Here is a 72,089-nt window from a genome sequence, read left to right as displayed (position 1 = left end):
TAAATTTACTATATAAATTTCTGGCAGGTTGATCATTATAATATTACTAACCAAGAACACTCTAATGAGGATATTGGTTTTCAAGTAGTTTGTTTATTACCTGTAGATGTATTAAGGTGTTTGCACTTCATATCACAAATGAATGGGTATTACTACGTAAAGGTTGGATCTGTTTTTTTCCTTAACCATAATTCATTGTTGGGGACTTCATTATTCTGAAGTGGCTCGTAGAAACTACTATTTACATTTTTAATAGAACTATAACTTGTCATTTGTAAATGTATATATCACCTTCATTTGATGATTATTATGTTGTTGGAAACCTCTATCCATATTCCCTTTAACTAGGTTTATAGCTTTCTGATTGGCAATTGTAATGTGCCACCTGGTAAATTCTAGTTACAGTGAGAGTTCATAGAGTTCTAAGAGTTGTATTGAAATTTTTCCTGCATGTTATGATAAGCTTATTTGGTCAACCACATTGACTTTTTTAATTATAAAGAAGGAAGTAGTGTCTACTAAATCTTCGACCATGGTGGGTAAAACAAAACGACAACTAGCAGATAGCAGGGAGGAGTTGAAAAGGAAACATGTACAGGAAACTAAAGAGGTACCTGTGCCTAATTACTGAATGTTAAAAGTAAAAATTATTGTTGCAATATGCTCTCTGTTTTAGTTTACAGAGCTTTCTATGTCCTCTTATCAGGCCCCTAAATCAAATAAAAAAGGTCTCGCTGATAGTGTTGTTGGCTCGAGAATCAAAGTATGGTCGCCTGCTGATAAAATGTAAATTCTATAACCATCATATATATTTCTTATTTGAAGTGATGTTTTCAGAATTTTATTTATATTATAATTAGTGCTCAATGCTTCATTGTTTACTCATTCAACTTGGTTTTATAATATTTTTTATCAACTTAAATCTGGTGTATGAAGATCATGTTTTTATAACCATTTTCTATTTTACTACATGAGTTATGTAGTTTCTATTGAACTCCCATTGCTTTAGGTCTCTGGTTTTGTAATGAAATCCCATGAGTTATGCTGGAGCTATATACCTATGTTTTAGGCCTCTTCTCTGATTATTTTTGATCTTGCTATTTGTTCTGCAGGTTCTATAATAGATTTGATAAGTCATCTGATGCTTCTTTGAAAACACAACAGGTGAACATATTTTATAGAGATTTGCTCCGGTCCAACGAAAAGTACCTCGAGGTACCAAATCATTTCTCACCATTGGATCTAGCTGAGTAGGATGTGCGCTGTTAGATTCAACGATCAGAAATGATTTGGTACCACGAGGTATGGTACCTCGAGGTACTTTTTGTTACTTTTTGTTGGACTGTAAATTTACTCTATTTTATATGGGTTTTGTCTGCAACTTTGTATGCTCACTTGTTCATTTAGGCTCCCCAAAACACCAATAGTGTTAGTTTGCTGTTCTTGTTTCCCCCCTTTAGTTGACTTCATATTTGGATATCCTCATGGCACACAGATTTTGTATGATTATGGTAATGTTGAACTGATACCTCTTGACGATGAAAAATGGGAGTTCATAGCTGAGTAGCTAACATATGTCCATGAAGCCCTGTGTCATCATTTGTGTTCATTTTCTCCTTTCTAATTCATCTGCTATCCTGTAGGTGCAAGATTACAATCCTGATGCATCCCCTGATATGTATGTAAAACTTCCACTTTGAACCTTCTATATATTTGATGATTAGATGCAATTCACAGAAGTCAGAAAACCAATCTAACCTTCCAAACCAGATAGAATTCATCCCTTATGCCTTCATTTCTGGTTTTCAGGGGCTATCCTATAGCCCATGAATTGATTTGTTCATATTGCCTCCCTCTTTTTTTGACATTTCTACAAATAAAAATCAATCAATTTATCAAGCATTTGTTCTTTTGTTTCGGATCCTTCCCTCACTGTACTCTACAGTTGCTGGACGCTAAATTTTGTCCATCAATTCTCTCAAATCCTAATGCACATGCTTCCTTCAATTCTGAATCACTGCTCATTTCAACCAGGGCACAAGACAGAAGTGATAAAGCAAGTTTTGGTCAGCCATTCCAGGGTACTCACAAAGTTGCAAACAAGCATTCATCTGTCATCCAAGAGAAATACAATACTGTGCAAAACAAAACCCAAAGCATTTCCACTGAAACCAATATCACGCTTCCCGTGCGCATGAGCGGCTGGGAGAACTGCCACCTTGAGCCAGAAAAAGTTAGCGTGGTTTACGCAGGGAAGCCTCCTCCACCGCCACAGCACATAGCCTCTCTGCAGAAGAACCTCGCTCCTTCACCAACTCACAAGAAACAAGTCTACAAGCCACAGGCTCGTTCCACCCAATGTAAGTTAACTCCATCTTCAGCACATTGACAGTTATGATTTCTACATGTTCATAGCTTAACTGCACATATCCATGTACACAAAGGACATTAAAACTAGCGCGCTAACGGGCGCTGAGCACTTTCTTTGTGTTACAGGAACTGCCTACAAGGTTGCATCACTCTCAGATCAGTGTATATTTTTGTGTGATCTACTGGATGTGTCCATCAAGTGAAGATGATTCTGTACTTAACGTAGTCGTAGTCAGTATTTTGCAGTCTCAGAAAGAGATGTCATGCCTGGTATAATATAGATGCCTTTAGATACATATTTCAGTTCCTTTTGCCTAGAGTGCTAGAACTGATCTATGCAAAATCCTATTATGGACATCTTAACTAAGCTGAAGGAACTGTGTTCAAATGTTGTCACCATGTGGTATAATAATATTATGTTTATGTGGAAATATTGCTTTGGTGACATTGAATTTCAACTGTGCTCACATTTGAATTTGAGAAATTAAATAAGAAATGGTTGTGATTGGTTGAGATAATATAGTAGGCAGGGAAGTTTCTATATTCTAGAATAAAATTTGAATGATGAAAAGTTTCTATATTTTCGGATGTAGGTATTAGTTTTTTAGTGTTAACTTGTCATGGTAACTCTAGCGTGGAGGTACCGAGAGTGAGAAAAGCACCGTCGCCTCTGACGGAAATTTATACATAATCAATACAGCCTTTCTATACCTTCGTACGGATCAAAAACAAAATTCCAAAAAATTCCTACAACTATATCTATGTTCTACTTCTACCTATTTTTACTCCTTGATAGGAACTTTGAAACAATAGAATCGGGAACGAGCGGAGAAGACATCCAATGAAGAACGAGGTGAAAAGTATGACTGTATCTCTAACTGAAGCCAATGGTAGAAGAAACATTGAACGGAAAGAATAGGGTTGGCAACGGGGTGGGTCGGGTCAGGTTGGACCAGAACGAGCCTGGCCCCGACCTCGGCCAATATTGTTCCTCGGCCCCGAAGCAGAGATGGAGAGAAATCATCCCCCATCTTTGTCCCCATCGGGCACTCGGTTCTTGACTGAGGGCCGTTCTTGAGTGGAGACTGAGGCATAGCCCCACCTATCGTCATGAGTCACATTGCCCGCCACACTTCATCATGAGGTGAGCGCTGTCAGCCATCATTATGGGTTGAGGCTAAACCGCACTGCTGCATGGAGGATGCCGAGGCACGACCATGTGGAAGGGATAGGGATGGGGGTGGCCTCGGCTGGCCTAACAGACTAGGAGGACAGGAGGCACAGGGGAGAGAGGCAGAGGGCGGTGGCAGTGGCATGGGAAGTTGGGTGGAGAGGCAGTGGTGCATGGGTGGCGGAGGTTGGTGGAATAGGAATGGATTAGGGTTAGGTTAAATATTTAATAGGTCTATTGGGGAATAATTAACTACTTTTCCTATCCCAAAATAAATTTATTTTTTAAATTTTTGGATTCAATGTTTACTCTTCGTCTTGTTTGAATTTTTGATTGTTATTAGGTGATAAAACATGAATAGTATTTTACGTGAATAATTTTTTTGAGTTTTTATATAAATTTTTCAAATAAGACAGATGGTCAAAAGGAGTTTTTTTTAGGACAGAGATAGTATTTGTCACTCTTATAGACACATAAGATGATAAAAAAAATATTCCGTCTACTGAACATTTAGGCTTTATTGGGGCTGCTTTCAATACACTAGGACCTTTTTGGAGCCTGCGTTAGATTTACTCGCTACCTGTCTCCGAAAATGATAGGGCCCTAGCCCCAGTCCCCCGTAGGAAAAAGTTCCCTCACGTCCTTCCCCGTCGGGTCATGGTCCTTTTGTTCAAATGGAAAAATTGCCATCCTTATGAATACTTTTAGTAACCCAGCCAAGTTTATATCTGCTTCTATTTAAACCATATGTTTTATCTTGTGAAAGCTGGATGGAGAGATCAACACGAAAACGGTGTAAAAAGGAAGAAGCAAAAATGACGATACTAGGAAAGAGTTTCGAGGTGCACAATACATGTGATCTGATCGTGAGGAATTCGACGACCTGTAACTTTAGTTCCTCCTGCCTCCAATTCTTATTAATATTGCAAGATGTTTGTAGTCAGAATCGGGAGATTATATTACAAGTGATCTACTGCAGATTTAATCTGGCTCGAAGCATTTGTTTATAGTTGATTGGCAAATTCAGATATTGACTTATTGCGTGGACAATTATATCTTGCGTTCTAGGAGTTTTTGATAAATTGATTTATCTGATCTTGGCATCTACAATCTGCACTTATTGTGGATACTCAGAAAGAGATGCATCTATTTATAAAGCTCCTGCAGTGGTGTGGTTGAGCTTTGAAGGCATGAATTATTGCGCTTTTTGCTTCAGATTATTTCTCAGCTTTTGTGTGCGCTACCCGAAACGTTAAACGATGTATTTTCTTTTGTAAAAAAGTTTCTATACAGAATTTCATCATATCATCTTGGTAGAGTAGATTTTATATTTTATAGTAATTATTTTATCGTTTATACTACTCCCTCCGTTTCATAATGTAATATGTTTGACTTTTTTCTCGTAATGTTTGACTTTTGTCTTATTAAAAAAAATAAAAATATTATTTATTTTGTTCATGACTTATTTTGTTATCAAAAGAACTTTAAGTACGGCTTGTCATTTTTATATTTGTACTAAATTTTTGAATAAGACAAATGGTCAAAGATTTGGAAAAAAGTCAAACATCTTACGTTATCTTACATTATGAAATGGAGGTAGTATTAAATAACTATAAAAAATAATCATTCATATTTTATCTATCATCAAGCAAAATAATAAGAACGTGTGCTGATCAACCTACTACGAATACATAACAAGTATGACCTCAACAATCGTATAGTTTTAGGGAGAATTTAAGGGCATCCACAGTGTAGTCTAAAACTAGTCCATAAGCAATAAAATATTCTATTCAGCCACCTAACAACATTGTGAAACTAGTCCATAGCAAGAAAATAGTAAAAGCCACCCATAAGCATATGGGCTGCCCATAAAGGATAAAATATGTTATTTGTCTCTATTTCCTCTCTCCTCCTAATACTAGTCGCTATTTATATACATCGTGAAGATAACAATAGTTATAGTCTATATATGTGGGTCCCATATATATAGACTACTTTTGCTATATACATTGTGGATGCCCTAAGTATGTGCTACTATCAGATTTTTTGAAACCAAGCTACTATCAGATTTGGCTATTGTTCACATGACTCTCTTAGGTTACTAGAGAGAACTCCTTAATTAATTTCTGTTCTATTTTTATCTACGTGGCGTGCTAACGAGGATCAATTAGTAGTAATTTACACAAAACATGAACTAGAATAGCGAAAGAGCTTGTAGCCTAGTGGTTACAAGGGTCTTAGTAGCACCTGAGGTCACCCATAGGGGTAGGGCTTGCGGGTAGGGCTTGCGTGCGTTCTTAGGGGAGAGTGTGGGGAAAGTGTGCGTGCATTTTGTGAGCGTTTGCGTTTCAATGTGTTTTAAGAAAATAAAAGAACAGGAACTAGAATAGAACAATTTTCAGAAGCGTTGGCGCCGGCGCAGGATATATATCTCTCAGCCACCTATTGGGAATTGATTGGATGAGGAGAGAAATAGAGGAATTTGGTAGAGTTGCCAGAGCCAAATTAACCGGATCAAGCCGCCGCCACCATGCACCATCCAGTTGGTTCATCAGATCTGAGCGCACATGAGTTCAACATATTTGCACTCCACCCGTTTCAGAATGTAAACAGTTCCAGGATTTGAATCTTATATTAAATATAAATATTTCTGGCTTACTACTTGAGTTATCAATCACTTTATATTCATTTTTTTTTGCAATTCATCTCCATCTGCCCTCCAACCTCATGCATTTCCTATTCACTCTTTTTTTCCTGGCCTTAATCTATGCCAAATAACTTAAAAAATGTTTATATTGTGGGACAGAAGTAGCAGTTAGCAACTTAGCATGTCTAGGGCTTCCTTCAACTTGTTGAATAAGCTATAAAATTTATTTTGGCACATAAAACAACACATGTCATAAGCACATCATAAATTGAGTACTTACTATCTAAAACCTAAAAATTGGATTGTGGTAGTTTTTTTAAAAAAAATATATAGAAAGTTGTTTTTTTAAATACACCATTTTTTATTAGTAGGAAAGCATACTCATGGTAGACGAGGCACTGGCCTAGCCAAACCCTTGATTTGCATGCAGCCTAGACCTTCCCCTACCTTCAACCGGCGTTCTTGAGGCTGTCTTGCCTCTTGGACCTCCATTCCATCTCGATTCCCAAGGGTAATCCCAACCATTGCTCGATCCAACATCACTTCTTCATGAGAAGGTGTGTCCTCAGTCTCGTAAGCAGCACTATCCCTATTTTTAAATAATAGAAGTTTTATTAAACTCAACTAATTACCAAAAAGCAACACAATTGTTCTGAGATACTCTTGGTTATTTTTATATTTTGTTTTAATTCAAGGCTGTTATCACGATACTACCGTTACCACGCTATATAGGTAGGCACGATAACCGCTATAACCGTCACGATTTTCGTGGTTTTGGTAGCACTGCACTTAGCCATGACATGCCAGTTCAGGAGAAAACCTTCACCACAAGGTCACAACTCCCAGATGTTTTCCCCATGTTACATCTTCCACTGAGTAGTCCGTCTATTTAACAACTACTTGAGACACAACGTCATTATCTATCTTGCCCAAGCGTGTGTCCGCAGGATAAATTCAGGCACTTGTAGGAGTTTTAGATTCCAATGAAAAGGAATATATTAGCCTGAAAATCTCCTCTAAAACTGTAACCTTCTCTCGTTAGTTGGGTGACATTGAGAACTGGGGTGAATGGAACACAGTCCTGGGGAAGCTAAAGTTTAATGTAATTGTAACATTTGTATATGATATTTGAAATATTCACAAAAATACTTCTTTTTTCTATCTCTATAAAGAAGGATGTTAAATTAACATTCCAAAGTTTATACCAGTTATGTGTACACTGTCTAAGAAAAACTTCATCCAGAGAAAACAAAAACATACTGTTTACATCAGGCGACCCATATTTTTATTAAATTAGTTGAATTTGTCACCTTTCAATTAATCAGTTTCCTGCATCAAGATTCTACTCCGTGATCGCAGTGTGGCCGGCTGGCAGCAAATTCGCCTCAAAATAGGTAACCCTGTCTTTTGGCTTTTACTTATGATTATAAGCTAAAATTCAAAATTTTCAACCTTAAAGTTAGAGTTGATTTTGAGTTTTGTCAATAAAGTTTATTTTTAGATCACTAAGAATATGCATATAAAAGTTTTATTCACAAATTATTTTTCGTCTGTAAATACTTCGTTTGGCTTTTTTCATAAAAAAACAAACAATCACCCTTATTACTTGACTTCTTGCTTATGGTTGACATAAAGCTTCACAAGACATATTTACCCTTGGCTGCCTTGTGCGCAAGATTTAAATTTAAACAAATATTACCTGAATTTTAGTGGCCCAACAAAGGTTACTCGCCGGTGATGGAATGCGTCTCAAGGAAATAATCTTCTTTGCCTGTATCTTGCCCAAGATAAACAGTAACTCTATTTCGATATGAACTGTTAGTTTAGTCCATGGTGCCTCCAATTCTTATTAGCTCGACCCCTCTGAGATTTGGCTGAAAACAACTGTTTAGAATTGCTTGGTATATTTAAGATATTGACTTTTTTTCCATTGTAAACATGACCTCACCCTTACCATGACATTTTTTTTGTTCCTGGAGTATATTTTTTTTAATAAAGTATATTTTTTCAGATTTTGGCTCCTCCAACTGGTCGTAAATACATACCTAGAAAGATATGAATCCCATTTATAGAACTCATGTAATTATGTGGTAAATGGAATTGGAATGCTCAAATGTTTATTGAATCGTGGCATACAAAATAACTGTGACCTCAATAAACATATGAAATTGTTATATAAGAAAGAATCATATGAAGTGATATGAAGTGATGCCATACTACGTACGTTTGAAGAGAAGTTGTCTGACTAAAGTTTAGATTATGACCCTAATTATGAATTGATCATTACTTGATAGCCTACATGTGTCTACTACTGTATGCACAAAACAACTCCTAGTGATCGAGGATAGTTTGTGTAAACTACTATGGGATTGGCTCCCATCTTGATCATCTCCTGTCGAGGAGATTCGGAAACGCGGGTTGTTTGAGGGGTGAAGTTGGACTTGCTTTGACGGGGATTAAGAAACCGTTAAGTTTATGAACCCTTGGTGAAAAATTATTTGCCACATGGCTTGCATTTAGTTGGAGCAAGTTCACATACTAGATATTATTTATGCAAATATTACCCTAGGCTTACAAACCTACATGGGCTAGATTCTTTGTACGAGAGATTATTCGTGCTAATATCATTCCAAGCTTCTAAACCTCAATATGGTCTAGTTCTTTTGCATACTTAGCTGACACTAGTTGTTTTAGGTTTTGAGTTATGCAAAATCATTTTAATTTAAGCTTATCATATAAAAATTAGTGTAACAAAAAAATATTTTAAAACCTCCTATTCACCCCCTCTGATCGGCGCCTTGTTCATACGTCAATCTCTATCTTGTTTCATATATCGTATGTCTATTTATAGCTCAATCTGCTAATTACTATACTCCTTTTCGTTTCAATAGTACTGGAATACGTCTTAAGCTGGCCTACTGTCTAGGACCAACCGGTTGAATCATGTCTCTGGATATCTCTACCGGTTGCATACAACCTGCTCAACCGTGTCTAGGTGTGCACAGATAGTTCAAACACATGAACCAATAGCATATACCCTGCATTTCACAAGAGGTGTCTTCTGCACTGAAACAAAGACAATATGAAGTTTATAAAATGTAAGTGTCAAAATCAGTGTAAATATGTGATGTCGGCGCATGTAATGGTTAAGTCTTAATTTGAGAATCATAAACTGTTTTCAAAGCCTCACATTGCATGGCCTTTACAGTTAGTATGAATTAAGAAAATAGAGTACATAGTTGGATAATTCTTTCATCCATGGATGGTATTAGAATATACTGATAACAGTTTTAATGAAATTTTTAATGTAAACTTTTGATAATAAATAGCCATTAAATTCCTCACAATTAAGATAAAGCTGTCACCAAGTAATCACGACCATCTGAGATAGCTCGCTCACTCGCATGATATTTACTGCGAAAAAAATCGGTGTTGAATAAACCATGACCAAGTAACTACCCAACTTTTGCTGGCTTGTTTAATTTTGCTCTATAGCATTTCCGGATGCTTCCTAGGCCTACCAGGTTGTCGACATGGTTTCACCAACAAAAATCATATGACTCTGAACCCTTGTATCTTCCTCCGTCGTTTACGCTTTTTTTCCTTGTGGAGAATTGTGATGCATGACCGTTTCCTCTCACTTTAAATATATAGGAAGAGAGTTGTTCACCTCTATTTTTTCGCTTCTGCTTATGCTTATAAGCTAAAATTTTAACTTTCAATATTAAACTTAGACTTGATTTTGGAGTTTTTGTTATCATAGTTTATTTTCTAGCCAGCTTTTAGCTTGCTAAAAACACATATATAAAATGTTTATTCATAAATTATTTTTAGTTTGCAAATACATCTTTTGACTTTTTCTATGAAAAAAAAACAAACAATCACCCCGTGCTTTGTTTGATGCGGTGTGAACGTCAGTCAACCTCCATACCCGTCCACATGCAACGTTCAAATGAGCCTGTTAGCACCAGTAATATCCAATGTCTCACAACACAAGAAAGAATGGAAGACCAGCAATATCCAATGTCTCACAACACAAGAAAGAATGGAAGAATAGGCGAATGAACTTACATCTGAACTTAGTTTGATCAATATATGTCACATTCACTAGTACAGATCCTCTCATCTATGATGACCCAAGATAAATAGTAACTTTATTCTCATATGAACTGTTAGTTTAGTTCCTGGTGCCTCCAATTCTTATTAGCTTGACCCGTCTGAGATTTGGCTAAAAACAACTATCTAGAATTGCTTGGTATATTAAGCTATTGGCTTCTTTTCCATTGTAAACATGACCTCATCCTCTTGTTAGATGTACCATGACATTTTTTTTGTTCCCAGAGTTTCCCTTTTTAATAAAGTTTTTTTTTCGGATTTTGGCTCCTCCAACTTGGTCATCAATACGTACATAGAGATGTATCCCATTTATAGAACTCGTGTAATTACCTGGTGAATGAACTTTAAATGCTTGAATCATGGTCTACTACTGCATGCACAAAACGACCCCTAGCGATTGAGGCTCGTGTAAACTACTTTGGGATCAGCTCCCATCTTGACCATCTCTTATTGAGGATATTCGAAAACATGGGTTGTCTGAGTGGTGAAGTTGGACTTGCCTTAATGGGGATTAAGAAACCGTTAAGTCTATGATCCCTAGGTGAAAAATCATTTGCAACTTGGCTTATTGACTTTGTTGCATTTAGTTAGAGCAAGTTCACACACTAGAGATTATTTATGGTAATATTATCCTAGGCTTGCAAACCTCACCATGGGCTAGATTCTTTGTACCCGAGATTATTTGTGCTAATATCATCGTATGCTTGCAAAGCTCAATATGGTCTAGTTCTTTTGCGCACTTTGCTAAGACTAGTTGTTTTAGGCCTTGAGTTATGCAAAATCATTTTAATTTAAGCTTATCATATAAAAATTGGTGTAGCAAAAAATATTTTAAAACCTCCTATTCACCCCCTCTAATCGGCATCTTGTTCATACGTCAATCTCTATCTTGCTTCATAATGTGTGATGTCGGCGCATGTAATGGCTAAGTCCGAATATGTGAAACATAAAGTGTTTTCAAAGCCCCGCATTACACATGGTCTTTACAGATAGTATGAATTAAGAAAATAGAGGACATAGTTGGATAATCCTTTCATCCTTGGATGGTATTATAATATTCGCACACTAGTTAACTAGGGTTAACAAAAAATTTTAGTGTAAAATTTTGATACTAAATAGCCATAAAATTCCTCACGATTAAGATGAAGCTGTCACCAAAGTGATCAAATCATCAAGATAGATCGCCCACTCGCATGATGTTTACTGGGTGAAGAATCAGTGTTGAATAAACCATGACCAAAAAACTACCCAACTTTGCTGGCATGTTTAATTTTGCTCTATAGCATTTCCTAATGCTTCCTAGGCCTACAATGTTGTCGATATGGTTTCACCAACAAAAATCATATGACTCTGAGCCCTTGTATTTTCTTGCTTCATTTAGGCTGTTTTCTTTCCTTCTGTGAATTGTGATTCATGGCCGTCTCCTCTCACTTAAATATATAGGAACAGAGTTGTGCACCATATCTTTTCGGTTCTACTTATACTTATAAGCAAAGACTTAAACTTTCAATCTTAAAATTTTAAGTTGATTTTCGAGTTATTTTGTTGTAGTTTATTTTTCAGCCTTCGCTTTTAGCTTTATAAGAACACATATATAAATTTTTTATTCATAAATTATTTTTAGTTTAAAAATATGTAATTTGATTCATAAATTATTTTTTAAAAAAATATGCAATTTGACTTTTTTATAAAAAAATCCAAACAATCACCCCGTGCTTTGTTTGATGTGTGAACGTCAGTCAACCTCTCGATACCAGTCCACATGCAACGTTCAAATGAGCCTGTTAGCATGATTGATAGCCAACGTCTCACAACACGAGAGAAGAATGGAAAAACAGGCGAATGAGCTTACATCTGACCTTTGTTTGATCAATAAATGTCACATTGAGAACATGGTTCCAGCCAGGAGATCATTTTGCTACATTTTTGAACGCCAATGGTTAATTTGTTGCCAATTCTTGCCCTGCCAATTTATCTGCTAGCTTGAGTAGTAGTATGGTGTATTTGATCGGAGCCAAATTTTGTCTAAAACCATATATAAGAGTTGAAGCAATCTACCCTACCAAAAATTTAATAGTACCAACACTCTGTCTAGTCCTGTAGGGCTTCAAACCAAAATGGTGACATGAACATTCATGCTAAACAGGCGACACTACTCCGTTAGCATAGTCTGATGACGGTTGTTCTAACTCTATCTTTAGCTAGTTCGTCACTATGCCACTCTGCTCTCAAGTTTGCTACATAATTGTAGGGTGGATATAACTCATATTAATCTATATTATTTTTTTAATATATTTAATGACTATTTAGCTGATATGTAACAAGCGGGTGGATAGTAATCCGTAAGCTGAAAATATATGTCGGACTTGACTTGGTGATTGTATTCGGTCTTTTGTATTAGATATCTGTCTTGAGTCCCTAACCGGGTAATTAGCTCCACTCGCTGTCCAACTGAAACATCTCCTCAGTCTCGAGTTTGCCAGTCGAAGGTTATATTAGTATCCCTCTGGCTAATGTAGCATTTCCTGGTGACTCCTATTCCTACACCATGTGGTTCATGCCAACAGAATGTCCATCAAGTTTGCCTCCAAAGGAAATTATCAACAAAAGTTTGCATCCATTGCGTGCATGCATGAATGTTACGCTGATGTGTGTATGTATCCTCTAAAAAAAATATTAGGGGCGACTGTGTTGCTATATACTCCCTCGATTCTAAAACTGTTTTAAAATATAAGGCGTAACCATTTACTCTCCTGTTCTAAAATATAAGGCGTGCATTAATTATATTGTTACATGTATTGGTAAAACCATAAACTAAAGCCAAAAAGATAGCATGCATTGGTTGGTTTGTACTAAGTAAATACGTGATTAAATGTTTCTTGGTCTTTCTATACAAGATGGTTATGTCTTATATTTTAAAACAGAGAGAGTGGTAACTAAGTAATCTTGGAAGCGTCTCTTTTCGATCCTACCAATACCTAATTTGAGACAAGAGTGAGTAGTATTGTTGTTCTTAGTTTAGTCTAGTGAGCTTTTTTAACATCTTTAAAAAAGTACTCAAGGTACCATATATGTATCGATCTCGAGGTACAATGTACCTTGAGGTACCATAATTTTACACTAAAATTTTTTTATCTTAAGATATTTTCTAAGGATGGTAAAAAAGCCCTAGTCTAGTGCAGTAACCATAAAATGACTAGTTGCTGGCTTGCATCGAGTCCAACTAATTCACGATGCTTCGATGGGGTGGGTCGGCCTGCAAGTAATACATAGTCCGCTCTAATTCAAATAAATGAATTAAGTTTTATTTTTTAACCTAAAGAATAAATAAAGGAGCGGCGACAACTCCTTCATCGGATGTTGGTGGCTTCTCGGTCTAGGGTAGTAGCGGCAATCCCTGCTACTGGGGCCAGTGCAAGTAGCAACTGTTTCGTGATGCTCGGTGATGGGGGAGCAAATGTCCTAAGACACGGAGACGTCTCTCATTGGTCACAGCAGTGACTCCCAGCTCCTTGCCACTCAGAAGATGGTGGTCAATAGAGAGGAGGCTAATCGTTGTTATATACTCTCTTTTGTTTTTAACTTTACATCATTGACTTTTTTATGTATATAACCATTTCTCTTATTTAAAATATTTATGTAAATATGCTAAATTATTGTGAAAGGTCATGTAGTCTAGTTGTTGCAGTGACCTGAGTAGCACCCAAGGTCCTGTGTTTAAATCTCCATAGGAGCATGAATTTCAGATTGGATATTCGAGGGGCTAAGTCCCTACTTAGGCTAAGTTCCTAAAGTTCTCGAAATAAAAAAATGGCCGCATATATCAAGTGGATATAGAGGCTGGGTAAAAGTACCCTTCTCTAAAAAAATGCTAAATTATTAAGTCATGTTTCAAGTGTCCTTAGTAATAAATTAAACACAGTAAAATAATTCATAATTATGTAGTTTTTTAAATAAGACAAATTATCTAACGTTGACAAAAAAATTAACATTAAATGAAAAAAATAGAGGCAGTATATCTACATGTTTCTCAATGAGAATGCCCTCGGTAGCTTATACTATCTCCCTCCGTTTCAGATTATAAGACTTTCTAGCCTTGTATAAATTCATCAATTTATGAATATATATAATTTATACATGTCTAGATTCATTAGCATTCATATGAATCTAAACAACACTAGAAAGTCGTCTTCCAACGGAGAAAGTAGTTAATAATGTGTGAGCGTGCATCAGCTACAGCATCAATCATACTTGATTAATTGGTTAACAAAAGGGGTAAACCCCTAAGGTGATCTCGAGCTCGATTAAACAAATGCAACTGGGCCAGTTGGCATCCAAGGACACTTTATACACAATACAAATGGAACCTCTCGTGTTTGAACTCGATCGACATCTTGTTCAGAATACTCATTTGATTAATTTCCAGATCCTCACGACAATCTAGAATGCAACCTTACACAACTTTTACCAGCTAAATTAGATTTTTGAAACAAGATTTCAAATTTCGTTTGGAATTTAAACACGCAGAGGCCCACATAATATTTCCAATAATTGTTACTTATTAAGATTTCCACCCTTCTTCCCGCCACAGAGCAGGACCTCGTCGATGAGCCGGTCCAGGTGGCGCTCCGCGGGCCCACCTGGCAGCGACGCCCGCGCGGCCATCTCCTTCCACTCCGCCGCGCGCCGCCGCATCTCCCGCCCCTTCTCCCCCTCCATGGCCTCTCGTATCATGGCGGCCACCTCCCCCCGCCGCGCCTCGCCGCCGATCTCCATCCCGACGCCCCACTCCGTGCGCTTGTACCGGCAGTTGGTCTGCTGCTCCGCAAAGAAGGGCCAGCTCAGCATCGGCACGCCGGCGCAGAGGCTCTCCAGCGTCGAGTTCCAGCCGGAGTGCGTCAGGAACACCCCGACGGCGGCGTGCTCGATCACCTTCTCCTGCGGGCACCACGTCGTCAGCAGGCCGCGGCCCTCCGCGGCGGCGAGGAACTCCGGCGGGAGCACGGCCGCGTCGCCCTTGACGAGGTCGGGCCGCACGTTCCAGAGGAACGGGTAGCCGCTGTTGGCTAGGCCCCAGGCGAATTCCAGCAGCTGCTCGTTCGTCATCACGGTGATGCTGCCAAAGTTGACGTACACGACGGAGCGCGGCGGCCGGCCGTCGAGCCAGGCGAGGAGGCCGTCCTGCTCCTTCCAGAGGTTGGATCCGACGGCCGCGTCGAGCGGCGAGCCCGCGGGGACGACGCGGCGGACGTGGAGGAGGAGAGGGCCGACGGTGAAGACCGGCGGGAGGATCTTGCGCATCTCGTCGAGCGCCGGGCGCTCGAGGTCGTCGAAGGTGTTGACGATGACGGCGTCGGGGAGGGAGAGGCGCTCCGACTCGCGGATGAGGAAGTTGAGCATGATGTCGCCGCGGTACGTGGTGCGGATGAAGCTGGGGAAGTCGCGGAGCTGGACGCCGTCGCACATGCCGCGCGCGCCGCCGACCACCGTGTCGAGGTACCCGTCGGTGAGCTGCGCCGCGTCCGTGAGCGGCACGAGCCCCCGGTCGACGAGCTGCCGGTAGTGGCGGTACCCCATGAAGCCGCACGCGCTGGCCGTCCACAGCGCGGCGACGGGCACGCCGATCTGCCTCGCCGCGTCGTACGCGAACGACATGACGCCGTCGCAGATGACGCAGGTAACCGGCGGCACCACCCCGGACCCGGCCGCGCCGGCGTCGTTGATCCTCGCCAGGAGCGCCTGCAGGTGGGGCAGGCAGGTGGTCATGGTGGAGTGGCACAGGGCCGGGATGTCCTGCGTGGCGTCTGGGTCGGACGGCGGGAGGCCGTCGGGGATGGCGGCGAAGTCGAACCCCGCCACGCCGTCGACCGCGGCGGCGCCCCGCGACACCACCAGGCGGCGGTGGTTGAACTCGGTGTTGACGAAGGTGACGTGGAAGCCGCGCGCGTGGAGCAGCTTGGCCAGCTTCAGCATCGGCGTGACGTGCCCCTGCGCCGGGTACGGGATCATCACGGCATGGTGCCGCCGCGCCGCCGTCATCGTCTCCGCCTCCGATCCCATCGATCTCCTTCCTCTATGTCTGCTCAGCTCAGTCGCGGTGGACAAGAAGAGTGAGATCTTCTCCTGTTCTATCTGCTTCGAGCAAGTCAAGCTCCTGTGGATGATTTTTATAGCAGTAGCTTAGCTGTCCAGCTGCATCGATCTATGCATGCATGGGGCGCATGGTGGAATTTTTTAATGGCGGCCACCTTGGTCTCTCGATCGCTAGCTCCGGCCGCCGGCTGGCCGGCCGGCCTACGTCGTAGTTTCGTCGTGTACCAGGTGGTGAGAGTGTCGGTGTGTCCGGAGGTAGGGGAGTGATCGATCGTATCAAATCGTTGTGATGCATGTGGTTTCATGTGAACATGTGATACGGTTGATGGGGTTCTCACGGGTGTCGTCCTACTCTCCCGGGTTTTTTAAATTGATTGTAGCGATGGCATGCGATCGGTGCTTGAGTAGTTTATGGTCAACCCTAATTTAACTAAGAAAACAAACTTTTATTTCAACAATGTATCCGGTTAAACCAGAGTCGACTCTAAATTATCCGTACCTGAATCAACGAGCGCTATGATCTCTAATTCATTAGGCCATTGATTTTTTTGGTGTTACGTTTATTATTTGTCTTATTTATAAATTTAGGGTATGTTTGGGAAGTTTTAGATTATGAGAAACAGCCGTTTGGTAGCTAGCTTCTGAGTATCATAGTGAAATCATAAGTAATGATTAAAGGTTTTTTTTATGCAAAAAATCATAATAATAAGACGAATGGCCACATAGCCCTACAGAAAGTAAACAAAATTACCAAAAAAATAGAGGGAATATAATATATTGCATGGCTTCTATGAGACTATGAGAGTATCGGTATTCCATATGGCTGCGAGCTATGCTAAGTACGAGAGTATCAGGGCAGTCCCAATAATATATTAATGGTGGTTTTTATTTTAATTAAATAGCTTGTCACGTAAGTAAAATGATGACATACCAATATAATTAATAAAAAAAGAGAGAGAAAAACTTAGAAATGGTTTTCTCATAAAGAAACCAAGTTTCTCTTTCACCCAATAGATCAAGAAATCATAAATTCATCATTGAGAAGAAACCACTAGATTTAAGGATATGTGTCATGCTCACTATTGGTCGAATAATATAAAGTTAGGAGAACAAAAGAGAAACAATTATTACTCCAATACACCTATATTGTGAAAAATGATTTCTATAAATAATTTCTTATAATTATTTCTTATACTATAGTAACTGTGTTAGTAGTGCCCTCGTATCCTCCGATGCAAAGCGCGCTAGCTCGTGGGTGATAGAAAACTGGGAACCGTACGCCTGTTCAGAAATGACAATCACCAATTCGTGGATTGTTTATCGCAATTTGCTGCAGTTCGTCGACAAATACGAATGGCGAAACTGAATTATATATTACCTACTCGATCAATTCGATGCTGATATGATCATATTTTATTGGAACAAGTTTAATTAACTACTCCCAAACCCAGAGTATTGGACTTGGTTCAAATAATATACTCCTAGTTTTCTTTAACGCCGTTGAATTTTTATTTACGTTTAACCCTTCATCTTATTCAAAAATTTTATGCAAATATATAAAATTATAAATCATACTTAAAGTTACTTTATTAATAAATCAAATAATAATAAAATAGTTGATAATTATATAAATTTTTGGATCAAGCGTAGATTAAAAGATTAACGGCGGTACTATGTACTTTGTGATGTTGTAAATGGTTTAATTTGCTAAGTACAACGTGGACTCACGTGGCGACGCCCATGTTAGCTAGAAATGCTTGTATTTTAGGACTTCTGCAGCACAAAGCGGCTTCCATGATGCCAATTTACTCGTAAAACAGGCAGCGTATGAGTGATGAAAAATTCATCATCAACCGGCCGGCAGCCACGGATGTACGTGCGATGAAACAACTTGCCAATACAGACGGGGAACACCATAAGTTTATCGAAGTGGCTCACTCACATAAAACCACAGTGTAAGAGGGCGACGGTTTGACTTATTTAAGTAAAGAACCAAACAATATATTTATTTGTAAATAACAAATAATTTATGAATGAAAATTTGATATATGTATTCTTAGTGATCTAAAAGTCAATACTTAAAAATAAAATGCAATGAAAAAACCCTAAAATCTATTGTAAATTTAAGGTTAGAAATTTAAATTTTGACTTACAAAAATAAGTAGAAGCAAAACGAGATGGGGCTATAAGAGTCCAAAAGACATTATCCTTCGTATTTTTCTATTACTTATCCAACTCGGGTGTGTTCACGGCTTAGATGTCACAATGGAAGGGGACCAAGGAGTAATTGATGTGGGATGTATCGTTTCGGTCAAATTTGGTGGAATAGTCCATCCAGTATCTTCGGAGACTATTCTCTAGTAGATCTAACATATCTCAGCTAGACCAAAAAACAAACCCTAACAAAAAATGGGATGGCACAGACCTAACCTATCCTATTCTTGTAACTAAAGACATCGTTAGTTCCTGGTGCCTCCAATTCTTACTAGACCTCTCACTTCTTATAAAGTCAGTTAAGACCTAGATTTTATAACTGGTCCACATTTAAGATTTGGCTCCAATCATCGATTTAATTGATTGGCAATGTACCGTGTTATTTCCTTTAAATGGAGTAGGCCTCATCAGCATATGTAGACCATCACATTTTTCAGGTTTCAGCTAGCTTCGCTCCTACACTATTTATAGTTGAAGCCTTCAGTGAGTATAGGTCATTACTTTATGGAGTATGACTCCAACAACCACATATATATGAAGTGATCTTCCTCCTGTTTTTCATTGCATGCATGAAAATACCACAAATTTACACCAAACCCATCTACCCTACAGTGCACCAACAGGATTTACTTATTGAACAAATTTAACGGCTGATATTATCTGCTTTAGATCGAACCTTCCACGTTTAATCAACCATCATTTCTTTTATGGGTTCCCTAAATCATGCCTACATTCCGTTAAACTATCCTTCTTTACCGGCACCTAAAATCACGTGCACTTTCCATCTATCCTCCCTCCATCAAATTTAACGCATTAAATCTCGGTCAAATATAGATCCAAAATTTAACGTGTCATAAAAAGACCAGATATGAATTTTTTATAGTCCATTTACTAATACTAAATCAAATTAATAAATAAATATTTTATATATGTATATATATATATATATATATATATATATATATATATATATATATATATATATATATCAACACGAATGGTCAACCTTAGATCCCTAAATCAATGGCGTTAAATAAAAACTGGCCGGATATGGATTAAATGTTATATCATTCATGTCTCTCTCTATATATATATAAATAAAATTTATATGTACATTCGAGTTGACAATATTAAATAATAAGAGATATTTTTCACATGGTGGCATTTGTAATACTTTATTTACATGAATTAAAAGATATATCCTAATTGTTAAGGACCCATGATATATGTCTTAATAGCATGTTGAATGGTACACATATGACCATAAAATTTATTTGGTTGGATATGACTATGGGCAGATAAAATTGTGTAATGTCTTAAAGATAAACTTTATTTCAATCCTTTAATTATAATTATTAAATATCACCATACTTTAGCACATGTATGTTTGATATATGACTTGAATCGAGTTAAAGATGCAATTAGACCTATTTTGAGAAAATTAGTTTAACTAACGAAATTAAATAATGTATGTAAAAATATTATAACACCATAGCGTTAGCAAGGGTGTATTGCTAGTAAAAGGAAGTGCACCATTTACACACACTTAATTTGTAAACTTCATTAAATGACAAATACATTGAGCTATTTACCTCCAAGATCTCATTCTTCCTCACCTGAAACATCTCCATGTCCAAAATATTCAGGTCATGTTTGGATAGTAGCTAAATTATGACTTCCCATGATAAGCGTGGCTAACAAATAGCATACCTAAGAAAAGCTGAAACACAAAATTGAGTCTATGAAAAATTAATCAATATGAATAAGAAAATTTGGCCAAAAACAAATGTAGCAATCAACCAAAGACCCATCTGAATACAAAAAGTCTAGAGAACAGACTGTCGTATGAATGCGAGTCCGCTTATGAGTGCAATGTCTCCTTGCTCGCCGACGTCGTGTCCTCCGTGCTTCGCCCTCGGCACCACGGTCCATGTTGTCCAGCTAGCCAGCGTCGTCTCCTCCGTGCTCCTCCACGCCTCGTGCGTGGGGCATAGCTTCTCCGTGCTCCGGCAGCACTCCTCCATGCTGCCCCGCATGATGGTGCCGCTCCTCCGTGCTGCCCCTTGTCCCGACGCCAATCTCCGCCTGCATTCTCCATGTTGTCCTTATCGCGCAATATCTATGATCCAAATGGTACCAACTGGTATCAGCGACAATATGGTACCTGCTATGCACAATAGCGTGAGGCGCAGCGTGGAGGTGCACGGAGTGGCGATGCACGGGCGTGGTTTTTTCTGCTCTATTTTGTTTACATAACATATACCGTCTGAATGGTATACCATGCTGCAGTCGTTCTGATCAAATAACTACAGTATTGTGGTGTGGTAATACTAGCCACTCAACTAAACATCCACTTAGTTTATAAGCGCTTAGGACATGTGAATTTGTTGCACGGTTTTGTAGAGTTTCTGTTGGATTTAAATTAAAAATACAACCGAATTTCTTTGGAAATTTAAACACATAGGGCCATGTAATATTACTCACTCTGTTTTATGTTATAAAACTTTTATCATTGTCAGCCATGGATGTACGTAAGATGACACAACGTAGAAATACGGATGGAGAGCACAAATTTATCGAAGTGGCTCACTCACATAAAGTCGTATTGTAAGGGAGCGATCGTTTGACTTATTGAAGGAAAACCAAACGGTATGTTTATAAATAAGAATAATTTGTGAATAAAAACTTTTATATATGTATTCTTAGTTATTTGAAAACTAATACTAAAAAATAAACTATGATGGAAAAAATATCCATAATCTACTCTAAATTTAAGGTTACAAATTTGAATCTTAACTTTTTAAGAATAAACGGAAACAAAAAAAGACCATGCTTTGAGAGTCTCAAAGAAATTATCCTCTATATTATTTATTTACTTGCTCGTCACCTTGACATGCCCCCACTGCTCCTGAGTAAGATGGAGCTTCTCGTCAATGGTGATAGGCCCTGAGAGGGGTTGTGGCTCATCGCTGGCGACGACCTTGAGACAACCTATCACCTCCTCGATCGACATCGTGGAGAGGTTCAACAGAGACTCGATCGAGTGAGCGATCTGCTTGTACTTCTCTAGGATGACACGGAAAAGCTTCTTGACAGCTCTCTCCTCGTCGTAGTTGCCGTCACCGTATTGCACCATCTCCTTTAGCAACAGTACAAAGACTTATTCCATCATTCTCCCCCAATATCTTGTGCGTCGTCTTGTGAGAAAGTTGGACAATCCTAGTCCTGGAGCAAAGCACAAGGAACTTGATCCTCCTAAGGGGCTTGGCGAGCAGGTCCGTAAGCTGGTCTTTGGTGTTGATGTAGCTCGCCTTGATGCTCCCTCCTCCAAACAACTTCGGATGAAGTGGTTTCTCATCCAGATGTGCTTGCTCCGTTCGTGGAAAACGGGATTCTTTGCTAGGGCCAGAGCGAACTTGTTGTCCATCCTGAGCTCCGCCGCTCTAGTGTCTCTGCCGTCTAGCCTTCAATGTGACGATGAACTAAAATTTTAGTTCCTGGTGCCTCCAATTCTTACTTGACCTCTCACCTACTATGGAATTAGTTAAGGCCTAGAGTTTATAACCGATCCACATTTAAGATTTGGCTCCAATCAGCAATTTAATTGATTGGCAAACTACTGTGGTATTTCCTTTAAATGGAGTAGGGCCTCACCATCTTATGTAGACCATGACATTTTCCTGGTTTCTAAGCTAGCCTGGCTCCTACAGTACGTGTGATCCTATTTATAGCTGACTCGTTGAAGCCTTCAGTGAGTATGGGTCATTACTTTATGGAGCATGACTCTGACAACCACATGTCTATGAAGCAGGGTTCGTGTTAGCGGTAACTAAGCCTTCCAGGTAACCGAGTTTAAATTTAAGGAGAATTTAAAAAAATTAAGAAAATTTAATGAAAAAAAAATATGTCGTATATGTTGATATATAGTGTAGTTTTGTCAAAGAAATTCATAAAAAAATTATATTTCTGGCATCATTAAAAAGCATAAACGAGAATTTTGGGATACAAAATTAAAAAATAGTCTATTGTAAGTAATATTTCATAGGAACATGGTTAAGAATATTTTATGTTGAGTCATTATTAATTTATACTAGACACTAGGGTACAGAATGTTGAAATACAAATATACAACGATGGATATATGGAAAATATGTATGGAGAAAAATTATATGTGCATGTTAGTACATACATAATATTTTTATTCGTAATAATGGGTAGTGGGTATAGTTGTGACGCAGCAATCAAAATGAAGTTGTTGTTACTTGTTATTTATGTGAATTATTTAGTGAAGGATCATATGATGGTGTATGTTTGTATGCTGTAATATCAAGAATTTAGAAAAAGTCATGTGAAAATTTTCTTGTTCCTATAATATGTCATATTTCTCCTATGTAATAAATATAGTCACAAAATATTTTTCCTATTTTTCATGTATTTTTTTACATTTTTTAAAGTTTTTTGCATTTGACAACACACCCACGCATGCGTTGTTCCAGCAAGTAGTTAACGTGGTTACCGCGGCAACCCGCGCGACAAGCCACGAAAACCGCGTGGGTTTAAATTCAAATTTTTTGGACTCAAATTCATCACGGTTTTTTGGTTACCATATGGGATCCGTGGAAACGCGGCGCCGCGGTTTTGGCGGGGTAAGTGCTAACCCTGGTATGAAGTGATCTTCCTCCTATTTTTCATTCCATGCGTGAATATACCGCAGAAGTGCACCATTTACACACGCTTAAAAAATAAAAACATATCCGTAAACTTCATTGAACGACGAATACATCGAGCTATTTACCTGTGATTGTGATATCATTCTTTCTCGAGTCTTTTTTGTCGTACTTGAAAAAGTAACTTGAGTTACCAAATTTTCAATGTAAAAACTTAATATCTTGTATTACAATGGTACAGAAATTTTACATGTTAAAATTTTTTGTTGCTCAAGATATTATTTAAGGATGGTAAAAAAAAACCTTTCTTCCTCAGCTAAAACATGTCCATGGATGATAGGTAAATTTACTAAACTAAACCTTGGGCAAGTCATGACTTTCCACCGTAAGTGTGGCTAACAAATAGCACACTTGAGACAAGCTTAAACACAATATTGAGTTTATGACAAATGAATATATGTGAATAAAAAATTTGGCCTGACACAAATGTAGCAATTAACTAAAGACCCATCTAAATAACTATGATATATATAAGGCGTGGTGTGGTAATCCGAGGCACCCAACTAAGCATCCCATCAGTTTGTACGTGCTTAGGACATGTGAACTTGTTGCGAAGTTTTGTAGAGTTTTAGTCGGATATAAATTAAAAATCCAACCAAATTTCTATAGAAATTTAAACACTTATGGGGCAACACAATATTGCTCACGCTATCATATATCGTAAGACTTTTAAGCTATGTATAGATTAATCTGTTAATGAATACATATTATTTATATAATTTATATATATAAGACATTCATAAAAAATCAAATCAAATAATATAAACTCTTACGTTACGAATTACGAGACGGAGATAGTAACATCTTTATCAAATTCCACTGTCACGAGCGTCGAGGCTTTAATTAACCCTTGTTATTCCGACGCTTAAGCAGCACCTCGTCGATGAGCCGCGTCAGGTTGGTCTCCGCGGGCCCACCTGGCAGCGTCGCCCGCGCGGCCATCTCCTTCCACTCCGCCGCGCGCCGCCGCATCTCCCGCCCCTTCTCCCCCTCCGTCGCCTCCCGTATCGTCGCCGCCAACTCGCCGCGCCGCACCTCGCCGCCGATCTCCATCCCGACGCCCCACTCCGTGCGCTTGTACCGGCAGTTGGTCTGCTGGTCGGCGAAGAACGGCCAGCTCAGCATCGGCACGCCGCCGCTTATACTCTCCAGCGTCGAGTTCCAGCCGGAGTGCGTGAGGAACACCCCGACGGCGGGGTGCTCGATCACCTTCTCCTGCGGGCACCACGTCGTCAGCAGGCCGCGGCCCTCCACGGCGGCGAGGAACTCCGGCGGGAGCACGGCCGCGTCGCCCTTGACGAGGTCGGGCCGCACGTTCCAGAGGAACGGGTAGCCGCTGTTGGCTAGGCCCCACGCGAACTCCAGCAGCTGCTCGTTCGTCATCACGGTGATGCTGCCGTAGTTGACGTACACGACGGAGCGCGGCGGCCGGCCGTCGAGCCACTCGAGGAGGCCGTCCTGCTCCTTCCACAGGTTGGAGCCGATGGCCACGTCGAGCGGGGAGCCTTCGGGGACGGCGCGGCGGACGTGGAGGTGGAGTGGCCCGACGGTGTAGACCGGCGGGAGGATGGCGGCGCGAATGGCGTCGAGCGCCGGCCGCTCGAGGTCGTCGAAGGTGTTGAGGACAACGGCGTCGGGGAGGGCGAGCCGCTCGACCTCGTGCATGAGGAAGTTGAGCAGGACGTCGTCGCGGTCCGTGGTGCGGATGAAGCTTGGGAAGTCGCGGAGCCGGACGCTGTCGCACATGCCGCGCGCGCCGTCGACCACCGTGTCGAGGTACCCGTCGGTGAGCTGCGCCGCGTCCCTGAGCGGCACGAGGCCCCGGTCCACCAGCTGCCGGTAGTGGCTGAACCCGACGAGGCCGCAGGCGCCCGCCATGCACACCGCCGCGCACGGCACGCCGACCTCCCTCGCGGCGTCGTAGGCGAACGACATGACGGCGTCCGCCAGGACGCACGTGACCGGCGGCACGCCGGAGGCAGGGTCGTTGAGCCGGGCGAGCAGCGCGGCGACGCGGGGCAGCCAGGTGGTCATGGTGGAGCGGCAGAGCGCGGCGATGTCCTGCGTCGCGTCGGCGTCGGACGGGGGCAGCCCGTCGGGGACGGTGGCGAAGTCGAACGCGGGCACGCCGTCCACCGCGGCGGCGCCCCGCGACGCCAGCAGGCGGCGGCGGTTGAACTCGGTGTTGACGAAGGTGACGTGGAAGCCGCGCGCGTGGAGCAGCTTGGCCAGCTTCATCATCGGCGTGACGTGCCCCTGCACCGGGTACGGGATCATCACGGCGTGGTGCTCCCGCCTCGCCGGCGCCGGCGCCGGCGTCGCCGAACCCATCTTACGGCTCTCTCTCTCGCTCGCTCTCTTGCTACGCTTCGGATGCCACCTCTCGTCAAATTTTATGGCATTGCTCGGCATGGCCATCGTTGTTTATAGCTCGCCATCACGCGCGCCATGCGGGAGAGACGTCCGTTTCACCTGCGGCTGCGGGTGCGGCTTCGCATCAAGCATTTAAGCCCTACTGTTCTACTCCACGATTCCCTCTCATTCCATCATGACAAGCTTCTCTAGCTTCTAGCTAACTTCTCCTCACTTGGTGGTTGACATATGGACTTAATGCCTGTGAGGTCTATATGTCAGCATATGAGCCCGATGTTTATAAGACCTACATGTCGGTCTATATGTCAGGAGAAGTAAAGTTAGAAAATCTTATTTCCTCTATTATGCCCCCACATTTGAGCATATTTAATTATTTGTTTTATTTATAAATTTACTGAACTATACAAAAATATGAGTTATAATTACAATATACTAGTTCTAAAATCAATCATAACAACGTAAATAAATACTAATAACATAAGCTTTCTATATAAAATGAATGATGTTATCTATTAATACAATATATAATATGTAAGAAGTACGGTAATCAGTCGATCTACTCTTATCACTATCAGCCATGCAGCTCGTGGTTGATAAGGATTTAATAGCCAATAGGGCAAAGCAGAGATTTTTTTGTTAGAACACAGCAAGCAATCACAAATGGACTGTTACTAATAAATTATCTGGCCATCTTCAGTAGTTTTTGGCTTGAGCTCGAGGGTTAATGACGCAACTAGACTATTTTAGTCATTAAGGTGAAGAGTTTATATTAACACTCTTATCTTTTTCTTCTACTTATGCTTATAAGGTAAAATTTAAAATTTCAACCTTCTATTTCAAGTTGATTTGGAGGGTTTTCATTGTAATTAGGAGGGTTTTCATCGTAGTTTAGTTTTTAGTCTTGGTTGTTAGATCACCACGAACACATATATAAATATTTTATTCATAAATTATTTTTAATTTGCAAATATACTATTTGGCCTTAACTAAATCAATTGGATGGCGACATCACCATAACTTGTGCATTGGAAAGATTTTACTCTTATTTACTACTAGCTGTCTCAAGTATATTTGTACAGATCATGAATATAGTTTATTCCCCTTGGTTGGTTAGATCACACTTTCACATAATTGAATTAATAATAATAATAATGAAAAAATAGGAAATTTCACATAATTGAGTTAATAATCATAATGAAAAAAATAGGAAAATAGGTCAGCCAGTGGTGATCAATCAAACAATAACAAATCATACACTACCGGTATCCTGTCAAAACACGAGGTCCAAACATGTGATGGCTGGGTTAAGACCCCAATCTGAAGCTTAGGTATTACATGTCATAACGCCCAATATCACCTCAAGAATGTCGTGAAAAAAACCTACGAAAAATACTTCTCTCAAAAGTTCACCATTACAAACAGCAAAACAGAAGGCCCACAGCTTGACGTACAAGATGGATGTAGTTCAGTACAAGTGCTCCTGATTCATTATCAGCAATGGCCACATGTGGCCATAACATCTCCAAATCAATCTTGAGAGAATCATACCTGAACATGGGTTGCATATTCCATTTTCTTCTATTATCAAGGTGTGGTTTCCTTATCAAGTTTCCATATCAAACTGTAGTGCAAGAGCAAACAGTTACAGCTCAGTACAAGCACTTCACTAAATAGGGTGATTGTTTGGGTTTTTCAAAAAAAAAAAGCCAAATGGCATATTTGCAAATGAAAAATAATTTATGAATATAGTTTTTGTATACATATTCTTAGCGATCTAAAAGCCAATGCTGGAAAATAAACTTCGGTAGAAAAATCTTAAAATCAACTCTAAATTAACGTTGAAAATTTAAATTTTGGTTTATAAACATAAGCAAAAGTGAAAAGATGAGGGTGAAAAGAGACTAACAAAGAGCAGTTAGATAGAAATAATTTAGCAGTTGTATTAATTCACAAGTCTTGAATAGAACAAAATATTCATTGTTCTTCTATACCTACTCACCTGTATGGAGGATCAGTTTAGCCTCCATGCACACGAAGCCTTGCAAATGTCAGGTAGCCAGTGTGTCCTCTAGCAGTGCTACAAGGCCTAACCATAACACAAGATGAATTCTGTATATCATCTAAAGTTTCAGCAGGAGCTACAAGTTTTCTTCTTTTCTGAGGAAGAGGCCCTGCATTAGATTCTTCATTGGTCGTAGCACCCTTCAAAGCACCTTCTCGTACTTCATAGGTGCGAAGAAGAATTTCATAGGTTCTAATATCTGCATTGGAACACAGAAATGTCAAAATAGAACTTTTGTTCAGCTATCAATTTTGCAGGATCATTCAAGAGCAAGTTTACTGGTATTACACATTTACAGGTCAATCAATTCAAATCTATGGCAATGTATTCAGAAATAGTTTAGTATTTGGTAAGAGTCAAACTAGATAATTTATATTCAGAACAGGATAGAATTTTTCAGGATATAAACATGACATTCTGTAACTCCAATATGGTAAAATTAGAAGAAACAAATTAGAATTTCTCAGAATTAGAGTCACATCAACAAATTATAAGTCTGAATAAGACTACTCACTCAAAAAAATGAAGGGATTGGCAATTAAGAGACTGAATATTCAAACGGACACCCCAAAACTTCAAATTGTGAGCTCTAACTAAAATTTTACAGCTGCCGTAGGTAAACAAGAAACTTTCAAAACAGTTTGCCAAAGCAGCTAACTTAAGGTCAGTAATCCAAACAACCATCAAGGTACAAACTACAAATTCAAGTTTTTCTATAGCTCCAATAAACTTTTCCATAAAAATAAAACCCGAAGCAACACCAGATGAAATAATCATCTTTCTTTCAAAGCAAATGTTTCACAGTTAGTGCTATAGAAAATGACGCAATGCAAAGAAGAAAAAAGCTTTTATTGTCCGTTACAATTAGCAATGATCAATCCTAGAGTGGAACGTGAACTAACATCTGTAGTTTGCCAATCACTCAAGCATAAAGGAAAGAATTCTGAACCAGTAATAGTGAAAATGGAAGTTCCAATGGCCAGTCTCTGAGATGTATATGGAAAAAAATAATGAACTGGGAAGGTATTACTTCCTAGAATTGCAAATTGCTACCACAATCAATCTCTGACTATGATGAGGTTATTTGTTCCCATGAATCATGTAAAACAGATATAATATACAATCCAATTGTTATAACATTCTGAGCATGTATCAAACCTGTGAAACATGACCGCATAGCTTCGCAAGCCCTCTGGACTTGCTCAATGCAAGGTGAAAAGGAACATAAAACTCCATCTTGCTTTAGCATAGTCCCCGCAGAAGGTATTGCAAGCCAAGGCTGGGGCAAGTCCAAGAACACAGCATCAGCAGCACCAGTGTGTTCCTCAGGGAAACCTTGTCCTTGTATGTCTCTAACTGCCACTGTGATTAGGCTGGTTAGGCCATTCTTCTCAAAATCTTCCCTATTTACAAATAGAAACCAAATCATAATTGTAAAATGGAAAATATGTATCAAAGCAACATTCCTATAGAGAAGTATAGCCAACCATTATTCTGAAAATCTTCACTTTGTGTTGCATTCTAATTATCTGCAATGAAGTACAATCTGTCGCTCAAAAGAAGTTCTTATGCTTTTGTGTAAGTATGCTTTTCCACCATATGCTCTGTACTCCACATTAGTGATATCCTTCATGTGGAGTTAAAATATTATGAATCCTAAATAGCATGCTTTGTACCTTGTACATGCCAAGACATATGCCCCTATCTTTTTGCTTATGCTTATACTTATAAGCCAAAATTTGAATTTTCAACCTTAAATCTGGAGTTTATTTTAGGGTTTTTTCACTGAAGTTTATTTTCCAGCCTTGGCTTTTTAGATCGCCAAGGATACGTATATAAACGTTTTATTTACAAATTATTTTTCGTTGCAAATATGCCAATTGACTTTTTCCATGAAAAAGCCGAACAATCACCCCATAGGTTGAGAAATCATCCCTATCCTATTTGTAAATCCATTTTACAGAATAGCATATCACACAAATTACTTTTATTGGGCAGTACTATAAAATAACTCCTACCAACTAACAAGGGCGTGACACACAACTTGCTTCATCGTGCATTACCACCACAACAGAAACAATCTCTCGCATCAAATCTTGGACAAGTACTGTAAAATAACTCTGACAGACAAATTACTTCATTGTCCATTACTACGACAAAAGAAGCATTCTCTGAAATCAAAGCTTGGACAAGTACAAGCTAATGTGTGTTCAAAAGTGCAGAGGTTATTGCGACAAACATATCAGCCAGGAAAACCAAAAAATCATAATCTTACTAGTGCATTAGCTCCAAACTATGTTCTCTATGTGCAAGTGAAAGGGCATGTAGCCTAGTTGTTGCAGTGACCTGAGTAGTACCCAAGGTTCTGAGTTCAAATCTCCATAGGAACATGAAATTCAGATTTGGGTATTTGAGAGGCTAAGTCATCTACTTAGGCTAAGTTCCCAAAGTTCTCAAAATAAAAAATGGCTGCATATATCCGAGTGGATATCGAGGCCGTGTAAAAATACCCTTCTCTAAAATAAAAAAAGTTCTCTATGTGCAATGCCAAAACCAATGCATTAGTCACAATTGATCTTTGCCCCAAATTCGTTCTAAATATGTTATGTGGTGATTCTCACGAAAATGATGAACATAATACAGAGCTGGTTGGTCACCTAGCCGAGGCCGCCCTCTGCTCGTGGAAATCGAAGGTGCAGACGCGGCCGTGCGGGGCCACCGCGCGGGCCAGCGACGTGGTGAGCGAGCCGCTCCCGGTGCCGGACTCGAGCACGACGCACCCGGGGACGAGCTCGAGGTAGGCGACGACGAGGCTGATGTCGGCGATGTAGAGGATCTGCGTCCGGTGGCTGAGCACGAGCGTCCACAGCTCCGGGGTGGGCGCGAGGAGGTGGACGAACCCCCCGCCCTTCCCGCCGCCCTTGCGCCCCCCTCCGCCGGCGGCAGCGCTGTGGACCTTGCAGCCGAAGGGGCGGCCGATCCAGTCGTCGTGGCGGAAGACGCCGAAGCGGTTCTGGAGCACGGCCCCCGCGCGCACGGCGACGGCGCGCATCGCATCGTGGCGCTCGTACACCACGACGGTGTCCCCCTCGGCGATGCGGCGCTGGGAGGTGGGCTTCGCGGAGGGATCCAGCGGAACCATCATCTCGGCGGCGGCGGAGGAGGATGAGGGGGTTTCGGGGTTTATCGCCGCAGGAGGTGTTAATTTGTGTGTGTTGGGTGGGTTTACCTTCTGATAATCCCCTCGAGTCAGTTGAAATCCTTCATAGGGATAATTACCTATTTGCCACTCTTGTACGGATAAATTTGATAATTTGATTGGCTGATTATTTACGTCGACACTCGTGTTCGTTTCACGAGTGTCAGAAAATCAATCCTTTCTTTTACATGCGATGTTTAAATCAACGTGTAGATGTTAAATATGTAAATGTGTACTGTAGCGGCGGCAAAAGAATTAAATGTCTCCTTGGATTGACAGTTTTTTCTCACAAAGTCTATACATGGTCGTCTGATCTAAGCAGAATCAATTAATGGAGGTGTCGTCTTTCTCTGGCGCTTCCTGTCCTATATCGGCACCGCATACTCCTTTGCCCTCGGTCATTGATGCCGATTTCAACACCAGTATCTTTGAGGCGCAGGCGAGCCAAGAGAAAAGCTCAATGCTTCGAGAAATCCCTATCAATTCCAAAGTATCACAATCCAACATCTAACGAATAAACATTTATTATGTGGGATGTACATAAAATAAACATGATTAGTTAGCAGCAAAAATATATCACGTTAGTCTAGCTTTTGAGAAAGACCAACCAAATAGCAAACATAAGACCCAACAACTCTACAAGTAAACTTGAGCGAAGGAGCTATTGAGTAACCTTGGCCAAGACTTGTTCTTATAAACCATATTTTATAAGGGGTGAGTATGAATGTATCTAGCAAGCGATGAGTATGCATAATTGATACAGAGGCTGCAAGATGCTTCACGATTGAAAAAAAATGATTGCATCCGAAACTACACTGTTTTCTAGCTTAAAATTCCCGCAAGGCAATGCCAGGAGACAATAGCTTTTGCATGTACTTAATTAGAGGTCCTACGATGTATTCACTATAAGGAAAGATGTAGAAATAATAGCTTATACTATCTTCGTCCCTAAATGTTTGACGTCATTGACTTTTTGACACATGTTTGACCGTTTGTTTTATTTAATTTTTTTTTGTAAAATATGTAAAATTATATATATGCATAAAAGTATATTTAACAATAAATGAGATGATATAAAATAATTAATAATTACGTAATTTTTTAAAATAAGACAAGTAGTCAAACATGCATAAAAAAGTCAATGACGTCAAATATTTAGAGATGGAGGGAGTATTTGGTATTGGGAAGGAGTGCTCCATATATTGCAGGTGCATACTAGTACTGAACAAGAAAATCACCACTAAAGAATTACCCGGTTGATATCAGTTAAGAATCCTCATAGGAGCCGTTTTTCCTAACTAGAACCCTGAAGATGGAAACAATGAGGGGTCATGGCCTCATAGTTGCCGGTTCAAACACCATCACCTTTGTGGCACACACGAGCCAAGAAAAAAGTTGGATGTTTCGAGAAATCCCTATCAATCCCACTGCATCACAGTCCAACATCCAACAAATAAACATTCATCTGCAGTAAAAAAGAGGCAGCTCGAAAACCTGTGCCACCGCAAGTGGAGGCCATCGTCAAGGTCAATGCAACTATCGCTTGCCCCTGTCCCATCAGCCAACTGGTTGAGGAGGAGACACATCGGCACCATAGAGTGCTAGCTTCAGGCACTGTTGTGTTGCTTGCCCCTACACACGCCTAGCCAGTCATGGGTGTTGCCCACCCCTCCTCCAATAATGAGCGCCAAACCTCCAAGTCACCGGATTCACAGTCAAGGACACCGTCGGATCTGCCCGTAGTGAGAAGAGTAGAGTGCAAGGAGAGAGAGGGAGGGTTGTGGCATCGGCAAGCTGGGCAAGGAGGGCAGGGGCGTCGACGGTGAATGGAAGGGGAGGGGACCGAGCAAAAGGGAGGACGAAGGCATGGGGCAGAGGCAGTGAGAGGAAAGGTAGAGGCAGTGGCCGTGAACGGGGCTCCAGCATAGCCGTCACCGATGCCATGACACGGAAGAGGAGTGTTCGAGCAGGCAGAGAGTGTGGACAACATAAGATAGGGGAGAGGAATGGTCTAAACATATATATTAAGGCTTAGCTAACTACAATAAATTGACGATGCTGGTTTTTTTTTTAAAAAATAACATTAAATATATCAGCGCTGGTTTTTATTGAAATTGGGGCCTATAATGATTAAAAAATATCGGCGCTATATATTTTTTTATCGTATGAAAGTGGAAAAAACTTTCTCTCTCTTTATATATATATATATATATATATATAGATGTTGGTTTTAGATGAACTGACACTTTTGAGGCATCGCCTATTATGGGTTGTGTAGTAGTGCATCCACAGTTCTGTTCTTGAAATAACACTGATTTTATCAATCTCTCGTAATCTGACTGCCCACGTTGGGAGGGAGAGGTGTCTGGAATTCTGTGGTGGTTTTGCCCACACAGTCAGTGTTTTGTTCTTTTGCTGACCTTACTTGTCAAGCATCATCTTGAGAAAAAAATGGTGAATACTGTTTGGACAAAAAGCCACGTGGCAATCGTTGTACAAATTACTGTGAGAAAACTCACCAGATTATCAAATCTATGAACGTGATTGCCACTAGGGAGGGTATTGACTAACCCATATTTATATCCAATTTTTCACGTACCTATTTTTAAGAAAATTATCCATACATAAACTAAATATATATTACCTAATAAGTATGGTTAACCAATGGACAAGAGTTGAGACATATGGTTATAATAAATAACGGGTGACAGCTTTAACACGCATGCACCGATGCACATGTCACAATTTACGGAGACGTGGATATTATTCTTGCCTCATGTATCTTCTGTGTGATGCTGCGCTGTTCATCAATCAGTTTGGGTCACCTTTTTCTCAAGGTTTTCATTTTGGCCTTTAATCAAACAATTATTCGAACAAGCAAAACTGATATTATCGTTACATTTTTGTGCACTACCAACTAATCCAGTATATCTCTGACCTCGAGCAGTTGACAACACAGTTACGGCATACCAACGAACTCTCCTACCTATGTGGATTGCCGGAGGGAAAGCTAGGGTTTAGGACAGGCCAATGATCAATCAGTGGCATCACTATATTACTTCTAAAAGTGGATGCAGTGAAGCATGCACAAGGATCAACCTATCTCTGAGATCACAGCATGCAAAGTAAAATTGGAATTTACTCAGACATAGCAGCATGCATATCAAAGAAGGGTGCAAATCATGAGAGTGTCACCGTGCTAATGATCCAAAGGAACTTTGGTGCATATCATATCACCATACACAATTCTATCTATGAAATGTGTCATGGCATGCATACGTACGCCTTTAACAAAAGGTAGATTTCATAAGGAAAGTTGTGACCATTCTTATACATATATATATAAATTCTTATCTACTATATATTGCTTCATATATAATACTACCCCGTTCTAAAATATAAGCATTTATAGGATTTACTGCAATATAAGTATGTGTGCAAGAGCAACTACCTAAATGGGCAATATTTCAAGTAGGCCTAGCATGTCATGCTCAAATGGCTGATTTCCAGTCCCATCTTATCATATATCATTGCTAGGTTAAATACTACAAAAACATTGTATGTGCAAATAGTTAGTCATATTCGTTATTGGGAGCCCTCATCAAACATATGGAACAAACACCAAGCCTATATTAATAATACGGGTACATTTCTTGTAAAAGTATTGGAAGGTACCACATTTCTAGCGTAAAATTTGGGAGCAATTTTATCATCCTTGAGAAAGTATCTTTAGGCACCAAATTTTTGGTACATCGAGATACAAAATATCTAGAGCTATCAAATTTCACACTAGTAAATGTGTTCCTCGCGATACTTTATCAAGGACGGTAAAATTTCTAAAAATTTGTTATCTTTAGTTAATTTGTATCTTGATGTATCAAATTTTGATATCTAGATGTACTTTCTCAATTACGATAAAATTTCTCTATTATTAAAATAATATCTCATCATCTAGATATAATAGTTATGGTCATGGAAAAGCATTTTTATATATCAGTCTTCTACACAAGTCATGTCTTGGGTGCTGAGATGCCTGGAACTCTAACTTCCTCAGTTATGCTGCAATACTTGTAGAGTAACAGGAGAAGTTTACTTCCAACTGCCTTAGATATACGAGCTTTATATACATGGGGCACCTGCAACGAAAGTTTACAGAACATCTTATTGGATGACAAAAGAACAAGAGACAGCTGTATAATTAAGGACCAAAACCTAATTCACCTAGCTCCTTAGAATCTGCTTCTGGTACATATCAACATCAGCACTGACTAATTATGTTAGTTGTTTGTGCAGTTTTGGCCCGTTATGATTAGGAGGCACCAGGAACTGTCATACAAACTTGTTTCACGAAATTATATGGGACATATGCCAAGCCTATATTAATAGTATATATAAGATCATCAGCTAGGCATAATAGTTCTAGTCATGGAATGGCATTTTGACAGCAGTCTTCTGCACAACTCATTCAAGGATCGTGAGATGTCTGGAACTTTAACTTCCTGATATGCTGCAATACTTGTAGATTAAACTTACTTCCATCTGCCTTAGCTATAGAATCCATATATATATATATATATGTGGATCACCAGCATAATCAGATGAACAAGGGACGACTGGTGTATAAAGACAGACCTAATTTCACATAGATTAATCTTAGAATCTGCTTGTGGTATCATCAATATCAGCACTGACTAATTAAGCTGATTGGTTGTGCAGTTTGCCCGGTAGGATTGTGAGGCAACAGGAACTGTCGTACACATTTGTCTTGTGAAATTTTCTCGATAGAACATGAAGCTGCTGCTTTTGTTGATGAATTGCTCTATGCAATAGCATCAAGATGGGCAGGTGATTTGGAGACAAAAAGAATTATCCTTACGCAGTTGCAACGTTGCCATACTACGGACGATACACGTGCAGGTCCACGTATAGCTGGGAACTTCTTTTTAATAATCAAATTCATTGGTTCCGGTCTTGACTTTTTCAAAAAGCTACGTGTAGTTATTACGGAGATTACTACACAAATGATTATAAAATTATAATTAACAAAACTATGGATTAATGTGTAGTCCTTGTATTCCTCAAACTAGGTGAACAAAAATCCGAAGTCAATATACGGTCAATTTTAAGACGATTGAATTATGCTCTCATCACCCCTAGTGAGTAGAATCAACATAAACCAGAAGATAATGCCGAAAAATATATAGCTGTAGATCAATTATTTATCCTGGATCACGTCACAGCTATTAATTAATTCAATCTTGCCCGCCGTTTGACTTAAAAATTTCCAATATCAACCAGCTGGTCGAAGTCTTAAATTTGGAAGCATATTATTAGAAATTGAACCAACAACGAACATTATGAAGAGCGTCTTTTGGATGCATACACACTCTCTTTATGGATTCACATCCTCTAGCGTTATGTTAATTAGTGACATTACGGTCACTAGTCACTAACATGTGGACCATATGTTAGTGACTATTGACCATAATGTCTCACTAACATAATGGTAGATATCCAAGTTCGACTTGCATTGGTAGGGGTGGACATAAATTTCTAAGAAATTAGAGATAGGTGAAAACAAAGCCAAGCTGAAATGAAAGTACGGCTTTTTCAGGTTGTAGGTTCTTCTTCAGGCATCTTCCAGGCATAGTTTGGTGTTTGGTTTTTAGTAGATGCATGGGAACCGAGCATACCATATAATTAAACTGAATTGTTGTATAAGCATCGATTGTTCTACTGTGGATTGGAACCCAAACTAGTGGGAAGTTCCATTCCAACAGCCCAACTTGAGATGTGGGCTGGTTCTAACCCTACCCTACCCAGCCTTTAGGTGATGAAGTGATCACATTGCATGTTTAATTTGGTTGTCTCCATCCATGGCCTCTTGTCCTCGTTGTTGGTTAAACCAAAAACCGAAAAGACGAAGCAGAAACAGATTGTTTTTTAGATCGACTCTTCTATTATATTTTGGTTGGCAAGTTGGGTTGCCATGTTTTGAAAGCCAAAGAAACCGAACCGAGAATTAATACCATATACAAATCAAATGTCCACTCCAATCCATTGGCAACATTATTGGTGTTTTCATACTATGTACATATGAAAGTATCTATAGATTACGCTCAATGTGTTGTTGCCTCAAGGTATAAAGTATCTGGAAATCTTACGCTAAAAATATGATAACTCATATAATTAACATTTCTCAAATAATTGACATCTCTAAGCTCTTATTTAGATGATAACGAACAAATAATTCATATAAATATTGCTATCCTGATGTGGATATTAAACCATGTTTGATCATATAAAAAACCAGGTGGTGTGATTCTCTCGTAAACAAAAACAACGCAGTACTACCCTTAGCATATATATAGACGAATTGCAGGAACTCCTTCGAAGATATAAGGTGCTTTGTCACTGCTAGCTCTGTACACTAATAAAATGTCATCTGCTCACATATTTTGCTATAGTAGTTTAGAATTGGGAGGCACTGAGAATGCTGATGCTGGTGATATGGAGTTATCTAGTAGCACCCTAATGCATCTAGGGTTGTTTGACGCCATGCAGTTCAGTAATTTAAATACTATCGCCGCCTGCATGGTCACTCGAATGGTCAACACAAGTGAACATTTGGCTACTAAGCATCATATGGAGCTCTGAAATCATATGGACTACTTATGTGTGTTGTATCCATGCATGGAAGCCTGAAACTCATGCAGGACAACACATCTCACCTGTTGAACTAATGCTGGAAATTCATATTGATCTTTCTTCGGTAAGCATCATATTTTGATTACAAAGTAGAACTTCTGGACTTGTCAATTCTTATATTATATCCGCTCCCAAGTACATTGCAGAGGCATCCCCTTCACTCATGTAGTTAATTGGTGAATGTATACTAGCTAGCCTATTAATTAACAATTATCATCTTGAACAGTTACTTTGTTGTTATTGCACATCGCAGCGACGACCTTCCATATATACCAACATATTGTTTTCTTTATGCATGTATATATTGGTGCCTAAAGAAAATTAGGTATTTTTTATAAGTCGCCATGCATTTATCAACGGAACACAAAAGAAAAACTCTGACCCGTCTAGTAGACCAAGTTAATAGGTTAAAATCGGGTCCTCGCTAAAACATAATTTCCACAATGTTATTCTAGATCTTCGACTGTATTCTCTTATGATATTACAAGGTGGTCCCACTGGATGACAATGAAAGGCTTTCATTCATCAATTAGGGCTAGCTACAATTCTCTCTTTCATTTTGTAAATTTCACATATAAGCTCTCAAATTTCTTGTTATTAATTGATATGGGATCCTTTCTTTTGTATTACTTCCTGGGTATGACCCATAAATACTATGCAATATATATGTATAACATGAGCCCCACTATGGTGCTCTCTAAGCTAGCTAGAAGAAATGAATCTGAATTGTTGATATATTTTTATCGAATAATTCAGATTTATTTGTACTATCACCTACCTTGATATTAATATAAAACATAGGGGGTGCAATTGTCTAAAAATATGGACCTAGAGGGATAAAATGGAATATTTGCACACGTGCGGAAGGATATGTGCCATCGAGTAAGGTAGGATACTATCTGATGAATATATAAAACGTCTTGCGAAGAATTGATAAAATTATAAATGCCAACATTACCCCTAATCACTAAGTAAAGTACTAAAATACCCCTATAAAAATGATACAGATCGATTATACTAATGGTATAATACTACCAGTATAGAGAGCACCGTAGTGTTTCTCAATGATGAGGCATCCTGAACCCCCACCAAAAGCTCTCAGTTGTTCACTACTACTTCAATGTTTATATGCAAGGAATTGGCTGCAGTAGGTACGTAACGGATTCTCAACAAGCATCCCAAACGTGACACCAATATATAATGCTACGTTATTGGTGCCATTTCTACACACCGGTGCCTCCGAGACGGACTATTAGCATAAAATTTGTTACTCCCTCCTAATTTTTTTTAAGACGTTGGCTGGTTCATTTGTGCATTGAGGGAGTATTTATTAGCTATTGTAAACTTCAAAAATATTAATATTTACTTTTTTATAAAACATTACTTCTTAAAGCGTACAACATTTTGAGAAGCATGACAATGGTAAATGGGGAAGTAGCTCACTCCGATGAGCCCAAACGAACAAGAAGTTATTCCATAGAGAGGCCCTCTACCACTACAGCTTAGTGGGACTGATGGTTTTTTTTTTTTACTTTGACGACGAAGGAGAGATAATGAATCCACTGAATACTTGGTTTTGCAAGGCTTGTTTTGTTTGAAAAGATGGGAATGCATTCATTGCAGTGAAATAATGGATCATTTGGATATTGGGGACCCAATAATTTGAACCCTCAGCATAATTATGTACACATTGCCGGAAAAAAATGTAACATGCTGGGAGTGATTGTTTGTCCTTTTCTGGAAAAAAACTATATATTTGTAAGTGAAAAATTACTTGTAAATAAAATTTTTATATGTGTATTAGTACTAGTATAGAAGTCAAGGCTAGAAAATAAACTTTTGTGAAAAAAATCTCAAAATTAACTCTAAATATATTTAAGATTGAAAGTTCAAATTTTGGCCGGTAACCGTAAGCAAAATCAAAAAGATAAGATAGGGTGGCTACGTGCATACCAACGAGGTGTACACAATCACTCTTTAAAAATGTCCTGTCTTTGGTCAAACATCTCTAACTTTAAATATATATGTTAACCTTAGATTCAAATATATATGGCTCGGATATATATTATGTTCGATTGAGCTAAAGCTTGCAGATTGTATGGGTCACTCGGCTCACAGGATCTGATCATCAGTGCATGAGGTGTTTCGTGTTTGGTTGTTGGACTGTAATTCCGCTTTTGTATCTCGACTGCACAGGGAAGCTGGCATGCATTCTTCGCTTAAATAAAGAATAACAAATAATATATGTTCGTGTAGCGACTAAAATGGAGATTCCTCTTAAAAAATCCATCACGGTGAAGTAATTAACTTAGAAAAAGGACTACATGCAATTGGTGTGATCCTTAAAGCGAGTACAGTAAGTAACGTAATCGAGCTCTAAAAATTATCACGTCATATTTATATTTAAATGGAGTAGAAAATAAAGGAGACATCAGAAAAAACAGCTAAATATCTACAGCAAGTTATAACATAAGCTTCAACACAATGTATGGGTATGAGAGATAGAGCGTACATTAATAATGTAGTATATGTTGGTGTATAACTAGTGTACAACTAAGTTGACTCTTAATTTGTTAACTTATAATGATAGAGAAAGATTTTCAAGTCAGTAGTTAGCTTTTCTATTAATCTTACGACAGGTAAAAATAGAATGAAAAATAGGCAGGTCATAACCACTGTAGATACATCCAAACATTCTCGAAGAGAGAGAGAGTGGGATCAATTAAGACAAGTTTGGGGTAGGGTCAATAAGCACGTGTACAACTCATATACCGCTTTGTTTTCTCAGTTAGACGAAACAGGAGTCAAAACTTATCTAGCTAGTCTGACTCACAAACAGGAGAAATGGCCGCGCTCTTTTGCGGCGCTACTATATATATTATTTATTGATTTTTACTTGTACATTTAACAAACTATCAAACGATATGACGTGTTTTTCTAAAAAGATTCTATACAAAAGTTTATCATCTCATGTTTTTAAATCAATTAGATTTTTCACTTTGCAATACTAATTTCATTGTTTACATGCACAATTAAATATCTTTCGTCCTACATCTTTTATCTATAACAAAACACAGCCTAAATAGACCGATCCACCATTTTCCCCCGTCCACTCGTAGACTCGTAGCACAACGACAAGCGCGCGCATGAACGTGCGTGCGTTGGTGCGTGGACAAATACCTAACTTTTGCTGCGAATTCAGCGTGAATTCATCCAGATTTGTGAGCTATCGCATGTGCCAACTTGCCAACTTGCCAACTTGCCGATCGACATCCAAAACCAAAGCTAGGAGACGGGGAAACTGTTTTTAGCACATGGGTGGATGTCTATCCGTGTACTTGCATGTCATCTAAATAGTCATCGAAAATATAAAAAAAATTAAAAATATAAATTAATATGAGTTGTATTACTCCACAAATATGCAAGTTTAAATTCAACTTTACAAGTTGTAGCAAAAAAAACAAAAATAAACTGAAACTAGTATACACATTCATAATTATTTTTGTTATTTTTGTTACCACACGTAGAAGTCGAATTTAAACTTGCATGTTTGTGGAGTAATATTACTCATATTAATGTATCTTATCAAATTTTTTTTCATATTTTAGATAACTATTTAGATTAGGTGTTAGCAACGATCCATCCGTTTGCTAAAAAACTATCCTTAGGAGACGATGGGTGCAGTCCGAAACGACGTACGATCTTGGCCTACATATTGAGCTGCCTGCATGCACTGTCGAGCCATCAAGCTTCCACTACCACTACACCATTGCCACTGCCACTGACAGCGGCGGCGCCATGAAGCAACGACGACTCTGCTCGCCGGCCTCGCTCGCTCACGCCGCACTCCTCGCGGCGGCGGCGGTGGCGCTCCTCCCGCTCGCCGCCGGCCAGCCCTGGCCGACCTGCGGCTCCAGCGGCACGTACAAGGCGGGCAGCACGTACGAGTCCAACCTCCACGACCTGGCGGTGGCGCTCCGGGCCACCGCCGCCTCCTCGCCGACGAAGCTCTTCGCCGCGGGCACCCGCGGCGGCGCCCCCGATGCCGTCTACGGCCTCCTGCTCTGCCGCGGCGACGTCAGCGTCTCCGACTGCTACGACTGCGGCACGAGGGCGATCCGCGACGTGGGGCGCGCCGTCTGCCGCCGCGCGAAGGACGAGGCCCTCGTCTACAACCAGTGCTACGCCCGGTTCTCTGACCGGGTCGACTTCCTCGCCGCCAGCGACAACTCCGGCGGGGAGACGCTCCTCATCAGCGGCACCAACATCAGCAGCGCCGACGTCGCCGGCTACGACCGCGCCGTGACCGACCTGCTGGCGGCCACCGTGCGGTACGCCGTGGAGAGCAACACGGCGAGGCTGTTCGCCACGGGGCAGCGCGTGGGCGCCGACCCGGGCTTCCGCAACATCTACTCCATGGCGCAGTGCTCGCCGGACATTTCGCCGGCGGCGTGCCGCAGGTGCCTCGAGGACGTGCTGGGACGGTGGTGGCAGCTTTTCCCGCTCAACGGCGAGGGCGCGAGGGTCGCCGGCGGGAGGTGCTACCTGAGGTCGGAGCTGGGCGTTGGGCCATTCTACACCGGAGCGCCGATGGTGCTCCTGCGGGCCGATGGGCTCTAGCCTATGCATTTGCCATCGTTATAATAAGCCTCTCCAACAAAAGTTTAGGAGAAATGACGGCTCCTACCAAAATATAAGAGCCCATGTAATGTAATGCAACTTGGTAACTATGTTTTGTGTTATCTACCTAAAAACGAACTATATAATATAAAATATATATATATATGTGGATATTTTAATATCACTAGAAAAAGTACAATGAGAGATGATATTTTTAGTAGGCAAAATTTGCTACAAGGCATCGAAAAAATACGTAATTATTCTGTGGACACCGTAAGATCACGAATTTGCTATAGGGTACCACAAAAGTGTGGTAATTAGCTATAGGGCACTCCAGCCAATTTTTTATTATTTTTAGAGTCAAAAATTCTAAAAATAACGAGATTGCCCTCGGTGGCCAACCCGTTATGTTGACAGGGTCCAGTTGAACCAGACCCAGTTGGTCTCGGCGCCGCACCGCACCCGAACCCTAGACTACAGAGCGACTGAGCAGGCAGCGATGGTAGTGACCCAGCAACGACAAGGGCGTATAACGTGTTGGCCACTGAGGGCAATCTCGTCATTTTTAAAATTTTTGACTCTGAAAATAATAAAAAAATGGCCTGAGTGCCCGGTAGCAAATTACCATATTTTTGTGGTGACCTGCAGCAAATTCGTAATCTTACGGTGTCTACTGGCTAATTACGTGTTTTTTCGATGTCCTGTAGCAAATTTTGCCTTTTTAGTATGTAGAGGTTCTAACTCTTTTACACAAAGCGAGTGTGAAAGTGTAAGGTAAATACTATACGAACGTGAGTCCTCTTAATGTGTAGGAGACCGCAATGGTGGAGAAGCTTCTTGATACGATATTAGGCATTCAATCTTCCGATAGGTTTGATGTGGCGACCTGAAGACGTTCACATTTTGAGGCTTCCGGTCAATGATCATCACCTCACGGCTACTACACTTGCACATCTAGTCGTTATGAAATATGCTCTCACATAGTCAATCCCACCAACACCTTGAAGCTTTTGTTACTATAAATAATCAAAGAAATTCACAACAATAGCAGATAAAACAGTAGTCTCACAAATTTGGTGTTTGACAAACTGATCCAACGGCGAAATTATGATAACAGAATAATCTAAGAAAAATCCAACTATAAAACTATGATTTTTTACAAGAAAAGAACAAATTAAACTAAAACTAGTATACACATTCATAGTTATATTTGTTACAACTTATAGAAGTCGAATTTAAAGATGCAGGTTTATAGAGTTATATACCTCATGTTAATCAATCTTGACAATATTTTTTTCATATTTTTAATGGCTATTGCTGGAGCTGCCGAGATGTTGTCCTCTAGTTAAGCGAAAGGCATACGAGATGGCCTCTATGCTTTGGTCACAACGGTGTCGAGCTACGGTGGCCGCAAGTAGTGCCTCAAAGCAGTTGGCTCCCCTTGAGGGCTCCTTTTATTCCTATGCAATGGTAACTTTCATTAGTGTCCTTGCTTTTTATGTACAAATGCCATTCCGCTAGAGCTATTTTAATTGAGGATGTAGAGATAATCGATGAGTATATGTTGAAACTCATATTTAACAACCTAGCTTGTTTGTAGCCAAGTAATAGTGTGGAGTGTGGTTTAGGCGCATTTAGGCCCATAAATCGTTGTGTAGTGGTGGTTTAATACTATATAATAAAAGTTTATGTAGGTAAAGCCTACTTATAAGCCTTGATATTCCAACCAGATTTCTCAGGGCTAGCAATTTTATACGAACGATGACGAAAGTTTATGCGAGATACTATGTGGGCGTGGCTCCACTTAGTGTATAGAGTGGAGTAATACAAATTTTTGAGGTAGGTTCTTATAGTTGGTATTAGAGCCTAAACCACTACTGTATGATACATGGTCTGCACCAAAGGGGACTTTTGGGCCTCTGCCTTATAAACGCTAAGCTACCGAGAGGGCTAACACTTAAGGGGGATGCATGTAACACCCTAACCCGTTTCTAGCCTTGTAGTAGTGTAGTTTAGGCCCATATAGCCTAACTGTGGTTAAGTGTAGGTTGCTTAGTACCATTATAGAAGGCTATGCCGATGAGTACCCACTTATGTGATACTCCACAAACATGCACATTCAAATTTGACTTCTACAAGGTGTAAAAATCAAATTAAATTAAAACTAATATGTACATATTCACGGTTATATTTTTTACAACTTTTATAAGTCAAATTTAAACTTACAAGTTTATAGAGTTATATACTTTATATTAACCTATCTCATCAATTTCTTGATATTTTTTAGTGAGTAGTGTTGGAGCTGTAGAGATGTTGTCCTCTAGTCAAGAGAAAGATACATGAGATATCCTCTATGCTTTGGTCATAGCAGCGTCGTGCTGTGGTGGTGGCAAGTAGTGCCTCAGAGAGGTTGGCTCCCCTATGTCTTGCAAAAAATATTGTACCCTATGATCCTACCCATGCGAGCTCTTTTTTTTCTTATGCAATGTCAACTTTCTTTATTGTCCTTGCTTTTTACGTACAAATGCCTTTCCCCTAAAGGCATTTTAGTCCTTTATTACGTACTACCTTCGTTTCGTAATGTAAGATGTTTGACTTTTTTATTACAACTTTTGATCATTCGTTTTATTTAAAAATTTAATACAAATATAAAAAATGACAAGTCATGCTTAAAGTTCTTTTGATAATAAAGTAAGTCACAACCAAAATAAATGATATTTCTATAATTTTTAAATAAGACAAATATTGCATGCAAAAAAATCAAACATCTTATATTATGAAACGGAGGAAGTAATATTCATTGTGATAACATTCCAGAAGTGGGATTTATGCCCCAACAGGACATGTTTCCGAAACAGAGACCATATGCTTAGAGACAATATAACATGGGCTACCTTCGCTGTGTTTTCATAAAACATGAAAGATTATCTGATTTTTATAGCTATTTAATGGTATAATAAAGAAATTAACTAAAACAAAGATAAAAATATACCTATATATAAACTTGTCCCAAAACACACATTCTTTAGCCGTTCGGTAAACGTGTATGCAAAAGTCGAGGAATAATATAGAAATATTCTAGTAAAAGAACACATCCCTTAGAGCAAGGTTAATACAAGAGCTAGTTGCTAGCTCTAAAATCTTTACATGTTACTCAGAGAGAGTTAATACAGAGACAACATATACAATAATTGCACACAGAAATATACTAAATCATTAATGTATGACTCACCTCACATACATATATATATATATATATTGTCTCAGAGATTGTGCTACAATTTGTTCTAAATCTATACCTCATTTTTCTTCTCTCTCCTTTTCTCTCTTCTCCACATAAACAAAAATATGATGTGCTAATTCTTAGACCATGCTTACATCGACACTTGTAGTTTCATCCTCCTACATATCTACATATAACTTTGAATTGGAAATATCTTCTATCTAGCTTCGGACTGGAAGGTCTTAGGAATTGCTATGCTGCAGGCTGTTAACATAATACAAAGCATCCCTCTTCTGAAGCCCGAGGAAGGGTGGTTCTTTAAAGAAAATGACAACTTCAAATAGTCACGCCGTCCGGAAATAACAGGCTATACAGTCTATCCAGGCTGGCTTTCGAAGTTATATCAAGAACAAGCTATGTCAGTTTTCTACTTCTAGCTTGTACCTTTTTTAAGACCAATCAAAGGCCTAGCGGTGCCTCAATAGTAACTACTTACTGCCTTCCTTTTGCTTGCGCTTTCAAAGAACAGTCTCAGTCAAGGGTTTTACCTATTTTCAAAAACAGGACATACCTGTTTTTCAAGAATAGAACATACCCATTTTCAGAAAAAAAAAATGTTAGCTATGCTAGGAAGGTCGTCTCTGCACTTGTTTGTTGCTCAGGTAGGGATTGCAACACGGCCATGGTGCACAGGATAATATACATGCTTTGGAGTTATGAATATTAGTATAGAATCTTAATTTTATCAGAGATACTTCCAATTGCTTCAATGGTTTTTTTTCCTGCAAGAAAGTGGCAGGCGACATACTTCCAATTGCTTCAATGGTTTCCATGTGTCCTAGGTAAGGTTTGTCACTGGCAATAATTTACATCCATCAATTCCTTTGTCATAGACACAAGTTAACAATTTCTTCAAAAGCTTATTTAGCGTAATTTACTAAGGGATAACATGTTTGACTTGTCAAGAGACTTGCTCAGCTTAACAAAACTCATGCTTGTCAGGAGCTCAAGCTATGCTCGAAATACAAATCAAGCTCGAGCTATTCATGAGCCTCGAGCTTTATTGACAGCTCTAATTCGAGGATTGCCATCCATGGAATCCTTGGGCCACATAGGCAAACCAAAGACACATAACAATAATTTGAGGTTTGAATAAATGGACTGTTTTCAGCACAACAAAATCACAAAATTGGTGGCAACACTCGTCCTAATTCATGTACGTGTAGCATGTGCACAGCAGAAAAGATACATTCACCAGCCCAAAATTCTTATACATTTTTATATATCAAGTTCCTGGTGAGAAAGAAGAAAAAAACTTGTGCAAAGACAATGTGCAATTTATATGTATTTTGCAGAAATAAAAGATATCATACTGTCGTACATGTATATGTGGACTGTAATGCTCAGCTTGTGCAAGCTGATTTTATAGGATTACACAGATGACCAAGATGACAAATTTCTCGATGATTGTGAACAAATTTGTACATAATTCAACTAACATTCAAGCATTTAGAGGATCACTGTGAACACGGTAGGCATCTAGCTGTCATCTCCATTTATGTAAGTTTCACATTACGAATTTTTACTAAGAGCAAGTGATTGCACATGCCAAGCCACAGGGGTTCATTTCATCCTGTTCCAGTGGCTGTACCTTAAGGCTGCAATAGTGAGGTCTCTACGTACAGTGTGGTTCTCATGTCATATGTATTCACCTTCCATCTCTTTCCTGTATCATAGATAGGATCACGCTGTATAGTTTTATACCTTAGACATACAACACTATAAAGACAATTTTAATATCCTTAAGAAAGTAACAGAAGGTATAATTTTGTTTAGTGTAAAGTTTTGTATCTCGAGGTACCAAAACTAGGAGGTAAATCGTTGTACTTACAGGTATTTTTTCAATTACGATAAAATTTCTCTCCTATATAAGCATATTGTCCAGTTTATGCTGCAGGAAATAGAAGATGAAAACTTTCCAAGCCCAGCTGAGCATAGATATACATACCACTATAAAAGAATCACATCAAATTTTCACGCATAGGAGTGGAAAGTGTTGGGAGTTCTAGTAAGGCCGCGTTCGTGGGGTGGAGGGTAAGTTAACTTACCCTGGTACAGAAAACGTAATACTAGATTAGTATATAATTAATTAATTATTAATTATTAAAAAATATAAAATAGATTAATATGATTTTTTAAAACAATTTTTCTATAGAAAATTTTTATAAAAATACACCATTTAATAGTTTGGAAAGCATGCACGTGAAAAACGAGGGTGATAAGTTAACTTAGTAGGGGTGAAGAACGTGGCCTAAGTTGCCTTGGTTCACTTCTTTACTGATTTTTGTCACCTGTTCTTTAACAACACGTTATCATGTTCTTCCATTCATCGAATAGAAGAATGGTAACATCCTTACTCCTCATTCGTCGAATAGTAGCATTGACAAAGAACATGAGCCGGAGAAAACAAAAGAAAACTAGAATATCAAATGGTGAGACCAACTTGACAAGCTAAATTTCCTCTTGATATGGGATGTGAAGCGAAATGTCTCTTTTTATACGACCAATTATAATTTTTTCATGTTTTCATCAAAATTAAAGCAAAATTATTATTACTGTGCATATATCAGCATGCAAGAAAGAGCAAAGCTGGTAACTGCTATGAACGGCTGGTCTGTTTTTAAAATAGATGAAGAGAGTAATGGAGAAACAAAGGAAGATCCTGATAAGCTATAACTAGAAAAATAATAGGCATAGAAAGGATGGTGAATGCCTGAATGGTATATCCACCAATTATTCTATTTAAAAGTAGCAGGTCTAAATAAGATTGATAACTGTTTGGAAATAAAAACATATAAACATAAATTAAAGAAATGATTTAATCTACATACCTTGCTATCTTGGTGTTGGGAATACATTGTAGTTATTCCGACAACAAACTAGAAAACTAACTAATTACCTCAACAAAATTTGAAACACTACTAATATGAGTTGATCTACTTCATGCATGCGCACCAAGATAGATACTTCCAAATGAAAACATGTAAATGCATATTAGAAAAAATGATTAGATCGGCCTAGCTAGCCCAATAGAAATTATTAAATAAGGGTTGATGTCCTTTAATATAAACCTCTTGAAGGGTAAGTGATCAACTCAGTGCAAGGAGTAAATATTCAAAAGCTTGAAAAATCTGCCTCCCCTGTCGAGAACAGTGAGACATTTTTACTCATTTCTGCCGGTTCCTATTTACAACCAGCACAAATATGCATGCCTGCAGATTAATTATTTTTATACCTCACACAAATGTCTTCGTCATTTGTTCTAGTTCAGAAGTATACTACCCATAACTAGTGATTCCCACGGTTATTCTATGATATTTTAAATGGCCGGCGCTAATGAGGGTCGTATTTAGGTTAGGTACTGTTTATATCCGGCACAAATAGACAATCAAATTTTTTGTCACGGTAATTACATATAACTGGCACAAATACTATGCCGGTTGTTTGTTTTGGGCACACCGTGGCAAGGTTTTACATCTGCCCGTGCTGGGTAATAGGGAACTGGCGAGGATAGCACGACATTCTTAATTGAGCTTTTTTACCGTCCTTAAAAAAAAAAGGGTAAAAAACGTGGTACCTTAAGGTACCTTATATCTGAAGATATCAAAAATTTGTATTGAAACCTTGAGATACTTTTAAGGACGATAAAAAAGTCCTTCTTAATTAGTTGTTGCGTGGTACTGACGGGTAGCATGTGCACAGCAACAAAGATATGGTCAGCAGTCCAAAATTCATAGACATTTTGATATGTCAAGTTCCTGTAGAGAAAGAAAAAAAAAAACTTCTGCAAAGACAGTTTACCAATCTATATGTATTTTGGAGAAATAAAAGATATCATACTCTCGTACTTGTATATGTGGACTATAATGTACCATGCATGCTGAGGCACTTGGATTTTATAGGGTTGCACAGATGACCAAAGATGACAAATTTTCCGATGACCGTGAACAAATTTGTAATTCAACTATCAAACATTCAAGCATTTGGAGCATCACTGCGAACGCGGCAGGCAAATCTAGCTGTCATCGCCATTTTTGTAAGTTCACATTATGAATTTTTACTGAGAGCAAGTGATTGCACATGCCAAGCCACAGGGGTTCATTTCATCCTGTTCCAGTAGCTGTAACTTAAGGCTGCAATAGTGAAGTCTCTAATTAAGTACAGTGTAGTCCTCATGTCATATGTATTCACCTCCCATGTGGTTCCTGTAGTAGACAAGATCACGTCATATACTTCTATACCTTACACGTGCACGTACATCAAATATAAATTAAGAGCAATTTTAATATTACCGAAAGGTGCCATCTTTCGTAGCGTGAAATTTTATACGTCTAGATACTTGTACCTCAAGGTGCCAAAACTTGGGGTGTAAATTTTCGTACCTAGAGGTAATATTGAAGAACGATAAAAGTGCTCCAATATAAAAGCATATTGTTCAGTTTATGGTGCTGGAAACAAAAGATGAAAGCCTTATAAGCACAGCTTACCAAAGACATACATATCCCTATAAAAGACTCACGTCAAATTTTCACGCATACCAGTGGAAAAGCTTTGGAAGTTCTAGTAAGGCTGCGTTTGGTAGGTACGGGGATAAGTTAACTTATCTGACGTGGAAAACGTAGCAATCGATTAGTACATGATTAATTAATTATTTGTTATTAAAAAATAAAATAGACTAATGTGATTTTTTAAAGCAACTTTCCTATAGAATTTTTTCTAAAATATGCACCGTTTAGCAGTTCAGAAAGCATGCACACAGAAAACGAGAAGAATAAGATAACTTACTGGCCTGCCGAACGCGGCCTAAGTATGGTAGCGTAGCACGAGTTGCCTTGATCGTTACCTCCTCACTGATTTTCATTGCCTTTTTTACAACACTTTATCATGTTCTTTCATTCATTGCATATGAGAATGGTAATATTATTACTCCTTAGTAGCATTGACATGGAACAAGGGCCATAGAAAACCAAAGGAAGCTAGAATTTCAAAATGTGAGACCAGCTTGATAAGCAACATTTTCTCTTGATATGGGTTGTGAAGCGAAATGACCTCTTTTTATAAGAGTAATTTTATTATCATTGAGAAAATACTGGGTCTGGAGCTACCATGGCCTTCATCTTCCTCCCCCTTGAGTTTCATGGTGTGGCAGCAACCTTTGTTCTTAGGAGTGGAAACCGTTGGGAATTCTGATATAAGTATGTTAGTCCAGCATGAGTTGCCTTGGTCTTGACTTCTTCCTTGATTTTCGTTGCTTTTTCTTTTACAACACATTCTCATCTTCTTTTATTCATGGAATAGGAGAACTGTAAGGTCCTTAGTAGCATTGACAAAGAACAGGAGTTATTATAAAGAATGGGTGAATAAGGTGACATGTCTATTGACATAAAGATCATGGTGGAAAACACGGTATGTCATTGATAGAGAAATCATTGAAAGGAAAAGCATCCTTTCCCCGCAAAAAAACAAAGGAAAAGCATCCTGTTTGAGTCCAGCGGTAGAGTTACTTTTGCTCTTTCTTCTGAATGTCGGTTATTATAGTTGAAAGTTCCTACGCATATTAGGAGAGAGTTTCAGGAGAGAAAAAATACACGGAATATGGATTTTTTTTTTGGCACCCTAGAATGATTGTCAGCTGTCCATTGTTTTGGATTCAATGATCTGATTTTATTATACTACTCCGGTAGTATGTGTATTAAAAATTCTATAAAAGTACAATTGAAACTAAAATATATAACTTTGCGATAAATTTGTGTCATATACCATGTTAAAATCGATAAATTGATAATCATATCTTAGAAAAGTTCCAAATAAAATGTTTAATATATTTGTAAAAAGGCACAGTTAGATCTAAATTCACTGCAATACTAACATTAGTAGTAAAATGTACCGTAACCGTTAATAAGGAAGATTATTACATCCTTGGCCTCTGCATCTTGAATGCACATAGCCACAAAGAGTTAAAATAATATGCAGTACGTAGAACCACATGAAGCATCACACACTTTCAAAAGAAGTTAATTAACCGTGAAGCACAAAGTGTGGCTATCAACTACACAAGTGCGGCTGTAAACCGCAAGGTGAAGTTCATTGTCACGGGCATTCGTTTCTATACACGCATATGTGAAAATAATTTTCCAATTTATGAATTTCTAGCTAGGGTCAGAAAAGAACGAAAAATAGTTTGAATTTTAGAAACTATGATCAATACAGAGTGACGCCTGGCATGACTACTTAAGACCTTTTTTTTTATATTTGATCGTTCCCGTACAACAGTTACAGTAGAATGCATGACAACAGACCTGTGCATATGGAAATAGATTAGCTTAGCTACCTATCTAATTTATTGTAGAACTTCCGGGACCTGTGATTGGACATGGGAAATAAAAATAAGTTTTCTTGGGTAAAGGGCCAGATGACTCGATCGATTTCTTTTTTCTCTTCACGTTGTCACCTCGGTGCTTAATTAAGCTAACCATTATAGTCAGTGGTTAGCTTAATCATATTGTTAAGCACTATTCTGTATTGGAGTAGTTTTTGTTGTATACACTCAAGACAATGTTTCATTGGTTTCACATTTTAAACCTTGTAATATACTATATTTATTTCGACGTTCCATATGATGTTACATGATAAAGGCCCTACCAAATTTATTCTAATTCTGTCCTAAATCTGATTTCTAGAGAATCAGAATCAGAAACGCTGAGTTAATCTGAATCTCTACCAAACAGGGCTTATTGTATCGAAACATTCTGAACGCTTGCAGAAGTTGTTTTTATAGTAGTATTTACTGTACCTGCTAGTCTCTAAAAGGTGTCACCGAAAATATTTTTTTATGAAGTGATTGAACATTCTTGCCTGCGCACACGACAAGTAAATAGACCTCATCAGCTCGTCGGCAAGGGAATTCCAAAAATAAAATACATGAGCTAGCACCAACGCAGATTTTGATTACTCTCTAATATTTAACAGTTGATGCCTTTAATTTTTAGGATATGATTGATCATTGGTGTCATGAAATTATTTAGTGATTAGATTTATGAATAAATCTATTTAAATTATGATTTATATTTTTCTATTCATGCATAATTTTGTCTAATACGAATGATTAAGCATGTATAATAAAATGAATGATATTATCTACTAAAATACGGAAGGAGTGTAGGATCGTAAAGGACATTTTCTACCCCAAAAGCTAGCTATTGAGGTGAGTGGCTCCCTCACTTTTATCCTAGGTTCTTTGCCCCTATATAACCAATGTATGACTATTCAACATTTTCCCCCTTCACACACATTGGTGTCCCTTAGCGCTTCACCGCCCCTTCACCGTATCCGGGCCTCCACCGGCCCACGGTCCATCAGGTATACAGGCCCCGCAGACACCCTACGGTTCATCAGGCTTTCATACACTATGTACATCGAGCTAGTAATGTTAAACTAGCCAGACTCTGATACCACATGTAGGATTGAAACATAGTATAACACGGCCAACATAAGCAAAACCAGTAGAAAATTCAACACGTTTTCGGTTGGAAGAAACTACATGAAGCCGGTCTGACCGTGGGTTCGGTATAACCGGTAGTCGGTCTGATCGTTGGTACAAAGTTGGTTTGAACGTCCTCTGGGAAGAAAAACTCGATTTTTGCCACTTTGATTTTGCAAAAAGCAATTTTGTGATGATTGGCTTGTAAATTGATAGAATTTGGTTTCGAAACGTTTATGGTGTTGGTGTGAGTGTGTGTGACTAATGTGGATTAGGTTGCGATATCTGTGCCCGAAAACGGTTGATTTGTCTCTATGTGTGCAGGTGGCTTGAGGTCAACTGTGGTCAATGGCGAGAAACATAACTAGGTTTAGAGAGTAACCGAGGTTTGGATGGTCGTGATGCCATGTGATATAGTTGGACTAGAGTCGTGATTCTTGGAGGTCAATATTTGTCAACGGCGGTGGGATCGTGACTATGCTCAAGGAGGAGCTGAGGTCCAGACGATTAAGAATGTCGGGTGACGATATTGAGTACGAAGTGACACGTGGTAGAGGAACACCATGTGGGATGGAATCGTAACGGGCTTCACATATTATGTGTGAAAGCGCCGGAAAAATCGGGAAGTAAATCGGATCAAAACTAGAGGAGAAAAGGAAAGGAATTTGGCAGTTTGGATTACTGTAGCACAGGACGGATTACTGTAGTAATTGGACTCTTCGGTCGTGCTGTTCAGACGCACGGCAGTAGAGTTGGATTCATCTACGGTCACGTACGTGAGCAGGAATTTGGTTCGGCCTGTGCGGCTGCGTCCGCGAGTCCGACAGAAATTCGATGTTTTGAGATAGATTAATTATTTTGTTATAAATAGGTATCGAGTGGTATGTTCTTGGTGTGCTTTTGTGAGATTTAGTTATTAATTCTAGATCGATGATTTTAATAGCAGTGTTGTTGGTGCACTTCGTAAATACCAGTTGATGCAATAAAGTTGAGAGCATTCAATCTATGTCTTTTGCTTGGAGCGGCGTAATCAAGTTAATCTTAGGAGCGGCGTAACCAGATCGGCGACATAGCAACGGTGTAACCAGAGGTAATCTCACAAGAGGCATAACCAAAGGTAATTTTTTATTTCCGCTAAAAGATTTTTGGGTTTTGGTTCTACCTACCATTCACCCCTCTGTAGTTGTGTTATACTATGTTTCAATTCTACAAGGAGTAGTTTATTTCGACTGGTGGTGGTGGTAGCTGTTCTCACACAAATGCACTATGCTTTTGCATGTGGATCCGTATAACAAAGCCTCTTACCATGCATATAAATTGGGCGTCAATAAAAAAGTTAAGAAAATTATTCTTGTAGGGGCTTCCGCCATATGTTGGGTTATTTGGCTTAGTAGAAATGATATGATTTTGATAAAACATCATCAAAATCTTATTTGCTGGTACTTTTTAGGGCAATATAGTGGCTTCGGGGTTAGGCTCAACTGCAAAGGCATGATGATGATATCAAGCTAATAAATGATACATGTCGTAAACTAGAGTCGACGATTATGCACCTTTTTGCCAACTTCGGATGGAGATTCTCGAATAGAATTAAGTAATTAAGGGTTCTTTTATCTTGTGTTGGTGTCTTTTAGTTTGGAGTTTCTCTACATTATGTCAGTGTGTGTGAAACTTATTTATACACGAATTTTGTAATAATTGGCCGTAGCTCAATGAACAAAGGCCGGAATGTTATTCCATTATCTAAAAAAATATAAATCGAAAGCAATAGATAGACAAATGGTTAAACATGTATATTAATACCAATGATATTATCTACTACTTTCTCCATTTGACAATGTAATACTTTCTAACCTTATCTAGATTTATATAGATGCTAATTAATCTAGACATATATATAAATTATATATATTTATCAATTGATGAATTTAGATGAGACTAAAAAATCTTATCATATGAAATGAATGTAGTAGAATACAGAGAGAGTAGTTTAATTCAGATTGTGCTGGTCGTAGCTTTTCTCACACATGTGCACTGTGTTCTTGCATGTGCTTCCGTCCTACACGGCCTCTTACCTTGCATATAAATTCAGGAGGCAATGGATAGAACTCCAAAACCAGAAACCATTTTTAAGGGTTGGGAAGCATAGGGAATTCTTTTGTGCCTATCTAATGAGAGCACACTTGCGTTTTGAGTCAATTTGTTCCGCACTCTATGCCTTACCGTGTTCGAAAATTGCTTTCTCGACCTTATGTGCCGGTGAATTGGTAACTTTTAGAGACAAAGAGATGCACAAATGTTTTGACACGTGTAAACACTAGACAATATGGAACTTTCCTCTTCCACGAATGAATAGACAGAAGAATTTTAGCTTAGGTATAGGCAGGAGGACCTTTTTTTAGTCCATAATAATTAGCATCTGTTGGCAAAAATAAGAAAAATAAGGACCGTTATCTATGATTTATATATATTGTACTAGAAATTAGCAAGGCTCCAAAAATTGAGAAAAAAAATCGTAGGATCCCCTATGATTTTTTTGTTGGAGTAGAGGAAAAAATATGGTATCAAACCCAGAATAGGCTTCACACCATGTCATCCTCTTAATCATCAAGCAGAAATCCATGCTACTGGGCCTAATGCATATTCTGATCCATTAACTGGTATTATTTCCGCTTAAATAATACCACATTGATTATGGGTGTTTTATCTCCCAAGTGCCACTTGGGAATCATGGCAAAAAAAAAAATCCATTGCTTCAGAATGATTAATTATAAAAAAACCAAAAAAAGTATAAAACTAAAAAGTATATAAAAAATGGTTTGAGAATAGCAGGCTACATGCCTGCTTTGTTGCTGGCTAATATTGTGCATGGGATGACATATAATTACTTTTCTAGTACCACATATCGCATTTTGTCAGTCCAACCACAAAGTTTAAAATATCAGGCTACTGTAGAAGATAATTACGTTATCGGCGTCTGCATCCAGAATGAATACAACCACAAGTTTAAAATATCCACAATAAATGTTTAGCATATATTACGTACAAGCAGATAACGCATGAAGCAGTTTAAAAATTCCTCGATGATCGACTACAAATGTATGGCTAACAAATTTTAAGAATGACTAAAAGCGACATTCAGATAATTGTAGGAAATGTCTATCGTACAACAAACAACATTAGTGTTCCTTCGTCTCGCGTTATTAAATACATTTTTTTATCTTGTATTGTTTAACAGAGGATTACTCACCGAATCCTAATGACAATGACGTTTTTTTAGACAAAGTCGTGTGTACGATGTCATTTCGTAACTCGTACTCGTCAATGATATTTTTTAGAATTAGATATTGGTCAATGTTATTTCTTAGATTTATTCCTAATTAAAATAAGAAAATTATGTTAAATTTGAAGTCAGATAGAAAACCATCATAATTTAACGTTAGTAACTGACAAACTAGACAATACGTACGGTTAGTTAGGACTGTAACAAATAACTGTAACAAAGAAAATGTTACCACCATAACTATTGTAACTATTCATTAATTGTAACTTCACGTATGACAAATGATAAAAATGCTAAAAAGATTTGCATATTGGTATTAAAGGATGAAATTAAACATACTCTCTCCATATTTTTTTATATGACACTGTTGACTTTTGAATCTATGTTGACTGTTCGTCTTATTCAAATTTTATATCAAAATATGCAAAACAATGAAACATACTTAAAGTTTTTATAATAATAAATCATATTATAACAAAATAATTAATAATTATATAATTTTTTTAATAAGATGAAAGGTCAAACGTGAATCTAAAAGTCAACGGTGTCATATTAAAAAAATGGACGGAGTACTTCAACAGTTGCCCAAAATAGCTCCTGATTTTTTTTAGCATCACCTAGCAGCAATATTTTTTAAGTCAAATTTTGGTCTTATGGACATTTTCTCTTCGCGCGCCACCACAAGAAGATTATACCGGGAAATTTAACTTTTTGTCACTCTTACGAGTGATCAAAACAGATTTGCCACTCGTTGTCTATAACATGTGGGCCCTTAAAAATCTATGACATATGTGTCCAGTGGCAAATTCTGTTAGAACGGCAACAAGTTAGAGCATCCCTAATAGCTCATCTAAATTTGATTATCTGTATCTTCATTTGAATGATCATCTAAACTAGTTTCATCCTTCATATCTTTTTGCACTTCACTAGATCATCCATATATGACATCCTCTATATCTTTTTTATAGGATGGAGAGAGATCATCTAAATATGAAGGTTCTCTGTTCTAATATGGATGACATCTAAAAATAGATGATACGATGGCCGTTCTGTTGGAGCTCAATTTGTAGTCTTCATCCTTTATTTTTAGGATAGAGGATGGGATAGATGAGCCGTTGAGATGCTCGAATGCCCCGATCACGCCCCTTGCCCTCTATCCAGATTCACCGTCGATGCTTCCCCCTCCACCCCTCCATCCCTCGCTGCCCCTTCCTCTCCATCCCCTGCGGCCGCTACCCTCTCCATCTGCCGTTGTCAGGCTCGCTCCCATGGGCCACCGCTGTCCTCTGGAACGCTCTGTTAGCAACCTAACACGCTGGCCTCAAACTCCAATTCCAATAGAAACTATCAATACAAGTTATGGCAGTGGAAGTGGAATTAGATAAAAAAACTAAAGGGATACAATGTTCTGGATGTTTCTAGAAACTACGAGATACAAGGTGAAGGAAGGGAACATGGAGGAGAAAGAGATCGACGAGGGGGCAAGCCCGCCGCCCAGGTCGCCGCCGCCGCCGTGAGCTTCAGCTCTGTCTGATCTGTTCCATGCCTTCCAGAAGCAGCTGTTGTTTCTTTTGTATTTCTTTCTTGGGCTTGGTTGGGCCGGCTTGGAGAAGAAAATGGTGCAACACATGAAGCATCCGAACCCAACACTTCCTGACACGCTCCTGGTTGTCAATGCCCCTAACCACCTCTTGACCAGCTACTCCCCTCGTTCTCCTCCCGACCGGTCGCCGCCCTCGTCGAGCTCGCTCGCTCCAACCGGCCGCCGCCGCCCTCGGCACTCACGGCATGCCGCCGCCGCCGCTCCCGGGAACGCTTCCGGCCAAACGCTGCTGGCCCCTCCTGGTTGGCTGCTGTGCAGGGGATTTTTGAAAGAGAAGAAAACTAGGTAATGTGCTGGGGATTTGTAATGTCTACTAATTTGAGGATTCTTCCTTGAAAATTTATGTGTGCGTGTGCTGGAAAAATGTGTCAAAACTCATAATTCAACTGATATATGGATCATGTCCAATTTACCACCACCTATTGCCGGTATACACATTTTACATGCCCTTTCTGTACAAAAGAACTGTGAATCGCAGCAGCCACAGCTCAGCTGCTTGGTTTTTGGCTCTTCATTCATCTCGATGCATCTCACTAGAAATGTGAACCACCTCCATTTAGATAATCCCAGATTTGTTGATTCAGCTGAAGATTAAAGAAATCTTTTTACATGCTGATGTGCTGTTATTTTTCAATTAGATTTCACTCTACAAAAGAGCAATCAACATATAGCAGATTTCTCCAAGAAACAAAATTGTATTTACTGTGAAATATGGTAAAGGAAGCAGCAAAAAATGGTTATGATGTACTCACAACGGAACAATGAGAAACTCGAATAATGTTGACGACTCTATGGCTTGATAAATTTCATATATGGCCAACTAACAATTTTTTAGGAACCAATTTTAGGGAAATGGTTGGAGATGGAACATATTTTTTGGACCAAATTTTTTTTAGATAACCTCAATCAAAAGTTATTGGGGGCTTCTCTGGGAGATGCTCAAGGCAAAAATTAGAATAACACAAAAATCTTTACTATTGCAAAAGTACCCAATCAGATTCACAGCAAAACATAACACTATCTTTTTAATAATATTCTCTCTGTTCTATATTATAATATTTTCTAGTATTGTCTTAATTCAATTGTGTGCTAATAAATTTAAACGCATATAAAATATATATATTGATATATATAGATAAATTTGAATAAACCCAGAAATTTAATATGGAATACATGATACAGCTGCCAGCGTTTTCTTATTCACATGATGGCCGTACATATCAGTTCCCATCACGTAGCTGCAAATCATATACTACAAATTAATTGATCGGCAAGAAGATTTTTTTTTAATATCAAGTACTACATGCACTTGGACTTAGATCTGAAACAGACAAAAGGGGTCATCACCAATTGAAAATTGAAGTAAATAAAACATACAAGATGACTACTAATACTTTAATTAATTTGTGAAACTATTAATCTTCTCATTAATTGGTTTGCGATCCAACGGATTCGGAGGATGCCACCCTCACTGCTTTGTCCTTGCTCGACAGCAACACCTCATGGATGACCCTGTCAAGGTGGGCCCAGGCGGGCCCACCTGGCAGCGTCGCACGCGAGGCCTTCTCCTTCCACTCCGCCGCGCGCCGCCGCATCTCCCGCCCCTTCTCCCCCGCCATGGCCTCCCGTATCATGCCGGCCACCTCGTCGCGCCGCGCCCCGCCGCCGATCTCCATCCCGACGCCCCACTCCGTGCGCTTGTACCGGCAGTTGGTCTGCTGCTCCGCGAAGAAGGGCCAGCTCAGCATCGGCACGCCGGCGGAGAGGCTCTCCAGGGTGGAGTTCCAGCCGGAGTGCGTCAGGAATACGCCGACGGCGGCGTGGTCGAGGACCTTCTCCTGGGCGCACCACGTTGGCAGGATGCCACGGCCCTCGACGGCGGCGTTGAACTCCGGCGGCAGCGGGGCGGTGCCGCCGACGCCGCCGCCCCTGACGAGGTCGGGGCGGACGACCCACACGAAGGCGTAGCCGCTGTCGGCGAGCCCCCACGCGAACTCCAGCAGCTGCTGGCTCGTCATCACCGCGATGCTGCCGTAGCTCACGTACACGACGGAGCGGGGCGGGTGGCCGTCGAGCCACTCGAGGACGCCGTCGTGCTCCTTCCAGAGGTTGGAGCCGACGCCGTGCAGCGGGCTACCGGCGGGGATGGCGTGCCGGACGTGGAGGTGGAGTGGGCCGACGGCGTAGACCGGCGGGAGGATGGCGCGCATGGCGTCGAGCGCCGGCCGCTCGAGGTCGTCGAAGGTGTTGAGGATGACGGCGTCGGGGAGGGACAGCCGCTCGGCCTCGCGCATGATGAAGTTGAGCATGGTGTCTGCGCGATCCGTGGTGCGGATGAAGCTTGGGAAGTCGCGGAGCTGGATGCCGTCGCACATGCCGAGCGCGCCGTCGACCACGGTGTCGAGGTACCCGTCAGTGAGCTGCGCCTTGTCCCGGAGCGGCACGAGGCCACGGTCAATGAGCCGGCGGTAGAGGCGACACCCCAGGAAGCCGCACGCGCTCGGCGTCCACAGCGCCGCGCACGGCACGCCGATCTCCCTCGCGGCGTCGTACGCGAACGACATGAGGCCGTCGGCGACGAGGCACGTCACCGGCGGCGACCCCGACGCCGGGTCGTCGAGCCGCGCCAGCAGCGCGAGGAGGTGGCCGAGGCAGTTCGTCGCGGTGGACTGGCAGAGCGCGGGGATGTCCTGGGGCTGGGCGGCGTCCGCGCCATCCTCCTCCTCTGCCGCCGCCGCCGGCAGCCCGTCGGGGATCGTGGCGAAGACGAAGCCCGGGACGCCGTCGAGCGCGCGGGCGCCCCGCGCGGCGAGCAGGCGGCGGTGGTTGAACTCGGTGTTGACGAAGGTGACGTGGAAGCCCCTCGCGTGGAGCAGCTTGGCGAGGTGCAGCGTCGGCGTGACGTCTCCCTGCGCCGGGTACGGCACGCACACGGCGTGCGGCTTCTCCTCGCCGCCGGCAGCCGGTCCACCCACCATCGCCATGGCCTTCCACCGGCGTGTTGCTTTGCACGACGAAGGACTCAAACTGCAGCTGATACGTTCGATTAGTTCTCTCTTATATACAGCGGCCAAACGCCATATTTATACACAAAAGATAATTTATAGATCTAGCTAAATAGAATTTGACATAAAATCCGTAACAAAATTAGTTAGATTTGTCTACCGCACGATCTATATTCAACAACTCTAATTAAATAGTTGTAAAATTATAGTCAACACAGGATGGGCTAGCTAACAGATCCCATTACAATTCACCGTTATAATAATTACATGACTAAATTTAATGTAAACTTCTAATAAAATTTATGTAATTTCATATTATATGAATTAGTTCTTATCTATTAATCAATTCTAGTAGCATTGCATAACCCGCCATGATAGATACATGGGCCGCTCAGCCCAAGATAAAGTCTACCACTAATCTTCAAGCATATTGGAAGGGCACATATTCGACTAAAAACATTGTTAAAAACTTGTCACATGACAAATTAACTATAAATTTAAGATTAAATTTTTAAATTTTGACTTATAAGTATAAATTTGATATATAAGTATAAAAGAAAAGATAAGTGATAGTTAATCAGCACGACGTGCTCAAGTTGTGCACTGCCTTGCACAGGAATTGCATATATTTTTGTTGTTACCGGTTGCTGGTCATCTATTGTGGTTTTTTGGAAATTGTGTGGTCACTCCGGTTTCATAATATGTCATTTTTGACCCGACTAAAACCAAAATTTTAAAATTTTGACTATAAATTAGCTTTAAAATATTAGTTTAATATGGAAAGATAAATTAATATAGTATAATAGAATCATATATGGGCTTATACTTCTATATATATTGAAATATAAAACAATGGTCAACATTATTTTTTAAAGACCGTGTGTTTATTCATGATAAGAAAAATAGGATGCTTTCTTATGTCCTTTTCACGGTACTTTTCATAGAAAAAGTCATTATCAAAGGGCAGTACAGCTCGGCCACATGTTCTTACCATCTATCCGGACGCGTGTCGTCTACCAACTGCATAGTTGCTACTGTAATCTATCAACCCGCAAATTTAAAGCATATTCGAAGGTCAGATGTTTGAATAAAAAAATACTTAAAAATCTGTCACATGACATTTAGCAAATCCGTACTTTTATATATATATATATAACTACTAGAGAAAACCCCTTTAGCAATACATACATACATATATGTATATATAACTACTAGAGAAAACCCCTTTAGCAATACATATATATATATATATATATATATATATATATATATATATATATATATATATATATATTATATGACTAAAAGTTCAAATAAGTATTGCGAGGATCTACACCATTTACAATACATGAACAATTGTTGGTAATATGTGGTAATAAGCGTGGCTAGTTAGCAATAAAGAATATAAGTTGTAGCAATATATTTGTGCGCTATTAATTTTAATAATGGACGGTTTTATGTTCCTCCAGTTTTATGATTTTATTATTATATTTATAATTATATTATATTCTTATTTAAATATAACTGAAGAATGATCGAAGGCGAGGATCGAACCTCGGACCTCCTGCTTGTAGAGGGACGCCCTACCCGTTGGACCATGATCTTGATTTGTAGTCAGTCTGAGCGTGAGAATGATCTAAAATATCTTAATTAGATTCGTGAGCTCCTGACATATTTTGATATTATTTTAGTTTAGATTATTGACGTGTACCCTGAGTACGTACATGTACAATATTTTAATATTTTAACTTATAATAAAATGTATTATTTTGTTAATTTTCTCTTAAATTATTGACATGTACCCCTGAGTACGTACATGTACAATAATTTAATATTTTAACTTATAATAAAATGTATTATTTTGTCAAATGAATGTGAATGACTAATCCACTTCTGATATATACTCTTTATTAGAAAAGTTAAGTACTCTTTGTATCAAGTCTTCACACATTGATTACTTGGTTAGTGACTCAATGCTTCAACCTACAGGTAGTGTGCTCGAGCTTGGACTTGTGCTCCTTTACCATGCTATTTTTTCTATGAATGATTATTTTTGGCTACGGATGAGATTGAAATATGTTATTTTTCAGTGAATGAGATTTTTTTTTGGCTAACTACGGATGAGATTAAAATATGTTATTTTTTCGATGAATGAGATTTTTTCGGTAACTACAGATAAGATTAAAATATGTTATTTTTTAAAATATGTAATTTTTCCGTGAGATTTTTTTGACTAACTACCGATGAGATAAAAATATGTTATTTTTCTCATCAATGAGATTTTTTGGCTAACTACAGATAGATTGAAATATGTTATTTTTTCTATATACCATGCTATTTTTTCTATGAATGATTATTTTTTTGTTATGGATGAGATTAATATATGTTATTTTTCTGTGAATGAGATTTTTTTTGGCTAACTGCGGATGAGATTAAAATATGTTATTTTTCCGATGAATGAGATTTTCTTTAATAACTACAGATAAGATTAAAAAATGTTATTTTTTAAATATGTAGTTTTTCCGTGAATGAGATTTTTTGGCTAACTACGGATGAGATTAAAATATGTTATTTTTCTCATCAATGAGATTTTTGTGCCTAACTACAGATAAGATTGAATATATTATTTTTTCTATATATGAGATTTTTTTTGGTTAAGTACGGATGAGATTGATATATCTAGTTCTAAAAGTTTTACCAACACAACTCATCCTTTGCAACACATAACTAGCAATATATACTATTATTTATTGCCAATTGTGTAAGATGGTATAACGCATGTGCTGTAATGTGAATTATCCATTGCAAACTCAGCTCACCTATGCTAAGTTTGTTTTTTTAAAACAGATGATCAGTGAGTTGGTAAGCATGTATTGCTAGAGAAGGGTTCTTGTCGTAGTATGTATATATATATATATATATTCTTAGCGATCTAAAGCCAGTACTAAAAAAATAAACTTTGATATCAACCCTAAAATCAACTCTAAATTTAAGGCTAAAATTTTAAATTTTGACTTACAAGTATAAACAAAAGCAAAATGACCTGATAGTTAATCGGAACGACGTGCTCAAGCTGTGCACTGCCTTGCACATGAATTGCATACATTTTGTTGTTACCGGTTGCCGGTCATCTATTGTAGTTTCTTTTTGGAAATTGTGTGGTCACTCCGGTTTTATAATATGTCATTTAGGACCTAACTGAAATCAATATTTTAAAATTTTGACTAGAAATTAGCTTTAAAATATTAGTTCATTTTGGAACGATAAATATACTATAATAGAATCATGGGCTTATACTTCTATATATATCGTAATATAAAATAGTGGTCAACATTATTTTTTTAAGACCGTCTGTTTATTCAAAACGATAAGAATCGTGAAGCCCAAAAAAGTATTTTTATACAGAATAAGAAAAATAGGATGCCTTCTTATGTCCTTTTGACAGTATTTTTCCCAGAAAAAAGTCATCGTCAAAGGGCAATGCAGCTAGGCCACATGTTCTTGATATTTATCCGGACGGACGTGTAGTTTACCAACTACATAGTTGCTAATGCATCTGAATACAAACCTGATGTTGAAATTTTCTTATACCTATTGATGTTGGGTTATTGCAGTACTACTCTTATTTTAGCAAATTAATCACCTTTTTAATATAAATTTTGGTAATAAAAGAAAATTTTCACTTTATGGTTTGTAAGCCTAAATTGCAGCCAACATACCATGCATGAATCCAAAGTAGAAAAAAGAAAAAAAAAAGGCTACCAAGTCCGATTTTTATTGTTCGGTGACATTGATTTTTACACACACTATAACTATTCGTCTTAATTTAATATATTTTGTATTAATGATAAAAATAATTGTAGTATAATAAATTATAATTACTTAATTTTTTAAAATAAGATGAATAGTAAAATGCATGTCTAAGCGTCAATGGTTTGAAACATTTAAAACCAAGTACCACAGAAAAGGAGAAAATACAATCATAATAGCGAACGAAAGCAAGTTGGGGATGCGTATTTTTAATATCCCAAGAACTACGCACGACTAAGGCACTAATGCATAAATAATGTTATCCAGTGATGACGACCAAATTGGATGGGCACACTGTTCTTCCTTCCTTGCAGCTGTTAATTACTATAATTGGAGTAATGGGGCGACAGTGTCACATGCTATTAATTACCATATGAGAATCATGACGCCCTCACGCACATGAGAATCAGGGTAAGATTAGCATCTTGGATGCATGGTTGACAATCAGTAGAAGTTCAGTGGCCGACATGGCATACACCGCTGGAATTGGCTAAGACACGTGTATAGAATAATTCTTAGAAAAATCATAAAAGACCATCACATATAAGCATGCATGTGAACCTTTAGTACCATCTTGCTAATTCTATGAGACTGATACCTCCTTACTTAAATAGGAGAGTACTCTCTAGGTCCTTGAGCAAAAAAGAAATAGATGAACACGCGTGCGCTCCCCTCGCTTGGCCAGGCTTGCACAAAATAGCGTAGGTACGGTATGCAACGTACTAGAAAAAAACAATCTAGGCTTTGTCTTTCCTCCGTCGTCTACTCCATCCCCTCCACCGGCGTGCACCGCCGTACGATATGCAACGTACTAGAAAAACAATCTAGGCTTTGTCTTTCCGTCGTCTACTCCCTCGTTAAGTCCTACACATGCACCGAATATCGAGAGAGAAGGTCGCCCTCGTGAAGGTCGCCCTCGTGAAATCCTACACCGGGAGAGGACGAATAAGGTTTTTGGGAAGTTCTACACCTGCACCGAATATCGAGAGAGAAGGTCGCCCTCGTGAAATCCTACACCTGGAGAGGACGAATAAACTGCCGCCCTCGTTAAGTCCTACACCTGCACCGGATATCGAGAGAGAAGGTCGCCCTCGTGAAATCCTACACCGGGAGAGGACGAATAAGATTTTTGGAAAGCGCTTCGCGCAACTGCTCGTTGACGATATCGAGAGAGAAGGTCTCCGAAACTGCCGCCCTCGTTAAGTTCTACACCTGCACCGGATATCGAGAGAGAAGGTCGCCCTCGTGAAATCCTACACCTGGAGAGGACGAATAAGGTTTTTGGGAAGCACTTCGTGCAACTGCTCGTTGACGATATCGAGAGAGAAGGTCTCCAAAACTGTCGCCCTCGTGAAGTCCTACACCGGGAGAGGACGAATAAGGTTTTTGAGAAGCGCTTCACGCAACCGCTTGCTGTTCGTCAACGACGGCTCGTCTTCCTCGTCGATCCGTCATCAACATCCTACGTAGCTAGTCATCTGTGCTGCTCCCAATCCTCCTCAGAACAAACTTCGGTACATGTTAATTATGTCTAATCTAGTTATACATCTGTTTAATATATTCATGTGTACCTCTTTCGCATTAAATCTGTTCATGTTGGTTGATCCACGTGTTGCCATGCTTTCGTTTTTACAATATCATAATTTATTTACGCGATAGATTAAATCATTATGTGCTTATATTTTCAACCAACACAACACTACTTGACAGTTGACACGACTTGTACTGAAAATTATTGTGCCTGAAAAATAAATAGAAATTGAACTTTTGAAATTGTTTCAGAACTTTCGTTTCAGATGGAATGTAATGTGGGAAATAGCATTTGATTAAACTGACGATTAAAGTTTTGGCTGAAAATTATGATATTTCAACATATTAATTGTGATTTTGTGTACATTCAACAAAACATTGATTCTAAATAACATTACAGTATACAGCATTTGCATTTGCCGAAGAAGGAAAATTGACAAATGAATTCACAGAGGGAACTATCTGAATTTGTCGTGACAGCATGCAATGTTGCACAGCCTCGCTTTCTACGTGCGATCAAATAACCAAAAGAAATGTTTTTTTTTGTACTATAAATAGCTGAAGAGGCGATCCTATTGCACTATATTACAGGAGATATAAAACATTTTGGTATTTGTAAAAGAAAGAAAAAGAAAACGATTGTACAAGATTGACTGGGTAATGCATAAATAGCAAAATCCTCCCTAAAAGATTAAGAACAATAGCTGAAGAGGCGATCCTAGTGCCTGCTTTATGGATCCTCGAATGTCTGGGGGCAGAGACAGGGGAGGCGACCACTGATTTGGTCTCCCACATGGTTTTAACTTTTATATTGAAAATACTATAGCTCTAAAATTGTTTGTAAACACAGCTATCATTGTTTCTTGTGTATTTCTGGCCGTTGCATGGCCCCACATAGGTCGATGTATTACATAAACTCGTCACGACCATATTGCAGTGGTATCTGAAGATTTCTCAATTTTTCACAACTTAAAGTTCAATACTCCCTCTATTTTTTTATTTACATTTTTTATTTACGTTTGACAATTCGTCTTATTCAAAAATTTTATCAAATATACAAAACTATAAATCATACTTAAAGTTACTTTAGTAATAAATCAAATCATAACAATATAGTCAATAATTATATAAATTTTTTAAATAAGACGAATCATCAAACAAGTCAACGGTGTCAAAAAAAAATCGGAGGGAGTATATAGCATCAACCACACATTAACTTTCAAGCAAGTTATGAAACCAACCATCGGTTTGCTGTACAACTTAAAGCAATCAAGCTTCAGCTACAGTTGATTCACAGCCATCCTAAGAGACAAGGAAAACTTTGTAAACACCACATATTTGCATGATTAAAGGTTTGGTAGAATGAATAATTTTTCATATTGATTCATCTCCATTATGAACAACAGTCATCAAATGATTGTCTAAAAAGTTACATGCATCTCAAACAATGTCGATGGTTTCACATCTTAAACTTACATGCATCCAAAAAGAGCCTACTGCTTTTAGGTTGCAGCAAATGTTATCAAGTGAAATATAATTTTTTTAGTAGGCATTATCTAAAAAAAACTTTCTAGCAGACGAGAAAATGCCAAATCTTGCGGAATTCCAGGTGCTTTGGATCAAAAGGAACAGTCATGGTCAATGATTTGACGTACACATCTTCATTTTTTCAAAGGAAGCAGAGACACCATGATCTCATCTGCTAGAAAGTTACATCGGATTACACATTTGACCTTCAAGATTCCTGATTGCAGAAGTTTTCATATTACGTTTCTGAAAAACCATATAAATAATAACAGTGTCTTTTTAACACATCCGTTTGGTAACCCTAAAATTTACTAAGATGTTTTAGTGGATTCGGCTAAGAAAAGAGCACAGCCAGTCGATGGATAAGTCTCGATGGAAAATTTATCCGTAATAGTTCAAATTGAAGAAGGAATAATACAGGCCATAACATACTAGTCTAATTCTACCCGTTAATTAGACAGAGTTTAGTAATTTTTCTTTATGTTTAGTAAGTTTTGTATCATGTTTGATCAGGACTATGTTCCTTTTTGTCTTTAGAAAACTTATGTTGTGTCTAATCAAGATAATGTTTCCTTTTTTATTTAGGAAACATGTGTAATGTCCGATATGAACTAAGTAGTGTCCCACTAAGATATATGTTTCCGTTTGTAGTTAGAAAACATGTGTGATGTTTAATATAGACTACTCCCTCCGTTTTATAATGTAAGATATTTGACTTTTTTACTTCTAATATTTGACTATTTGTCTTACTCAAAAAGAATTTTAAGCGCAACTTGTTATTTTTTATATTTGTTCTAAATTTTTAAATAAGACAAATAGTCAAACGTTACCATCAAAAATGTCAAACGATTTATATTATAAAACGGAGGTAGTAACATTTATCCAAGGGTATAAATATGTACATTCAGGGCTCGTGTAAAATATATGACAAATCAATACAATTACTTTTGACACATTGCCATCATCTTTGCCAAGATTTTTTAATCACCGGTGGAACTTGGCATCTCATACGGGCCTGCATTAGATTCGATCTGTGGCGAATGGCTATGCCCTATGTTCTGCCAGACTTATGCTTCATCGGTTAGGTTCGAACTATGGGATTAGCTTCGAACTATGGTGTTGTGTTTGTAAGTTTGATTTATTTAATTCAGTAGATATCAATCATTGTTTCATCGGGGGTTTCAGTCGATGAGTTATTAAAGTATTGTATTTTCTTATAAGAATTATATACAAATTGATTTTAGCTGATTTTAACAAATGTTTTATTGTTTATCTAATTATTTGAGTCTATTTATATCGGACTTCTAGCGGATTCAATACACTAACAGCCGATTGTTTAACTTATCAACCAATCGCTAACCGCTGCTACATCGACATCTTGTCAGTTGCAAGATAAAACTGAATGGCACACCCATACTTTATGAAGATGTAGGACCTGCGCTAGAGCTAAGTAGATCTCCTAGGCTTTCGCATGTATTTGGTACGTCAGATCAACACGATTTTGGCTGCCAAGATAAACTATATTTGGTGTGTGTGAACACCTTCATATTCCAAGTTTCAGAACACCAAAAAAAACGCCATATGTATTTCAGATACAAAACACATTTGTAGATATTACACGATGCCAAAAAAAACATAAAAATGATTCAAATTACAGCTTATAGGTAGGCGGCCGGTGGCTTTGCGCTTGCACACGCATGTGGTATTCCGGTCGCAATCTTGATATATCAATCAAGCGGTGCACAAAATGCTAGTGGATGCTCATCTCACGAGACGAGATGAGGGGTTGACCACAGGAAGAGGCCACCGGTCGGCCACGGCGTCGCCTAGACGAGAGGCGACGGCGGTCGGCAAGAGCGAAAGCGAGCTCCGAACCAAATACAATAATCTAAAACGGCGCTGTTTTCGGCCCGTAAAAAATGATTATGTTTTTTGACGAGCTATTGGCCGTCATATATGGCCTGTCAAATTTGAATGGTTTTGTTGTACTAATGGGGTAGATAGAGGTGTGATAAAAACACACAAATTTACAGGGGTACGGTGAAGGTAGCCTTTTCGTTTGGAAAGTTGCAACAATAATTTTCAAGTATTTTTGTGACAACAAAAATGTGAAATAGGCCCGGGCTGAGAGTGATGGATTTTTAGGAGGTCAAAAAAGTGTTGATAAAATGTGTAAAAAAGTATTTTTATTCTTGCTTAATTACATAGTATTTGAATAAATTATTTCTCTTGTATGCTTCTGTTACGTTCTTTGCACTTTTATAGCTAGCGATATTTCTGCCGATAAGGTTTCGATTTAATCTAGTCTTATTTACATGATAAGATGAAACATCTCTTAGTTTCTACGAATTTATATCAATAAGGAATACTAAAATATAGAATTGATTAAACATGGTGATGCTACACACCGTCCGCCGCCCCCATCCACCGCCACATGCACTTGCTCGTCGATTACCGCTAATCACTCCAGGCAGGGTAGATGAAAACAATGGTTTCTCGGCCACACTTACCGTGATTATGCGGCAAGAAACCGCCCAAAATCACAGAAAAACTACTATAATTATGCTTGTCGAGTGGCAATTTCAGAGCTCTCCATGATAAAACAAACCCTAACTTCAGGACTCCCTCGAATGAGGTTGAGGAATCAGTTTTGGGTGTTTGTCTTTTTGGTGTGTGTATATAAACCCTAAACCCTACACATAAATACCTACCTAATTCATCCAATAGGGACACATCACTATGTGAGAGATAAGGCTCGTGGGCTAAAATCAACTATGTATATATATTGGTGAGTTACTCATGGATAAAATATAAAACCGAGCTGCTGTCCAAAGTTTTTTTTGTCACAACCCACAAAATTCTTGGGTCACAGACAGACAACCCACACGTAAAAAAATTAAACACATGCCTAACCATTAGGTTGGTACCCACGGGTACCCTAACTCGTCGGTATAATGTCCATGTCCCTCAACGCTGTTTCTCCCATTACACGCCTATTTGAGGCATGTGGCACTTGCGCCCTTCAGTATGTCCACAACAACATCACATTCCAAAATGCCCCTCTTAATTAAGTTCATCTGTGGCTGTTGATGAACAAGCACACAGTTCATGTTCCGTCAGTACATGTATTGCCCTAATATAAACATCAAATTAAACTGATAAATCCTTTGGGCACCGGATGGAATTAATGGCAATTAAAAGGTGCGTGACTATATATTGGGCAGATAATTAACATAACTCCACGACATATACCGAGATACGAAAAACCAAGTTGTGGTCTCTTGTATAAGAGAGTGAACTAACCATTCGGTGTTGGACTGGGAGGTTTCAGGAGATCATGCCGTATTTATCTTCTGGTTACAAGCACATTTGGACTTTGGAGACTGCCCCAGCATCCAACCTTTGGTACACATGCTAATTAATTCGTTGATAGATCAACTTTCTCGTAGGTGATTAGGGAAAATTAGTTACTATATGAACCTGATATCAAGTTCCATAGATTGGGTACACTGGACAGCTAATAGATCCAACTAACATCATCCAACCTTTGGTACACATGCTAATTCGTTGCTCAGATGTGAATGGGAAGCTAGTGTAATATGCTTCCTTCACTGCATACTTTCCTTTCACTGTTGCATAATCTGATGGGACCATTTGCCTCGTGTCATATTTGTGTTTTCGCGACATATATATAGTGTTGACTGCTTATTTGAAAATATCAATTTTTAATTCTATGTTTCGGGTCATTTGGCATGTAGTGGCATAGAAGGAACGTAAGCAAAATAAGTTAATGGAGTTGGATGAAAAAGTTAACGGCAGTGGCATAAGGAAGAAAAAATTAAGTGAATGACATAGAGGGAAGTTTGATCTTTTAAATGGCATAGAAGGAACCGGGTATAATTTCAGTGGCATACAGGGAATTCTCTATTTTGTGGGATCGGCATAGTCGCACGGCAAGATGAATGCGTGCGGAGAAGAAGATTGGGTTGTTACAATTGACTACTTCCTCCATTTCAATGCAGGCTATTGCCAACATTCCTTCGGCTTCTTAGATTTTTTTTCATTGCACAATGCATCAACTGGTAACGATTCATAATCTTTTGCTTGCATGGTTCCTGGTTTAGTTGTTAGAAAATTTTGTTTTATACTATTATAGCCTACATGTATCCTAGCTTTTAGATTGATGTGTATGAGTATGGAAAAACGTGTAAAGCGTGTTATGGATTTATATGTGTATGCAAGCTTCTATATGATTTGTTCCTTTTTTT

The 72,089-nt window shown here is 39.1% G+C and overlaps 5 protein-coding genes and 1 pseudogene across 5 annotated transcripts; 2 read left to right on the top strand and 4 right to left on the bottom strand.

Annotated features, from left to right (window-relative positions):
- The window catches only part of LOC102718171, a 4,593-nt pseudogene extending 1,975 nt beyond the window's left edge, over positions 1-2,618 (top strand).
- A 12,240-nt stretch (positions 2,619-14,858) lies between these two features.
- On the bottom strand, positions 14,859-16,364 carry LOC102717893 (7-deoxyloganetin glucosyltransferase-like). Its single transcript, XM_040523047.1, has one exon. The coding sequence runs from the start codon at positions 16,362-16,364 to the stop codon at positions 14,859-14,861; it is 1,506 nt and encodes a 501-aa protein (XP_040378981.1).
- A 7,770-nt stretch (positions 16,365-24,134) lies between these two features.
- On the bottom strand, positions 24,135-25,678 carry LOC102717613 (7-deoxyloganetin glucosyltransferase-like). Its single transcript, XM_040523563.1, has one exon. It carries the CDS (start codon positions 25,667-25,669, stop codon positions 24,182-24,184), a length of 1,488 nt encoding a protein of 495 aa, XP_040379497.1. The 5' UTR covers positions 25,670-25,678; the 3' UTR covers positions 24,135-24,181.
- Positions 25,679-26,931: 1,253 nt separating this feature from the next.
- LOC102723043 (tRNA (adenine(58)-N(1))-methyltransferase catalytic subunit TRMT61A) lies at positions 26,932-31,009 on the bottom strand. Its single transcript, XM_006652109.2, has 4 exons — positions 30,431-31,009; positions 28,932-29,176; positions 27,711-27,972; positions 26,932-27,332 (listed from the first exon to the last, which is right to left on the bottom strand). Exons 1-3 carry the CDS (start codon positions 30,916-30,918, stop codon positions 27,728-27,730), a joined length of 978 nt encoding a protein of 325 aa, XP_006652172.1. The 5' UTR covers positions 30,919-31,009; the 3' UTR covers positions 26,932-27,332; positions 27,711-27,727.
- A 10,432-nt stretch (positions 31,010-41,441) lies between these two features.
- LOC121054274 (cysteine-rich receptor-like protein kinase 10) lies at positions 41,442-42,433 on the top strand. The gene has a single exon (XM_040523610.1). It carries the CDS (start codon positions 41,479-41,481, stop codon positions 42,298-42,300), a length of 822 nt encoding a protein of 273 aa, XP_040379544.1. The 5' UTR covers positions 41,442-41,478; the 3' UTR covers positions 42,301-42,433.
- Positions 42,434-59,138: 16,705 nt separating this feature from the next.
- Positions 59,139-60,962, bottom strand: LOC121054243 (7-deoxyloganetin glucosyltransferase-like). Its single transcript, XM_040523446.1, has one exon. The coding sequence runs from the start codon at positions 60,931-60,933 to the stop codon at positions 59,377-59,379; it is 1,557 nt and encodes a 518-aa protein (XP_040379380.1). The 5' UTR covers positions 60,934-60,962; the 3' UTR covers positions 59,139-59,376.
- Positions 60,963-72,089: the final 11,127 nt, after the last annotated feature.

Source organism: Oryza brachyantha, chromosome 4 (assembly GCF_000231095.2).
Source record: "Oryza brachyantha chromosome 4, ObraRS2, whole genome shotgun sequence".
Taxonomy (NCBI): Eukaryota; Viridiplantae; Streptophyta; class Magnoliopsida; order Poales; family Poaceae; genus Oryza; species Oryza brachyantha.
The sequence above is the reverse complement of the archived record's forward strand: the minus strand, read 5'-3'. Positions and strand labels throughout refer to the sequence as shown.

What these genes read in the sequence shown, in the direction of transcription:
- LOC102717893 (XM_040523047.1), bottom strand. Translation starts at nt 16,364, where the DNA reads ATGGGATCGGAGGCGGAGACGATGACGGCGGCGCGGCGGCACCATGCC.
- LOC102717613 (XM_040523563.1), bottom strand. Translation starts at nt 25,669, where the DNA reads ATGGGTTCGGCGACGCCGGCGCCGGCGCCGGCGAGGCGGGAGCACCAC.
- LOC102723043 (XM_006652109.2), bottom strand. Translation starts at nt 30,918, where the DNA reads ATGATGGTTCCGCTGGATCCCTCCGCGAAGCCCACCTCCCAGCGCCGC. An exon ending in CAGAGGGCGGCCTCGGCTAG is followed by an intron (nt 29,177 to 30,430) that starts GTGACCAACCAG and finishes ATTTGTAAATAG; the next exon opens with GGAAGATTTTGAGAAGAATG. An exon ending in TATGCGGTCATGTTTCACAG is followed by an intron (nt 27,973 to 28,931) that starts GTTTGATACATG and finishes GTTCCAATGCAG; the next exon opens with ATATTAGAACCTATGAAATT.
- LOC121054274 (XM_040523610.1), top strand. Translation starts at nt 41,479, where the DNA reads ATGAAGCAACGACGACTCTGCTCGCCGGCCTCGCTCGCTCACGCCGCA.
- LOC121054243 (XM_040523446.1), bottom strand. Translation starts at nt 60,933, where the DNA reads ATGGCGATGGTGGGTGGACCGGCTGCCGGCGGCGAGGAGAAGCCGCAC.